Below are 72,089 nucleotides of genomic sequence, written 5' to 3' on the forward strand. Positions count from 1 at the left end.
CACAACCCAGAGAAACTAAAACAGCTGTTTTCCGCTTGCACTGAGGGTAGGCTCGCGAACTCAAGCCGGGAGAGATCGCATGGCCGTTTGTTCTCTTACACTCGACGGCGAAACTTATTGGTTTGCTCGAGGGCTTTCCCCCAAACAGTGTCATGCTGCTTTTTTCTTCTTTCTTTTTTTTCCAGTGGGCAGAAGCACAGTGCTTACGAACAACCCCTCGTTTGCTCACATCGGGTGTGGGCAATGCGCATGTTCAGGAACCAGATCCTGGAGAAGTGAAGCGAAGGAGCATGCGATGGATGAATAGATTAATGAGTCTACAACCTTTGAATCGGGCGGCGGCTTGCGCCACCTAGAGTTTTCTCTTCTTCCTAGCACTTATTTAGCATTGAGTTACATGCGCAGTGCCGACTGCAGCGCCACCACAGTGACGTGACATCAAAGTGTGGAGTTGGTCTATAAACTAGAAACGACCAGACTTTAAACTTGAAATTGCATTGTTTGTTATTTGCCGGTTGTTGATTGTAGTTTGCTGGTTGGTCGCAGATTGATGTTGATTGTTGGTTAATCTTGGTTGCAGTTTGCTGGTTGTTGACTGATGATTTTTGCCTATGTTGGGTTTTGATTGTTTTTTGCTAGTTGTTTGTTGATTTTTGCTCGTAGTTTATTGTTGTTGGTTGTTGTTTTATTGTTTGTTGTTGCTGGTTGTTGTTTGTTGCAGGTTTTTGTTTTCTGGTTAGTTGTTGCTGTTCTTTTTCCTCCTACTTGAAGAGTTGGCGCATAGCCAAGTAGGAGAATGTTCAGGAATTAGTGTGCCAATAAAAAAAAAGAAAAGAAAAGAGAAAGAGGGGGGTGGTAACAGTATTGAGATATTTTATTTGATGTCCCACTTTTCAGCCTGAAGTGACAAAATAGCGAGCGGTCAAACATGTGATCCTCGAAAGGTAGAAAAATTGCCCTTTTCGCCTTGGCCGCTTCAATAATCAATAAAAAAAAGAACAGGCTTGCCGTTTGAGCTTACTTTTATTTCAAGAATGCTCCTAAAACCTATATATTTCGTTTTGGTAAAAAATAAAAAATTCGACCTCAAAAACCGGGCTTAAATTGAGATAAAACACTCTTATGCTCAGATAATTCCCTTGATAGATTTGGAGCGGTTTTGGAGCACGCGAGCATGAAGCGCTTTTGAACCGCTCCAATCCGCAAAAGGAATTCCACATTAGGTAGTGTGTGAATGAGTATAGCGTGAGCTAGAAAGGGAGTTGAGTTGAGAAAATGTTTTATTTGTAGAACTGAGGGTGGGGGATGCCTGTCGCCCTTGAAACTAGACATTGGTCGCAGGTGAGATGCAAAATAATGATCGACATCCAACGTTGAGAAGCTCGTAGCGCTATCCGAACGCGTTCGAACGGTGAGTGGAGACAAAGGTAGCTGGCCCTTCCATCTACCCTCTAATCCTTCCAATCAGAGCTTGGCGCTGGTACGTGCTCACGCGCTCTCATTTCCTCCTCTCCCATCAGCTTCTCAACGTATATACATGTTGTTTAACAAGCTCGCTATTAATGTGAAACGTTCTTTGGTAAAGTTGCTCCGGATTTCGTGAAGGCGCATTTCGTGAAGCGGTGGCTTGTGACGCCCCATAATGCAACGCGCGCAGTGGTGCATCATGGGACGTCCCTGACTTACGCACCAATTCAGTTTCTCCGCTCAACTCAGCGGGGAAGTTGGATGGGTGTATAGGTCTGTGACGTCCCACAATGCAGCGCGCGGAGTGTTGCATCGTGGGACGTCACTGGCTTACGCACCAATTCAGTTTCTCCGCTAAAGTTAGCGGAGAGGTTGGATGGGTGTATAGGTCTGTGACGTCCCATAATGCAACGCGCGCAGTGTTGCATTATGGGACGCCACAAACCTACCCGCCAATTCAGTTTCTCCGCTAAGTTTAGCGGGAAAATTGAATTGGTCTATACGTCACGGGACATGAGGTCACGTGACGTCAATTTGCTTGCCAAATTTAGCGGGAAATTGCACGTCTCGTGACCTTAACAACAAGTTATTTTCCCCGCTGAATTTAGAGGGGAAGTTGACGTAACGAGACCTGATGTCACTTGATCTATGCAGCGATATAGTTTCTCTAAATTTATCTCGAAGATTCGGGTGACCTACACGCCAATTCAGTTTCTATGCTAAATTTAGCGGGGAAGTTGACGACACGTCACCTCATGTCCCGTGATGATAGAACGTTTCACGTATGCAACAGAATCGCCCAGCAATTTGCCATGTTTTTTTTAAAGATTAAAGGAGCGGTGCAACGATATGCAATTGGAATGTTTTTCACTTTACACGAGCTTACTGGCACTAGTGGGACTCAAGGATACTCGCACGCAACGCCACTGGACAAGAAACTCCTTGGTTGCTGTGTAATTTTAAGGACAAAAGCGTGCATTTTCATTCAATCTCTCCTTTGCAAAATTTTATGACGTAACGTGGGGATCGCAGTACACCCAAGTGACGATATTTGAATGCGGTTCATGGATTGGACCCGAGCATTGCGTGAGCACTTGATTTTGGCTCGTGATAATTACTAGCTCGAGAAGCATTCGGGTAGTGGCCCGTGTCTAATCGCTGCAACGACGGCAATAGCCGAGCGATAACGATGTCTGGAACTCAGCGCGTGTCCTGTGCCTTGCCAACCCCAGCGCGTGGCTGTGCATGATCAACATTGGCGGCATATAATCGGCTCCAGATCACGTGGCCGCCTGTTCTGGGTGCGAGTTGAGGGAATGAACGCTGCTCGTTTTTCTTTATTTCTTTTTTCTTCTGGGACTTCTATTGCGTGATGTGAAAAACGAACTCGTGTTTCACAGGTCTTTAACGTCAGGGATCCGTTCTAAGCGGTATTTGCGCAAAGTACAAATTTTGTTGCATCGCCCCTTTAGGAAAACTTAATGTGTGCGAAACATTCGGTATACTCAATCCATTAATTATAATTAAAAAAAAAACACAGGCACGCGGCATAAAATGAAACAGTAGGAAGAGTTATTGGTTCGCGTTCGGCAATCCATTTGAGTTCCCGCTAACAGAAGGTACAAAAGTCACAAGAAAAAAACCCTAGCCATTCAAACCGATGTTTGCTCTCGCCGACATTCGTATACGTCACCAGCTGGATCTCCGCCAAGCATACACGTGGAGGAAACGCGATAAGCGTGTTTTTTTTTTTTTTTTTTCCCAATCCGCTGAAACACACACAAGAATTTGCGACATCGCATGTGATACCCATTGCAACAACCAATCACGGGGAAAAAAAAAGCAGCAAAAAAACAACACGTTTATCTGTAAGCCTTCATATGCGAGTAGCTCGACGTTCCGTAGCCCTTGCGAAACCGAGTCTGTTTGTGCCTGCCTGCCCGAGTCGAAGCGCGACGGTGCGCGAGAGAAGTGAACATGCTGCAGCACCTCCTGTTGGTCCTTGGCGTGGCGTGCGGGTGTTACGCGTCGGAAAGCCCCCTGCCCCGCTGCTCCGACCAGGTGTGCGCGAAGGATCCGCACTGCGTGTACCACAGGGGCCGCTCGGTCTGCTGGAGTGTCGAGGACGCAGCTGACGAAGGTGGCACATGCAGGTGTTGCCAGAACTGCATTGCAGGTGCGTTGTTTGCGTTTAAAACTTCAAAACAAAAAGAGAGTGAAGAAATATTTGCTCGTTATTTATGTGTTTATTCACGATCAGCCAGTATGACTATCCTCATGAGTGTGTGTGTGTGTGTGTGTGGGGGGGGGGGGGGGGGGGGAGGGGGAGGGGGGCGATGTAAAACACTGTTTCAGCAATATTAGTGACAAGCAAAAACGATGGTTTTATTGGATATTGGGATATTGGGAGGACCAGAGTTCCGATTCTGACTCCGTAGTTTATTTCGAATTTCGGCGGTGCGTAAACCTGTGACTCATTTCATCAATACGCCTCATTCGTCTGCATATATATATATATATATATATATATATATGGAAACTTATGTCACAGCGTTTTGAAAGAAGAGCCTATCTATGTCGTGATAACCAATTAAAAATACATCATCCTCCCTCCCCTTCAATAATAGGTAAAGTGTGTCAAACTAAAAATATAAAATAGGTCAGCACCTACTGCTACGACGAATATCGCTAAATAAACGAAACGAAAACCTTGATTTCGTTCTGACGAAATTCTCAATTTGTGTTTCTTCTTTAAGTTCAGCTAGAAAGTGGCTGACATACGCCGTGTTCTCGATCTAAGCCCGGTCTTCTCTGCTCACTTCGGCAGGTACCAACGTATTCATCGACGAAGAATGCCACTCGGCGATTCAGGGCTGCCAGACCTCCGAGTGCCCGAAGGTCAAATGCACCTACGGTTCATACATTCCACTCTGTGACTGCTGCCAGAGTTGCATCTCCATAGGTATACCTCATTTGCTTCATTATCTGTTCCACCTTCGTTCGAGGACGAGACCGCTTCGAGGGTGAGAAAAGGGAGAATAAGTGCAAACACTAGGAGTGGGGGTGGGACGCACACCCAGATGGCGAATTCAGGTGGTCAATCGCCGGCGAGAACGAGCCGGCGGAACCGGCAACCAGAAACGCGCCGGCGGCACACCACGTGACCCTCACCACCCGAACACGAAACGCCAGGCGGTGGCAGTTTACTTCGCCTCTTGCCCGCGCGACACCGCTAGCGAGAGCCGCCGTCACCCATGTCCTAACGACTTGGATTGACTCTCGTAGCGGCTGCTAGGGTGACTTCAGATCAGTTTCGCTCTTTCGTTCATTTTTTTCTCACTGACCTTCTCTCCCATTTCGGAAGTGACGACACCGGATACAGTCTGGCGCCTACTCGCCCGGCCGTTCGGAGCTCGGGCAGAAAAAGCGCCGGAAAGTTGCCCGTGCTTGCCGGAGAACCACCACCCGAACGGTGCGCGCCGGCCGGAAACTGACCACGCGAACACTATTGCCGCTTTCCCGGCAAAATAAGTTGCCGACGATTGACCACCCGAATTCGCCAAGAGTCACAAATTGGGCGAAATCTGGCGGCGTCCGTACGCTCGCCGCCCAATCACCGCCGCGCGATCGCTCTCTCTTCCCATCGCCATCGCACCTCAGACACCGCCGCCGCTTCTGAAATGTTTTCCGGCGGCTCCACTCCGGGCAGCGATCGCTCAGTTCTCCCTTTCCCCACCCACGAGACATGGTGGCCAGACCACGCAAGATTTGCTCTCCACCCAAGTAGCGGGAATGGCAAGCGCGCCGCGCTGAGCAGAGTAGGCGAAGGGTCGCAACGGCACGAGAACAGCGAGGAGCATATAGGGAGTATTCACTGGCGGCCATAGCTGTGTGCGCGAATGCTGAGCGCGTGCTGAGGGCGAGCTTCCACAGTTCTTTTGCAACGTGCATTCCGCACCATCGAGAGTGCCGGTCTTAGCAGCCTATTGATGTGAGCTCGTTCAGAGCATGCGCTCTAAACATCACCCACAAATATGGCGCCCAGTAAATACTCCTCATAAGACGGCGACTATCACGCACGAGAGGCAGCGCGTGAGCGCCTTTCAAGCATCCCCTAAAGTGCATCTCCTAGTACTGTTCTACTATGGGTGACGTCGACGTCGACGTCACGCAGCGGCCAGATTAGAAAGCTGTGGCGCCAGGTTCGCGTGCCTGCCTTGTTTAGCACCTGGCGGTCTCAAGGCGAAACCGTGAGAATAGGGTCAGAAAAACGCGATGGAAATCAACAGTAAGCGAAGCTCCCTAAGAAACTTTCGTAAAGCACATCGACTAAAAGCAATTTTTTTAGGCAGTTCTTCCAAAAACACAACAGCTGCCGCTGTGAATCGCGACAAAATATCTGTGCGTTTACAATTTTGCTTTTAGGAAACTTTATATTAGAATTTTTTTTTGGATAAAACGAATGTAAAAAAAAAAAAAAAAAAAACTTTTTTTATTACAGCATTTTTTTTTTTGCAACGTTTCGCTTGCTTTTGGCGATGGGGGATTCAGGGAGGGTATTATCTTCGAGAAGACCTACTCATGTGAGCAGGGGCGGTTAATCTGTTGACCTAGTTTCAAGAGTGTGCTTTTGATTAGATAAAACTTACTTATACAAATAAAGGTTTGTATTTTACTTTCTCAAATGGGAGATTGGCTTTGACATGTTCATTCTCTGAAACAACATATTTTTTTTTAATGTTAGGAAGCACTGTCTAGAACACCACAAGTTTAAACTGAAGGTTTTATTCGCCGTAATGTCATTCGAATAGATATGCTCATCCTATAGTGCTAAATAGTTTAAAATCAGTTTCGGTTTTACCTAAAAAGAACATTTTCGCCCGCTTATTTAAAAAAAAAAAAAAACTAATTCCCATTTTTTTTTTTTTTTTGAAAGTAAAGATTGATTGTCTGACATTTCTCGAAAGCTTGTGGTTCGCTTAATTAAATAATAAAAAAAAACACTTATGTATTTCTCTTTATTTTGAAAGATTGCAAGCCCGAAGACCGCGACGAGTACTGGCCCAACTGCGCAGCCGTGAGCTGCGCAGCGTGCCCGGAGGGAACGACACCCATCAGCAGTCCGTGCCGATGCTGCAACGCCTGTGTGAAACCGCAGTCCTAAGACTTGCGTGCCAATAAATTTCTTAACTTAAAAAAAAAAAAAAAAATGTTAACGTGTATTTTTTTTGTCTCTCTCTCTTTTTTTGAAGGTTCAAACTGGCAGGACAAAGAGAGGTGTCATAACCGCGTCCCGGAGGAAATGTTTCTTCCGTATTAAGGCTCGTTCTCACATCCGCATTTGAGTGTGGCAGAATGCATTGCAATCGCGCTTGTGACATATCTGTCTGTTTGAGGGTGAAGCCATCTTTCGCTTCAAAAAGTGGGCCAGGATTTGACGCGCTCACTCACTCAGTGCGTGACTTGCGTGGTAAAATGTTTTTTTTTGTAGCATTAGCTAAGGCACATACGCGCTCGTGCTAAATCACACCGGATTGCGCACACTTGCAAACTATATAAACGTAAACAAGCGGGAGAGAAAAAAAAGGAGCCTGATATTTCCCCACTCGAGCACTACCGCATGAGTGTATGAAGGCACTCAATCAGTCGAGAGAACATATATATACTGGCGACATCTATCGATCAGTCTCGGAACACTCACGATCGTCGTATATTTTTCTATTTTTCTGTACCGTCGACAGAATCCCGACGGTGTTATATATCGACCCTTTCTCGTTGACCGCGCGTAGACAATTGATCTCGCAAATACTGCCGAACCTCCAGTCTGGTATATGCGCAGAGCTGAAGGGTTCCGAGGCTTGCCGACAGGCGCCGTCAGTGTGCATGCCAGCGCGCTCTCCTCTCGCGTCGCAAGCGGTTACGAGCGGTCACAGGGCATTCGGTCCCACCCAAACGCGACTGTGTCGACCAGCCTTTAATTAGGTCGCGGATCCCACTGCTAGCGCATGATACAAGGAGCCGCCTGAAGACACTCGGTGAGGCATGTTTCTTCGTCTTACGACGGCACGAAAACTGTTTGCAGAAGAAGCCTACAAATGTATGAAGCATGTTTCATTCATGTTCCAACATGTTTGACACATGTCTGTAGATTGTTCTGTCATCATGTCCGCAGAAAAGGATCTGCCTTTTGCGACTCTTTTTTTTTCTTTAAATAAAAAAAGAGGCAAAACAAAACAAAAAAAGACATAAGGGGGGAAAGAGAGAGAAGGAAAGAACTCAAGGAACTCGTCTCGGAGTCGAAGTGGCGAAATCGAACGGCGTGACAACGGGGGTTCTCGGAATGTTGTTAACAAACGAAAAGGAGAAATTGGCCATCTCAGAAGCGTCGGAGGATCCCTTTTTATTTGCTCTTTTGTATGCTTTGGGAGTTGAGTGACAATAAACACCGCGAAATGATCCCGCTAGGCTGCTCCCGACATAGAGTTATGATAATGTACGCTATAATAGATGGTTTAACCGGCGCAGTGTCTATGCGTTTTCCGGGATGCAAATTGAAGCAGGCGACAACCAGACTCGTTTTGCGGTGCTTCTGTGCGTTCCTGGGAAAAGTGCGCCTGCATTTCGTGTGTTCGCCGGAAGAGTAGCAGAGATCACCTTTGTAATTTGGATCGTACCGAATATAAAGTGTACCCTTATTATCATTGTAAAAGTGCAATTGCTCTAGTTACAGCGTTTTTCTTCATCAATGAACGACGTTAAACTTCGCTATATTTCAGGCCCAGACCTGTGTTCCACAGCAGGTGTGTAAAGACGACCGACAAATCTAAGCAAAATAACAATCAAAAGGAAGGCGTGTGTAAGGTGCACCAGAATTCCGTTGATGCTAATATATTGCTAATAAGCCAGCCCTGTGGCTGCATGCAGCGACCAGTCGCGCAGCTTTACGAGCGTTTAAAGATCACTCAAAGCGTGAAATATAGTGTACATGGGCATTCAAAAATACCTCTCTCTGTTATTTTATATGCCGGGTAGCTCTTGTCAGGCATCCGTTTTCTGGCTTCTCCCTATTTGAAAAAAGATTTCGAGCGTTCGATGCTTCCTATTTGAAAAAGAAAAAGATTTCGAGCGTGCGGATGACGTCTTGGACGCTGGAACAAACATCTTCGCATATAGGAATAAGCAGTGAGAGTAAAGCGAAAATTATTAATTGCGAATAGGGGTATAATTACTCTTGATCGATCGCCTACGTGAACAGGAAGCTACTGTTTTAGTGTTAAAAGTGGTCCTTACAGTCTTTCTTAATTTTACAGATACCCCTCGTTCCTTTGGCACGCAAATCTCCAATGCAGAAAAGCCCCAATGCCGTATTTTCGCTGTTTGAGAAATGCTTCAAGCTATTTATTACGTTACAATTCTTCGTAATATTTCCTCTTATAATTAAGCGTAGAAAAAAAGATACACCCACTTTTCCCAATAGGGACCCAATACCGGAAGTTAATTTTTGTCTGGTTGCTGTCTACCTCAATTTGCAGCGGCACGCTAGCGCCAGCTGAACCTCTAGTGTACATTATAATGACTCTATGGCTCCCGATGCCACGTTGATGACCCTGCGCGGATGGATGCATGGAGAGAGAAGGCTGCACCACATGATGCGCCCTCTGCCGGGAGAGGACTTTTTTGCGCCATAAACGCAGACAAAATATCGTAAGTTTAGTCTGGGAGCAATATATTTATCAGATAAGATCGAAGTTAGACCCCAGTATACCGAGTGTTTGAAAGGAAAGAGAACCGTGTTTTTGTTGGGCCTCGAAGATAAACTACGCATCGTCGAACGCTCAGTCACGGTCAAATATAGCTCTAGCGGTTGGGACGAGATGCTTTAGCTTTGAGAACTTGCCGTTATCCGATTCGGACCAGTCCCAGTTCATCATTGGTATTTTTTTTTTCTCAATATAGCTTATAGTTTTTCTAATCCGGCAACGAATAGTTTTGACACTTTTGCCTCTAATTCCAACGGCTAGCGCTTCCTTTTCGTAAATACTAGAGCCACTAAATGCGCTGCGCTTAGCGGATCGGCACTCCGTTCCCCGACATTGTTTTGGGCGCCGCTATTTTGGTGCTTGTGCAGAGCAGACGCAACCCCCGATCGTCATAATTTAAAAGTGCGACTTCATCAGCATTAGATTCGGTGTTAGGAAGCTGATGTAATATTGCTTTGCTTTGTCGTGAACTGTTTTAACATTTGTGGAGAACAGAAACGCGTTTCCTGTGATTTCAAGTAAAGCTTTAGATAACTGGCAACCATGATTTTAAGCCACGATTTGGCCAAGTGTCATTACTCTGAAGCATACCTTATTTAGTGGCACTAGTAAATACTAGACGTCCGGCGATGCGTTTTTATTAAAATGCTCGTTTAGACGAAAACTCGGCGGTGTCTGTCAGTTTGTCAGCGCCGGGGAGAAAGAGAGAAGGGGGAGAGAGGGTGACGCGTGCAACGCTCCCATTGGGCCAAAGCGCTGACGTCAGCCCTTGTCACCCTCCCCTCTCCTCCTCCCTCTCTTTCCGGTGCTGACAAACTGACAGACACCCCCGGGTTTTTCGTCAAAACGAGCGTCTTCGTTTTCGACAAAGGAAAGTCGCACAGCTGGCGCGGCGCCAGAGAGGAGGAGGCGCCGCGGCGCGGTGGTATGTTGGCGTGCTCAGTTGCCGCTCTGTCGTTGCCGGACCTTCTTCACTTTGGGTTTCCGTAGCAGCGGTACGTGGGCTGCGCTGTGTGTGTTTTGTTAAAACGATGGATATGGCGGTTTCCTCCATGAGTGATACGGATGCGGTTCACTCCACGAGTGATTTGGATCTGGTTCTCTCCACGAGTGATATGGATGACTGTATCAGGGCGTCGACATAGTCTGACAGGTAGAGTACAAAAAAAAAGGCGGAAAAAAAAAATTAAAGGAAGATCCATTGGTGGATTTTTAGGGAATTGCGTTAGCATGACTCTTTGAAAAGCCCCATACGTCCCCTTTGGGGAAGTGCTAACACTAACCCCGTAATGTGGCCAAAAAAAAAAGGCAGCAAGAAATAAAGAATGCAAAAAAGAAAGTCAAAAGAAAAAGCCAATACAAAAAAGTGAAGCGGCCAGCGTTAGCGTTTCCCAGAAGAGGACGTGCGTGGTGTTTCCTAAGGGCCGTGCTAACGCATTCCCTAAGAAAACCCACCATAAAATCTAGTTTTATTATTTTTTTTTGTAGTGAGAAGAACCTTTTTTTTCTCTCCCAAGCATCCCCTATCGGAAAAAACAAAAAAAAAAACAAAAAAACATATGTACCCATGGAGATTATGTTCCATATTACCACATGATAGCAATATGACATATTGTATGAATTTTTCTCAAAGTAAAACGCTAAGATCAAGTTGATGTTTGGCTATGGTTGTCTGCCATACTTTCCTAGTCTGATGGAACATAATGGCATTGTTTTATTGCACCTTTCTGTAAAAGTAATTTTTAAATTGACCATATTTTAAGTGAATAGATGGGGCGGACATCACCGGCAATATTTTCCGTGTTTTATGTGTATATTACGAGTAGACACAGTGAGATTTTCTTAAACCACTTAAAGTTCTTGAGTCTATGAATAAAACGTATAATTTCCAGATTTTTCTTTATATGTGTCATTCGTATAGTACATTAGGCTATGGCTTGTATGGCTGTAAATGCCTTTTTTTTAAAGTATGGCCGGTACTTCTCCAAATTGTGTGTTCACCGCCAACCAAAAACAAACTTGCGATGCCAACTACTGTCCTCCCCCAAAAGGCTTGAAAGTTTTGTTTTTTTCTATTTCTTTGCCGCAATAATGAACGACGCATCGCCGAAAGCTCAGCATCCACCCAAATGTAGCGATAGTGCACGATCCGAACCAATCGCCAAAGTTTCAGAACTATAACCATTATCTTATTCAAAAGTTTTAGGCGAATATTCTTAAAATTTCAGTGGGAAAACAGTGCCCGATTAACTGGCGCCACTCATCGCCATGTATTCCAGGACTTCGTCGGCCGCCATTTTTTCTTTGAAATTTGAGAGAATAACATAACTTTTTAACAAGATAACGCTTTGTATTGAAACCCTGGTATCTGCATGGTTCAGGCCGTAGCGCTAGATTTTGGGCGGAGAATGAGCGTTCGGCGATCCGTAGTTTATTTTTGTGTCAAAGAAACCATGTGATTCCTTTTTTGTGGGGTGCACGCCGTAGAATGTGCTTGGTTCAATTATATCAGACTAACAACGTCCAAACAAAGCGCGAAAAAAAAAGTTGATTCAAACGCGACACTTTCATTCCTCACTTCGACGAGCGGGTTCGTGATACGCGAGGCAGCAGTAAAAATTAAAAAAAAAAAAAAGCCGCAATGATTTACGCGGCATCATTTGGAAGGCGGATTCTCCGCTTACACGCCCTCGACACTCGAGGCACATTTGTCTAGACTACATTTCGAAACCGCCTCCACGTGCGCTAAGTGCTGGTTTATGAACTGGGGACAGCGCGATTATGCGGCCTCGGGACGTCGTTTTCCCAGCTGCTCCCTTTCACAGTCAACCGCGTGCGGCTCTTGGGTTGACTCGCTCCTAATGAAATCATCCGCGCGTCCGCCAGAAGCGCTTTCGCCGAAACGACGGCGAGGCTTGCGTGTACGAGCACGAGACCCTTTTCAAAAATCCACCAAGCAACACTGGCGGTCGCCATTTCTTGGCTAAGCTAGGTGGCGCAAGCTGCCGCCCGATATAAAGGGTACAGCCGTTAGCATCTATCCATCCATCTATACATTGGGCACGAAGCGGGGAATCGGATCCGAGTCCTCGCCGAACGCTGACGTCACACTCGTGTCATATACGCGCTCAGAGTACGTGATCAAGTATAATGGCAGACAGGCGATGGCGCGGACTTTTGAAAAGGGTCTATAACGACTATACAACGTCCCCACAAGGGCGCAGCCATCTCGAATGTCGTCACTTCTGGTATGAGTGGAAACATAGCATTGGTCTTTGCACGCCACTGGAAGGTGTTCACGAAACCGGCGTAATTGTCACACATTCTTATTTTGCCTCACCTATATATTTTATCGCATATTCGAGGTTGAAAAATTTCATTATTTTTTCGTTTCGGATACCAAATACAGAACCCGCGTTACCAAAAACAAAAGTAAAAAAAAAGAAACCGTTCATTTATAGTTGCTGACTGCTTAAACTTGTACTTTGGCATTTTTTTTTTCGCTGGCGCTAGAGTCCGAAGAGTAAACCCCTGCCTTCCGCTGACGCCACTTTTTCGTTGTCGCCAGTAGAGACTGGCAAACATTGTTGCCAGTCGAGAATCATCAAACTTTGAAAAAACACGATGGCGACCGAAATTGTAAATTTAATAATTTCGCAAAAAAAATTATTTTCACCCAATATTCGGGTTACTATTTCAGCAATGTTTGGTGGTGCGTTTAGGAAATATTTAGGGAAAATTTTATTTAGTATGTAATATATAATATTTAGTATCTTCTCGTCGCTCAGCATGCCACTAAAGTTGCAGCATTCGCCGATAAGGACTCCGAAGAACGAACCACGATGCGAGAAGCGTAATCACCTTAGACAACGCTTTGCGTTTCTCAATCTGTCAGTGATGATAGGCGTTGTTGCGCCGGCTATAGACCAACTCGACTCTCTCCCTCCACGCCACTGAGGTGGCGCTGCTGTCGGCACTGCGCATGCGCAGACGCCTCGGGCGAATCCAGTTGGACATCGAACGCGGGATCCTTTCTAAATCGTGATTTGGTTGATCGGTCTCAATGCGAAGCTCTAGTTCGTCTGCTCGCACAGGGGTTGCAATAATGTCACAACGTATAAAACAGCGCAACAGAAAGACAAGGACGAGAAGTATACAGGACAGGCGCTATTTTATATGTTTTACTAAGATGAACCAACTAGCCCAACAACGTACCCTACTAAACTATATGTCCAGAACGCCAAACTCCAATTAACTGACTAAAAAAAAAAAAAAGTGTGTAGATTTAGAGGCATCTAGCATTGAGGTCTACCCACTACCCTTCCAGTCAAAACCCATCAGGACTTGGCGTTGTCCTGACGTCACCGCAAACCCCGCGAAAGAAGCAGACGACTTGCTCTTCGCACAGAGGCCCAGAGGTCTCCCGGTCTTCCCCTTTCCCATTCATTTCAAGACACGCAAACAAACTTGCAACTAGGGCATCCGTCACTTATCTCGGTCATGTCCAGCACCCCAAAACCCACAGCTCGAGATAAAGGCGGAAACAAAAATATACGTATCCCTAGTGACTGAGACCGCGATCTAACGGACCGCGAAACGCGTGCCTCGTCCCATAGGAAAGGCCGCCCTACATCCTAGGTCCCATGGTCCGGCGAGCGCGTAACTTCCACCGCTCTGCCAGCCTATAGGGGTGAACGGAGTATGTGTTCTTCTATATCCAGAGCGCGAACGATCGGCCGTAGCCCTTGAGCACGGGCGGATTATATGTAGGCCGGCCTCCCGCCATCTCGGGGACGTGGTTTCCCCTAACGCAATTACCCCTCGAGCCCCGCGTTCGTTCGACTCTGAAACCGAGATACCGTCGAAGGTATACCTTGTTTCGACAGAGCGCCGTCGGCCCCCGTGCATGGCGTAGACCACTATCGATTTTGCTGGGGAAACACCGTTTCACCCTATACCAGGTACCGCAGCCTGACGCTAGGAGTCACCAAAGCCTATTCAATGTGCGGGTGAGCGTCACGTGACCTTCGGGACGGCTGCAGTGACGCGCGAGGGTTGTAGTCACGTGGTACGTGGTAGCGTCTGCTGCGCTTCATCGTTAAGTGAGGAAACCGAGTATGGATGAAGCGGTGTTTGTTGCGAACGGGCGCTGATATTATGTTGCCTGTGACGCGGCTAGAGAGCTCGAAGACAGACGATCCTCGTTTCCTTTTCTTCTAGCGATTTGGATTGGCTTGGATACGGTTTAAGACGGTGTGTGCGGGCGCGCGTGAGGGGGCGATCCGATACGGCGGCCGAGAAGTGCGTGTCTTAGTTTGCGTATCGGCCTCGTGGCTAGACACTCATCGAGCGGAACTTGACGCCGCCGTGCTCCATTTTACCTGCACAGCGACGAAACCTCGAAGCCTTAACTGATGACTCTGTATGTTGTGCTAGAAGAAGAGGTACGACGACCGTGTTGGCGAGAGCGGTCACGCGGTTTAGGCCCACAAAGCGCTGCTTTATCTGTATATCGGAAGCAACGCCACCCTAGGGATAGAAGGATATGCTAATATAAATTGGTTTACAGATCACCTTATTACAATATACTAAAGGTACTGTTCGGCCAAAAATGGGAAAACGACCCCCTTATATTTTTGTATATTTCTTACACGCTGTCCGTTTTATTTGGAGCTCAATCTCCAGATAATGACCTGAGCTTCCAGATGGTACCACGGTGATAGCGACACATGAGGCACGAATAATGGGTTTATATTTGCTTTCGTTTATATTTGACACTGCGATTAAATACGGGTTAGAGAAAACCCTACGCGTTCCAGAGTCAACACAGAATGTTCACATGTGCCGCTCGCTTGAATAAAGGTTGTCTTTCAAGAACAACTGTGATGGTGTAAAATCGCGTGGCAAAACTTCGCTGTCAGCGCGCGCTTTGTGGCCGAGAAGGGTTAGTCTTCAACACGTGGATTTTTATCCGCAACCCCGAGTTAGAATGCTTCCACTTGTTCTGTTGGAAGCAATCACGAGATACAGCTTACGCCACGCTTGAATGTAATAAAGTACCGTGAAAATGCAAATATTACGACCTGAACAGTTCTTGTACAAGCTTTAGCTTTCGATGCGCCTAACCGCTCATTCACACTGGAAGCGGATCCGCGTTCGCAAAGCGGTTGCCAACGCGGTTGTATAAAGATCCAGTACAATTGCACGCGCACTCGATGACATCAAGTGCTCGTGCAATTGCACTGGATCTTTATAAAACCGCGGTCGCAACCGCTTCGCGAACGCGGATCCGCTTCCAGTGTGAATGAGCGGTAAGAGTGTAAGATGTAGCTCTTTTCCAGTACACAATATTTCACATAACGTCACACTCAGCCCCTTGCAAACTGTTTTAAATATTTTTTGCACCCAACCAGTTGGTCCGCACAAATCACCAAATAAATATTTCTACATTACTTAAACGCTGTGATAGCTGTCCATAAAATAAAAATAATTGATATGCAGCAGTCATTTTAACTGTTCCTGCACTCAGTGCTAAAAGTAACATTGAAAATTTAAAGGAATGGATACTAAAGGATACAAAAGAATACTAATAAATGCCAAATCAAATAATCAAAACAGACGACAAGAACGAAGCATGGAGTTATGGAACGAAGAACACGTACTGGATTAGTAACAAACTGTGCATGAATAATCCAAATAAAGCAGTAACCAAGTGTTTCTTTTTTGTTCTTTTTGCTTGAATTGATAGCGTGTATTGACGTATATTGCTGTACAACCTATAGACCTGGGCCTCAATAAATCGTACGTGGTGGCGGAGCGCCACCACGTACGATTTAGTGCGTTTATGCCCATTGATTGATTGATTGAAACGTTTTTATTAGCAGAAAATGAAATAACCGCCGTGCCGCTTGAAGTGTATTCATCTGGAACGGTGGCCCATGTCTGGAAGGCGATCCCATCGCCATCTGTTGGTTCAGAATCACACTAACCAAGGGTGGGGTTGCAAGGTATCGCTGCAGTGCCGGCATAAGTGGTGTCCCGCCCAATCGGAGAAGCCGTAAGACACGAAGCGAGCGCGTGTATCCAGTCCGGCCGTTTCCAAGCAAGGCGCAACATAATTTTTCATTGACGATGTGGACGACGAGGAAGACGCAAGTTACGCTCGTGCAATGTTTCTCGTTTCGAAGCTGGGAATGTAGCGAAAACCCCCAACACCTCAACATGACAATACAGCGGTTCCTGCGAGATGCCAGAGGCGTCCAAAACGGTGAGAAGGGCGGTTCTTTCTTACGCTATCTCCTCTGACAGTGAAGTATATGATGTCGAAATGCACGGATGACTGCCTGACCCTGTTGTGGAGCGGTGGTCGCTTTAAAAAGAAATCACGGCTTTTGTTTGTCTGGATTTTTTTTTATTACCGTAATAGGAGGTTTAAGTAGACTTCCAGATACCCTCCTAAGCAATCGGTTAAAAGCCAGAATTGTAGCACGGAGCTGATAGACAGCAGGGAGTTAGTCTGCATTCAAATGACATATGCTGTGCCCGTTGATTAAGAGAAGTGCACCATTTTTGTGCTGCATCCTACCGGTTCATCTGCACAACTCGGTGCGCGACTGGGTTCGAGAGAGTATATTGAAAAGAAATAACGCTCTCTCAAGGCTTGTCCAGCCCGTTCGACCATGGTATCTGGTCACGTTCGTGATATTTCCAGGTTTTCTCATCGCAATTCTTCGGGAGACAATCCCGTTCGCGTGTGAAGCGGACCACTGAGTCGTCATTCCCCAGTCCCGTTGAATCCATTCCAGGACCGCAATTCAACATGCAAACAAACTTTACTAGACTCTATGTCTGTAGATTTGAGGCGCAATCTCTTTGTATCAAGTCTTGTAAAACACGCCAATAAATCAAGAAAAAATAATGAAAATGAAAAAAAGAAAAGAAGAAAGAAAGAAAGAAAGAAAGCCCATGTGACCTATGTTCACCATCCGTCAATTTCCCCATCGTCGCTGTCGCCGTCACCATCCGTCACCGTCACCTTTCGAATGCCGCGCCATCTATCGGTGCCGATTCCAAACTACGAGCGACCGCTGGGCGTTGTCACGTGCGCAGGCCAACGTTACTAGCTCGGCGGCTAAGTTGACAAGCTCCGCATTAGCCGCGTTTTGGAAAGGAGCCGCGTCCGTTCGTGCAAGCATGGTGGCGCTGTCGTCGCAGCCCGCCCGGTCCGCAAGGCCGGCCGAGCTCTGTTCAAGCTCGGGACGCCGGCTTTTTATTGCGAAATCCGGCAGTTGGTGGCACGTTGGCGGCCCTTGCGCACTTCTTCTTAAGAAATGGACTCTGCAAGTGCCTAGATTCTGCTGCAGTCAGATGATTGTGAATATGCATGCTTAAGATTTCTTTAATTTTTAGACGGTATAATGCAACGGATAGGAGTGTATGTGCCTAGCTTTGGGTCGGGCTTCCGAGTGCGATCTTCTGCTCATGTATTATTCTAATAAAACGGGCTTTATGTCGTAGTTGATATTTCTCATATTAGTCTATGACCAGCATCCACAATCAGGGACTCGAATGCTCTGTAGCTCTCGATAAACGCTCCCACGTATTTTATAGCGCAGCTCTTAGGGGCCCGTTTCCGGCTTGAGCGGCGTCGCCGTCGGCGTCGGCGTAACCGCGAGGTCACGTGACCCCCCCGAGGACACGTGACACCCCTAGGTCACGTGACCCCCCGAGGTTACGTGACTTCAGGCTGGGCGGGTCACGTGACCTAAGGGGTCACGTGACCCGCCCAGCTAGGTCACGTGACACCCCTAGGTCACGTGACCCCCTGAAGTCACGTGACCCCCTTGAGGTCACGTGACCCCCGTAAGGTCATGTGACCCCCAAAGGTCACGTGAGCCCCTGATGTCGCGTGAGCCCCTGAGGTCACGTGACCCCATGAGGTCACGTGACCCCTTAGGTCACGTGACCCCCTGAGGTCACGTGACCCCCTGAAGTCACGTGACCCCCTTGAGGTCACGTGACCTCAAGGAGTCACCTATCCCTCAGTACGCTTCCATCTTCCTCCTCAAGAGCTGCGCTCTAACCGGCGTTACAGGGAATTGTAAACGGCTTTCATTTTTTTCACTGGAGGATGAACAAAATGTGTGTTCTACCTTTTATTTGCTGCCACAACAAATCTTCCGCAAGGCTGAAAGTGTAGATGAATACTGTGCAAAGTTAATTTCTTTTGCCATAAAAAAAAAAAAAAATAGCGACCAGAATGCAATATACCAGGGCTTAAAATACATGTAGTTGGCGATCTCAGGAGTCGGGCTCTCTCGCTTGCTACTGCCACCACCTCCGTCATCTCCAACCCTTCGGTTCGTTTCTCTCCCGTAAAAAACGCATTCAAATTACACACACAAAAGACAACAACCAAAAACAACAAAACCGGTGTGTGGATGGGAGTAAGTTTTCAAAGTAATCAGTGCACCCAGGCCTTTCCATGTCGCATTCTCAGGGGCTCATTGAGGTTGTTAATTATGTCTTTATTTTGGCTTGAAATAGACTGAAAATGCACCAAGAGATTAATAAAAAAAAATATTTTAAGCACTACTACAATGGTAAGAAAAGAATAGAATTTCACGCATGATACCGTATCAGGCACTGTGAGCTCGTTTCACATAGACAACGCGAGTGTCTCACAATTCGTACACTGTTGCCGCGTAGCTCTTGCAGGTACTGTAAAAATGACGGCTCTAATATCAACCGTACGTTCACACGTAAATCTCAAAGTATACACTCACGAATCCGCGCTGACCAGTTGATTGGAAGTAATGTCTTGATATTCTTACCCCTTAGTCACACGCCTCTTAGATAGCACGCACACGCAAGGGACCGAGGTTGTCACACACGTAGAGAACACACGGGAGGAATGACTCAACCGTTTTCATCACCTCAGATGTTCTAGTAGTAGGCCTCCTCGATGTAGCCAAATAGAAATACAAAAACAACCCGTTTCTTTCAAAAGACGAAGACGTCTTCAAATCGGCATTATTTTCTAACGCGACTTTGGAATGTATGCAGCAGTTTATGCTTGAACTTCTGACACAAACAAACACCAGATGAGAGAAGTTCACGGTAAGCGACCAAAACACGACGGTTCATGTGCGGAAACCACGAAACGCTTCTATTTCTTCGAGCTTGCTTGCCTTGGTGCCGAATGTCGAAGACTTGCAAAAGTACGAAGGCTCGGCGGGCGTCAATTTACCTCAAAACTCTCAGGAAATGTAGTCTCCAACCGGACATTATCACAGTGGCAACGGTCGTTTGTAATAAACTTCGTAAACTAGCTCACACAAAAACGACGCGTTTCACAGATTATCGAAGGGTACCAGGCCAGGTCAGACAGAACGGATCGGGCGGGCTGCAACACGAGCGCCACTGTGCAGCAGTGAATGGCAGCGCGTCACTTTTTTCTCAGAGCTTGTCAACTTAGCCAACCCAGTGACGTCGGGCGGGGCCGCGGCCGCCATTAAGATGGATGCGGTAGCGTATAGCTAGTACGCTGTAGCGACCGCATCGCGCCTTTCCAGGCGCGATTTTATTGCTGTTCGACACGGTGCAAGCGGAAGAGAGTAAAAAAACAACCTCGGAAACAAGATGAGGTTTCCTGTTTTGCTGAAAAAATATAGCTGTCGATAAAAAAGTATACTATATACAAACCACAGTCCGTTACGGGCGCGCACCATGTTCAAGAAGAATGGAGTCGCCCGGAAGGATAAACGCGCATGCACGAAGATGCATCATGAAAGCTCGCACATTAGAAAGGGACAGAGCTGAAAAGCTTTTTCTAAAGACACTTATTCGGCCGTGACGTGGGCGAGTTTGGGATTTAGGTACTCTCTTCTTTCATAGGTCCCTTCTTTTCCTTCCCACGTGATCCCGTTGTTCGAAGTAGCTGGGTAATCCTTATGAAATAACAGGGGGGCAGCACACTCGTAAACAAAAATTATGTAAGGCTATAGGCTCAAGCAGCCCAGACAGACTGAACCTCCCGAACGTTGATGGTTGCCGTGGCTTCTGGATACAACGTGCGCTTTCTAGTATTTTTGCTTTCAACATTGATAAAATTCTTCCGAGAAGGGAACCGCGTATCAAAATCTGCCACTGCCGACAAAGCAAACGTTATCTGCTGTTGCTGCCGAGCACGCGGTAAGGGACCATCATTGTTGACGTCCGGACGGCGGCGGCGACGGCGCGGCAACCAACTCCATCGCCGATGTAAACTGCATCGCCATCGAAGGCGCGACAGGTGACGCCGTCGCCGAAGTGGTCAGCGTCGGCAACGAAAACGCGACAACCAATTCACTCACCAATGTGAGAACATTCCAACGGAAAAAAAGTCGCCGCTTCGTGCGAGTACGCCTTCATGGAACTTTCACCCAAGAGCTAGAACTGCGTTGTCACTTTTGGTCGCTTGTCTTTTGGGCGACGTAGTAGTCCGTAGTGTACAAACTTGGAATGCCAATCAAACTCCTGGTCCGCAATAGCGAATCTGAATTTGCAGCGCTGCACTATTTAATGACAAAATATAAAAATAACGCAGTTAATAGAAACAATGACTTCACGAAGTGGCGAAGCTCTGAATGTTGTTGCTGCTTCGTTTCTTTCGCCCAATTATATGTATATATATATGTTTTCGATATATTTAGGCATATTACTTCTTGTTGACATAACAAACAAACAAAAAAGCCGGATGGTTTGGTTAAAAAAAATTGTCGGCAGAAACCGAAAGAATTTTTTTCCGCGAAGAGGCTTAGTAGTGTGGCTAGATTGGAGATTGTTCCCAACTCCTCGATCGGGATGACGTGGTATATGGGACTATATATACTTCGCGACAACTTTTCTTGGCAATGCAGTGGAAGGTACAGGCCCGCGTCCCCTCTCCCATTTTGAGTGTGCGCGGGCTCTCCTCCTCTCCCCGAAAATGGGGGCGGAGGAGAGCCTGCGTACACTCAAAATGGGAGAGGAGACGCGGGCCTGTACCTTCCACTGCATTGCCAAGAAAAGTTGTGGCGGAGTATATACCATTTAGCGCTCTCTGGGCGGCACCATTTTGTTCGACCGCAGCGCCCTCTACACACATCCGGGAAGTTCAGCGGGTTCGGCGGGGTAAAACGAGAGAGAGGGCACGCGCCCGACTCTGCTAGCACACGACAAACCGGGAGGTTGCCGTTCTCCACCTTTGGGCTGTATCGGCGGGCTGTACGGAACATCGAACTCTCGCTCGTGGCTGCCGTCGGGAAGTGGTTCGCGTTCTTAGAATAGTTGTGGCTACTCCAAAATCAGCCTAGAGCTCTCTGTTGTTCTATTTTTCCAAATAATCAACTAGCATATCTTTTTTCCGTAACTTAAATAGCAGTTGAGTCAGCCGGCAGTACTACACTCAACTACTGCTTGTATTGCAGCAGGAGAGCACGTTTTATTTATTATTTGAGACTTCCACTCATGGTCGCTAAAGGTCTATACCAGTACGAACTTTTGTAAAGTAAAAAAGGTATAGCAACCGGATTACTTTTCGCCAAAGATATCGGCCAATCTGACACAGTTTTCCCTATTTTGTTTTATTTGCACGCAGGTAACAGCGCAATTGGACCCTGTGAGTCTTTTTATCTGGCATAATATTACACGACAACTGGCATACCAAAATCTGCGCATCTGCGCTTGAAATTTCCAAAATGACGCGATTTTAAACAGAGTTTGCACGCCAGCCGGACGCTAGCTACAGCCCTCTCGGCGGAGCGGACGAGATGCGGGGTGAGAGGGGGAGTGCATTTTTTTCTCTCTTGCCCTCTCTGCTATGACCCTAATGGAACGGTCTATAGTTTGCAACTCAAGCGCAAGAGCTGTCCTAAATTAAATTTCAAATTCTCTCAATGGTTCGAGTTGCTCCCTCTCTGAAATCTAGGCTCCTAATCACCTCGAAAAAACCGCGGTAAAACAAGTCCGGCTGCTCGCGGAACGTCACTAATGTGCCCCTACATGTTACGAATTAAGGTATATGTATCTATATGCATCTTAAGTTAGCCTTATGCCATTTTATCAAGACGTACAGGTTACAAACGCCAGAGGCATCGTTTGTTTTTTCGACAACCCAATCTTGTAAGAACTACTTCGATTTGCTGCACCGCATACAAGATTGCGGACCTCATTTTGTTGTAGCACGCAATCTCGAACCCAGGTAGCGTCGAGGGTTGTGCGCATGCGCATTAGGTATTTACGCAGAAATGCGAATTTATTTCTTTTGAGGAGTGTAACGTGTGGTTCTGGCATTGAGTGTACAGTGCGTCTAGGACTCAACGTCGTGATTTTGGTATCTTTCTATACTTTATTGTATGCAGTGAGGATAACCGTAAACAAAAATAGACAATCCTTTGGGTAGAAAAACACAAAAATAACAACCACAACAAACAAACCAATGAATGAACAAGCTAGCGAAATAACGCATTTCCGTGAGTAGAAGTTACAACGTATAGTCCGTTCACCGTCAAGCTGGCAGTACGGCTGAGGGTACGCCCACGCCGGACCAAGCACGTGATCCCGCCTTGGGCGCGTGGGTGGGGGGTGGGAACGCGATTACCTGGGGAAAGATAGACGTGCAATTGGTTCCAGGAGCTCGTAGCTTCCACCCCACTGTCAGCTCAGGGGTGAGCAAAGCGTAGACGAAGATACTATACGGAAGAACGATGTAGCGGGAAAACGCACACTTCCTTTAAGCTTCCGCATGTCGCTGAAGGATGAGAGGGATTTTTCATCCGGGGATGTCGAGAACATGGAAGGTCGCTTAAGGAAAGCGGGAACCAGATGTATATACGGATATCTGTCGATGGGAAAAAGCGGTTTCTCTCTCTCTCTCTCTCGCACTTCGATTTCTTCAGACCCCAATGCCGACACAATGGGGTTTTGGGGCAAGTGCTTGGAACCCGAGACATTACGATAAAAATAAGAAAAGAAGTGATGTAATATTAGAAAGCGTCGAATACGTATACTGACCGATATTTCATTTCATTTCACTTTATTAACCTAAAGACATCCTTTTAGAAGATGCGTTACATAAGGGGAAATTAAGAGCAAAAACACATAATACGCATCTTATCATTCAACAGTAAAAGAAAAAAGAACAAAACCAACGCAAAGAAGGGAAATCACGTTCAGTAAAGTCACACAGGTAATAGCTGTAATAGCGGGGTGTAATGTTACGCCTTCCTGGAACATCGCGCTCCTATAAACTACGTTTCACATTGGGGAGTATAAAGGGAGCGTTCAGATAACTCCGACAACAATACCCGATGCTCCGCCGACGCCATTTGGGCACGTATGGATTTTGTTATCAGGTATCGTTCTTGGATTCGTTGGAACGATCTAACTTAAATACATTATTAGGGAGTTTTAGGGAACCGTGTTTGCCCATCCGATACGGTTACGATGCGCCCTCCGGTACGAACTGCCTTATGCACGGTTCGTACCGGAAAGTCCATCGTATACCGTGGCGGATGCGCAAACACGGTTCCCTAAAACTCCCTATTAAGTGTGACGGGCGATGACGACGCTACGATTCGATGCATAACGGACAATGCAGCGCCAAAAAAGCATCTTCACGGCGCTCGTCGACATTAAGCGTTCGCTATTCCCGGCTAAAACTGTCACGCCTAAAAACAATTAAAAAAAATGGCAGCATCGCGGCGCGTTTACTGTGTCTGAATGGTTGAGCCGATGATAGCGAACGTACGAAGACGACGAGCGCCATGACAATGCACTTTTGGTCATGCTTCGTTGGATTCATCGGATTGCACCATTGCCCGTGGTCGGACTTAAATAAAACGTAGTTCGAAAAAAAAAATATATATATATATAAAAGAGAGCTGAAAAGAAGACATTATGATGTACAGTCCCGAACTTTAAAAAACGAGTTCTTCTAAAACATGAAGAAGAAAAAAGGGGGTTAAGAGAAAGTTGACCAGCCTAATTTAGCATTCAGATTCGGCCGGAGTCATTCGCAGATAAGGTGCACGCTTACACTCCGTTTCAAAGCCTCGCGATGGGCTGCAAAAAAAACGGTAAACAGCCGGTGAAGCCAATCCAATCCAACGCCGCGTGAGTGTCACGTGATTCCTTCACAGCGCTGGATTGGCCGAGGGAGATTCGTAGCCTCCGCTGCGGATCATCATAAGGTCATACAAAAGTATAGGGGAGACTCGCGCGTACGTAAAACGTGCCGCAAACAGGGCAATGCGTCAACAAAAACTTTTGCTAAGTAAAAAGAAAAAAAGAACAAAAGGGCCGGCAAACACGCTTGAACGAAATCGGAAATATGTGACAAGGACTTCGACCGACGGATTTCCTTGACAAACACCCACGAATAGACTGAATCGATCACTGAGCCGATGTTTCTGTTCGGAAGCACGGCCGTTCTCTTGAACGTGTACGCTGCACTCCCTGGTTATATTGGTGCCTCTTTCCCGCATCAGGATACCGTCTAGCCTTTTGGTTGTCGGAAAATATTTCTATGCTGCGCCGTAGCACGAGCAGACCGAAAGCTATAAGGAGTATTCACTGGGCGCCATATTTGTGGGTGCTGTCTAGAGCGCATGCTCAGAACGAGCCCACATTAGTAGGCTGCTAAGACCGGCAGTCTTGAGGGTGCGGAAAGCACGTTACAAAAGAACTGTGGAAGCTCGCCATCAGCACGCGCTCAGCAGTCGCGCACACAGCTATGGCCGCCAGTGAATACTTCCTATATTTTCGTTCACGCACCAAGCTGACAATGCAGTGGGGGCTATACACGTTCGCGGGAACAATCAATCGCCTCTCTCTCATCTCGCGGTCCCTTTCTACGCTTGTGGATGTATGGGCGGGAGCGTGATCATGTAGCGAATGATGGGCGTTATTCACCTTTATTAGGCCGTCAGCCTAATAAAGGTGAACGGAGTTTAGGGACTACTGCGCCTACCAATTCGCAGGCATAAATAACACTGCCCCGGCACACTGGAAAAACGCGTCATTTTTCTGACGTCACGAAGGAAAAAAAAAAAAGGCGCATGTAAAACGTCCTTATTTCAAGAGTTGCCCCCATTAAAACAAAAACCCTCCGCCTAAAAGCGTCGTTTTTTTTGTTTGTTTTTAGTTTAAGTTGGTTTCGCATCTCTTGCGTCACTAAAGAGTGCAGTTGGTTTGTCTTTCTTAATGCGGTAGCATTGCTCCAAGTCGCCCCCACGAAAAAGTACGCTCGTTACATCGAAACGAAGACGTATGCGCTCGAGAGTGGGGTACACGGGCCGTCCTCCTCTGTGTGTTGTCGCGCTCATGCGTGGATTGCGGTAGAGGCGTTCATTGGATGTTTCGCAGTCTTCTTCGCACTGTCTCGCGATAGGAAGGAGCAGACAAAACAGGGTGGCGATGTGCTGAGGCTGAGTATGTACAGTTCTCGCGACGTGCCAAAGAGACACCAGGGAAAAGAAAGAGGGACCTTTGGCTAGGTATAGAGAAGCAAGCCTTCAGAGCACAATGCTATCTCATTTTGAGGTAATCTGTAGTGAAGTGCCGCAGAGCCCCGTTATTGCTTTCTAATTTCCTTCTACAGCAGGGGTCAGGACAATATAGATAAAAGATCGTTAGTTATAATCGGTGACGGGTTAAAAGCCTATAGGGGAAGCATTTCTCACCTCTTTCTACTTTAGCGAAACAAACGCTAGAGAGGAGGTCGCCTCCTGTGCGGCGTTTGTTCTGCTAAAGAAAAAAGAGGTGAGAATTCTTTCCCCTGAAGTCTTGACATTCCCAGATTAAGATTTATTGGGCAAAAGGGTAATAAAACTGTGGATCGATCGAGCTCTTAAAAGACCATTTGGTTGAATGTGACCTCAAAGTAACCAGAAGAGTTACCAAATTGTGAAATAGGACAAATCCATTGGGTCAAGGGAACTCAAAGTAATCACAAGAGTATAATCATAATATACATTAGGCTCGTAATAAATAAGTTTCTATGACGATAAGATCAGGGTTAATCAAAGCAGTCATCCCAATGTCATTTCGGTCGAATTCAAGTCCACTGGGTTAAAAGTAACTCTAAATAATCAAGAGTTATTATAATGTCACCTTAGTTCAGTATAGATCAATTGGAGGTATAATAACACAAGTAATCAGAAAGAGTAGCCACAATGTCAGTTAGGCCAAATTAAAGCCCATTCGGTGAAGAGCAACTCAAAGTAAACAAACAAGTAATTGTAATACCAATTGAGCGAACAATAAATAATTTTGTTAAAGATTGCCCCGCGCGCAGCTGGTCAACCAGGCAGGGCGGCCGTGGCCTAACGGTTAGCGTGTTTGCCTCCCACGCGAAGTGTCAGGGAGCGACGTGTCTTTTATTTATTCTTGCAATTTCGTGTTCTGGTAAATTAGGGAATCCTGTTGCTTGTACGAGGTCCGAATTTCTCCGCGCCGAACCTTCTACGCCGATTGTTCTAGAATCCCACGCGCGTACATAAGGGGCTTCGCGTGCCGAGGCGAAGTCAGTCTCGCCCGAGCGTGCGTTCCTCATGCTGTTACGCCGTCACCGACGCCCGCAATTGATGGACGCTGTACTGTTAGCTTCTGCTTCCTTTTTGTTTTGGGCACAAATTCGCCCCATTAAACGTTTAGTTCGTTCAGTTACCATCGCCTCATCAATTATCATTCGTGACAATATCAGCCTAAAAAAATTAAAACAGCCATCGCAATATCATTTAGGGCGTCCCCTGGATTAAAAGTAGCTCGAAGTAATCAAAAGACCAATATTAATGTATGATTGAGCTCACAACCGACAAATTCGCAGTATAATTACACAAAGTAAACACGAGTCACGAAATTTCACTTAGACCAAAATAAAGTCAATTTATTGAGACTAACTCAAAGTAATAAAAATTAATCATCATGTCAATAATCATTACATACAAATTCAATTCGTTGAATGTTAGCTAAAAGTAATGAAGAGTAATCACAATGGCATTTAATTCGAATTTATGGTCAATGGGTCAAAATGTAGCTCGAAGTAATCAAAAGAGGAATAATGTCAACTGAGTTCATTATAGATCAATTGGAGCAATAATAACAGCAAGTAATCAAAAGAGTGATCATAAATTGCAGTTTTACATATATCATATGAATTGTATATCAATGACAAGTCGAGTAATAAGAGAGGTTAAACAAAATGTCCGTTCAGCTAAAATAAATTCGAGTGCGCCCCAATAACTCGAGGTTACAAAAAGAGTAATCAGCATAGAAATTAAGCCTCGTCAACAGTGGGACTAGTAACTGCAAGTAATAACAATAGTGATCAAATTTTCAGTTGACCCCTAAAAACTCTAGTTGTAAAACAATTATACAAAGTTACCGAATGTGTAAGCAAAACGCGAGCACTGAAGACAATAAGTGCATATATATATATATATATATATATATATATTGTGGATTAAGTTGACTGACCCCGGGATTAAATTGGGTAGCGCAAGGATTAAATTGTGTGGCGCTTGGAATGAATTATGTGACACTTGGATTAAACTCGGCCATCGGTTGGATTAAAATGAGCGGGAAAACCTGTAGAAGCTCCGCCTTCAGCGCGAGCTCGCCGGCTTCCGCAGTGTTTTGGTTGCTCGTGTTTGTGCGTTCAGACTTGTGTTAGTAAGGCCAGAAAGCTCGCGCTGAAGACGGAGCTTCTAGCCTCAGCTTAAGGATCAACGGAGCATGGTCTCATCTCTCTTTTTTTTTTTCTTCTCTTTTCTAAGTGAGATCTAAAATTGATAAAAATAAGATGTGTCTGTCTACCTTCACCACCAAACGGTATAACTGGTGTAAACCAATTAAAAATAAATACATAGGGCCTAATATGACCAGAAGAAAAAAAATTGATCTAAAAGCCAATCCGCAAAGAAAAACAGGTAATACCACGAAGCCACAGTTATTGAAATGGGCCTGAAAAGAAAATCATTGCGAACGTTTACTTATAAAAGGAAAATTATTTGTAGGTGTCTATAACTAGGTTTGCTTGAGAGCAAAGGAGGTTTCGTGTCTCTTAACTGGTCGCCATCAGTTAGGAGACTTGAAGCCTCCTTCGAGAGAGTGGCTTGAGTTCATGATGTTTATTCTGAAAAGAGGAATATTACGTAGAAATTATTATTAAGTGTGTAATGGTTTTCTCATGATATGTGGTGAAGAATTTACTTGCATTATATAAATATATTTTTACTTAGGAGGATCGGAGGAGGAAATAGTGTGATATTAATTGTAACGGAGATATGTATTTCTTAAGTGCTTTGATTACCTGTTAAGTATTTGTCATAATTTAAGGAAGTTGTTATGAAAAGCTTAAGGCCCGTTCACACTCTTGCGACTTCTTAAAAGTGGGTTCCATAAAACTTCTTGCAACGAGAGGACACGCTGGCGCCATCTATTGGGTAGCAGTGTGAACTGTGCGGTCCGGCATATTTTCTGTTTCTTTCGCGCATTATTCTTTTTTTTTTTCTTGGCTAGAAAAACTTTTTTCAGCGTTATAAACGAGCCTTTCGTACAGGTATTACGCACATTTCACCTCGGAAAACCCGCAAAACCTTCGCTCTTGTGAAATGCAGTTCCAGGGTAACCGCATAGATGGCGCCAGAGTGCCAGTCTGTTCTCTGGTTTTAAGAAGTTTTGAGGGGCTCGTCCCTCTCGGTCGTGCTCGGTTGCAAGAATGTGAACGGGCCTTTAGACTGTATCTTAAATTAGCTGTAGGTGTGACTAAAAAATCCCTCCTTTTTTATTCTTTTTTACTTTTGTTTTTACTTTAGGGTGATTCCACGTCAGTTCATGCAATGATGGTCCGGGTCATATTTTAGATATTTTTGTTAAAAATATATATGAAAGCCATGTTCTTGGGAGGAACATTCAGCTAGATATGAACGCCGTAACAATTTTTTTCGCTGAGATATCAAATAGGGAAGCTTGAGGCGTGGAAATTGAGAAGATTTCACAATGCTACTTTGCACAGTCGTCATTTCCTTATCGAACCTTTCACGGCACCATAACTTTTTTAATAGGTTTTACAAAGGCTATACAACACATACGTAAAAAATTAAAAATATCCTTAAAATATTTCAATGCAAACAAAAATATCAAACATGGCACAAAAACGCGTTTTAGAGACATATTCACAATTTTTTTGCAAATAAACCATCTTTCATAATACTTCACAAAACATATCAAAATGCGCGTATTTAAATATTCTTTACGAATATATAAAGATAATATGCCCACCCTTAAACATATTTTTGTTATCAACGCGGAAATTCGGCTGATTTCTCAAAATGTGGCAAGATTGGGCGTCGATATTTAAAAAACTCCATCTTTTATTTTCTTTAAACTCCCCTTGGCACTTTGCAGTGACTTGAACTAACCTGTGATGGCAAAAGATTGAGTAACATATGACCTCCAAGCGGGAAAAGCTACGACAAACCTTCACTCGGAGCGAGCCGACGTCTTCGTCATAGCGGCTTTGCCGCTCAGCACCAAACGTTTGGGCGTTAGTTATGGCATGTATTTTATATTATTAAAATTCTTTTTTTATACGCGGTGAGTATTAGTGACGTGAAAAGGAACTTTGAGCTGGAATACCATTAATTAGCTTACAATTCACAGGAATAAAACGGCCCCACTCTGCAAATTCGCTACCTATGCATCATACATAAGCTTAAAACTCTCAGTTGCGCGAATGGCCATGTATACATCTGGCCTCTCGACATATGATGACTTTCACAGATGAGTTTCCTGGATTCCTTTGACAGGTCTTACGGTGGTCCACTTTGCTTGCTTCACCGCACGAAACTCTCGAACTCGAAGACAGTTCTGAGCACTGCGCAGAGTGGTTTGACGCGTTTTGCGAAGTGCTGAAGGCATGTAGTTCCCACCAGGAACGCAAGCGATTGTACGTGCTTCTGCCACCAATCATCCTGAAGAGAACAATATTGCGTTTGGTGTCGGGTGTGACTGCCTACATGATTGATCAAACATGAAAACTGAAGCGCAAAGGTGGTGTTTGGGCAACCCCTGATCCCTACATGGGGAAAAAGGCGAATGCCGAAGACGTGGGGGTTGCAATTGAGTACTACACACGCGACGACCTCGCATGCTCTGTTCAAAGCCCCGACAAAAAGGACGTCGTCAAAGCCATGATCAACGACATGTTCAAAGTCGTAAAACGGTTTATGACCCGCTCTATTAAGGAAGCTTACCAGCTGTTTAGGAAGGACCATCCCCATCCCGAACTAGGCATCTCCAAATTTTATTCCCTACGACCAAAATGGGTAAAAAAAAAAGTCCCGAGAACGAGGTGTGCGCATGCATATATTGCGTCAATTTTCAGTTGCTTTTAACGGCAATAACAAATGCCCCAAAGAAGACATTTACTGAAGACGACCTCAAGCGCATCTACCTCTTCTGCGCTCCACAGAACGATTGCTTTCTGCGCCGTTGCGAAAAGTGCCCAAAAATGCAGAGCATCTCGCTGCAGTCGCTTCATCTCGACGAAGATGAAGAGATCTGTTTCGCGTTATGGGACGCTCGCGAACTCGTCAAAAAGGCTATGGACACCTCTGCCTTCCTGCGGCAATAGGAGAGCGAAAAGTATATGAGGCATTCTTACATCCTTGACCTTGAACGAAGCCTGATACATGACACAAAAACCGCCTTACCACCCAAGCAGGGTTGGGCAGTATCGCGATACAAATGTATCGCGATAGTATTTTAGGAATACATTTCGTATCTGTATTTCTGTATCGCGATACATTTTTTTCACCAGTATCTGTATTCCTGTATCGAAATACATTTTGAATGCTCCTTTGTATCGCGATACAATGAGGCTGAAATGTATTTCGTTACATTTCTTGAGAAATACCCCCCCCCCCCCCCCCCCCCCAAAAAAAAAAAAAATAATCCGAACGCTTTTTTTTTTTTTTTACTTCTGAGGGCACCAAGGTCAAGGAGATGCTGGGGCATTGTTACCATGCTGACCAAGGTTCCTTCCGATTCTCCAAACTATTTTTCTATGCGTCCTCTTTTCTCTTCTGAGAACTGTTGCGCAGTCGGGGACTCGAACCAGGTGGCGTGCCAGGAGTGGAGTCAGAGCATCTTGTGCCGTAAGCCCTTAGGTAGGGGTTTCTTGAGTCATTGTTTGCGGGCATCCAAAGCCCGCTGCTAACCGTCTCTCTTGCCTTAGCGTACACAGTACACCCATCCGGCAAAGCTCAGTCACAGTCCGTTGCAACACGAGCCTGGCGGTGGTTGACTTGAAATAGTAGGATAACTCGCGCAGTGACGTTCAACAGATATTCGAATGCGTCTGCGGCTACGCCCATAATATTGCACGGCTCTAGGGTACGTCATCAGCCGACGTGAAAGTGACCCGCTGCTCTGGTGATCCGAAACCCAGGAAGGAGCTCAGACGTGGCCTCTCTGTGCTGACCCAGACTTCGTACAACTGCGACTCGTCTCGAGCGCGCTGTTTCTCGGAGAGCTCGCACCTCTGCTGGCAATATCAGATCGCAATCCACGAGGTCTCTATTTGGAGTATGCAAGGCGAAACTTGATGACTGCAATTCATGCGTCGGTGGCGGAGGGTCGGCAAGAAGGACCTTCACAACAAAGATGCCACCGTATCGTTTTTTCAACCGTAACAGAAGATAAGACGTGTGTTCCAGGATGCTTCAGGTGGTCCACCATTCTCGAAAATCGTGCACGATCTTCAACGAGGTAACCTACAACGAAAATATGTATTGTCCTTTCATACAGCAGCGTGTAAAAGTTTCATGTTCAAGGCCACACCTACAGATAAAGAATACCAGTTCATTCCACCGTGACGTCATGTGATAAATGTTGACAGGGGCGTTTTTATTTGACAGGGGCGTGGTGACGTTTTGATGGTATTTAGGATGACAGAGAATTTATTTAGAGGTCGAAGTCTTTTCGCATCCCTCGTCAGACAGACAGGATGTCAGGGAAGGGACCACGGTCAGTCCCTGATGGAACGTTTTTCTGAGCCCATTGAAGACTCCTCGTCGTCCGAAAGGTAAAGTGCCAAGCCAACGGGAAAGTAATTTCAGGATCAAAAACTTCCACCTCCAACTGCAAGCTTCATCTAATTTGGTCTCAAATAAATTTGAAAAATGTATTGCAGTATCAGTATTTCTGTATTTGTATTTCTGCCCTCCCTAAAATGTATTCCTGTATTTGTATTTCCAAATACTTTTTGCCTCTATTTAAAATGTATTTTCGATACGTATCGCGATACACTTTTACAGATATATTTCAGTATCAGTATTTTAGCTACTAGGTATCCCAGTATTTGTATTTCCAAATACATTTTTGAGTATTTCTGCCCAACCCTGCACCCAAGGCAGTGATGTTCCACTTCGATTTTGCGGAAAAATGGACAGTACTCTTTCCAACCGAAGTGCAGAGTTTTCATTGAAAAAAAACTCAAGTGTCTCTCTCCACCAGTGTGGTTACGTCCACGCAAGGCACGCAAAGCTTTGCCGTTGTCACCGATGGTACACGACACATGACACAGCTCACGCTCTTCTAGCCACATAGGCCATAAAAGAGTATGTTAATGTTCATTTCCCAGTCTTTTCTGAACTAATTTTTGTATCAGACGGAGCGGCGGCGCATTTCAAGAATCGCTTCCAATTCCACGAATTGTCTCGGAAGCCGCACTCTTCGGCAATATGGATCTTTTCAGCCACTGGACACGGAGAAAGCGCTTGTGATGAAGTAGGTGGAAGAACCAACGCTCACCAAGTTGAGATCTTCGCTCAACTCAACGATTGCCACCGCTAAAGACTTTGTGGAAGTGCTACGTAAAAAAGTAACAAATGTCTGCATGTTCCACCTGTCTGTGGAACGGGTTCGAGAGTTTCGTGCGGTAAAGCAAGCAGAGTGGACCACCATAAAACCTGTGAGAGGAATCCAGGCTTCTCATCTGTGGAAGTCATCATATGCCGAGAGGCCGGATGTATACATGGCCACTCGCATAACTGAGAGTTTTAAGCTTATCTATGCATAGTTAGCGAATTCGCACAGTGGGGCCGTTTTGTTCCTGTGAATTGTAAGCTAATTAATGGTATTCCAGCTCAAAGTCCATTTTCGCGTCACTAATACTCAGCCCTTATGAAAAAAAGAAGTTTAATAATATAAAATACATGCCATAACTAACGCTCAAAACGTTTGGTGCTGTGCGGCAAAGCCGCTATGACGAAGACGTCGGCTCGCTCCGAGTGAAGGTTTGTCGTAGCTTTTCCCGCTTGGAGGTCATATGTTACTCAATCTTTTGCCATCACTGGTTAGTTCAAGTCACTGCAAAGTGCCAAGGGGAGTTTAAAGAAAATAAAAGATGGAGTTTTTTAAATATCGACGCCCAATCTTGCCACATTTTGAGAAATCAGCCGAATTTCCGCGTTGATAACAAAAATATGTTTAAGGGTGGGTATATTATCTTTATATATTCGTAAAGAATATTTAAATACGCGCATTTTGATATGTTTTGTGAAGTATTATGAAAGATGGTTTATTTGCAAAAAAATTGTGAATATGTCTCTAAAACGCGTTTTTGTGCCATGTTTGATATTTTTGTTTGCATTGAAATATTTTATGGATATTTTTAATTTTTTATGGATGTGTTGTATAACCTTTGTAAAACCTATTAAAAAAGTTATGGTGCCGTGAAAGGTTCGATAAGGAAATGACGACTGTGCAAAGTAGCATTGTGAAATCTTCTCAATTTCCACGCCTCAAGCTTCTTTATTTTATATCTCAGCGAAAAAAATTGTTGCGGCGTTCATATCTAGCTGAATGTTCCTCCCAAAAACATGGCCTTCATATATATTTTTAACAAAAATATCTAAAATATGACCCGGACCATCATTGCATGAATTGACGTGGAATCACCCTTAATGATGGTGCCTGGGCGCTGTGTCCCCTTTCAGATATATATATATATATATATATATATACATATATATATATATATATATATATATATATATATATATATATATATATATATATATATATATATATATATATATATATATATATATATATATATATATATATATATATATATATATATATGTATATATATATAGGTATGAGCGGCGTGGAAATCTAACTTTGGAGATTAATATTTCAAACTGTGTCTTGTATTTGACTTGTTCTTTTATTTTGTAAAGGTAGTCTGACTTCAAATTCTAGGAGAAAGATTGAAGTAGTTTATCCCATTAAGATATCATAAAGCCGTGAGGTTGATTGGAGTGACTCAATTTGAATATCAATTATTTTATTTTATGTTTTCATTTTACTTATTTAACTTCAGGTATTTCATAAATTAATTCCTTCAATATTTTAGGAGTAGTCTTTATATTTAATGTTTTCTTTTACATATTAAGATATTTGTGGTATTATTTCATTCAATCTTTTTAAAATGGTCTTGATATTTTATGTTTTCAGATTGATAAAGTTATCATATTCGTTTTACTTAAAGAAAGAGTGATTTAAACATGTAGTAACCAGTTAATGCATAGATGCCCCCCCCCCCCTTTTCACAAAAACAATAGCATTAAATGTTTTTTTTTGTTTTGTTTTTGTTTTGTTTCTTTTAACGCTAAAGGAAGCCCGAGGTTACAGATCTAGTCCGCACCTCCCTACCTAAGACTAAATAAATCCTCCGTGCATGCATTTTTTTGTTTCCTATTACTAGTAGAAAGTCAGGGGCAGGAGCTAGTCCATCCACTCCTGATGTTAAAATGGGTCTTCCTTAAGCATGCATATTCATGTAAAGCTTACTGGGATGTTTCGGGTTACGGAACTAGTCCGTCTTCCGTATGGTTGTTGGAAATTGTTTCGTAGAACATGCTGTTGGTCACACCTGTTCTCTTTTCATATCTGTGGTTTTATCCATAGAGTTAGTATAATGTACGCTAGAGGTTCAAGTGGCGCTAGTGTGCTGACACAAATTGAAGCAGACAGCAACCAGTCCAAAATTAACTTCCGGTAATGCATTTCTATGGGAAAGAGTGAATGCACTTTCTCCCTGCGCTCGATCATAAGAGCAAATATCCCGAATAATTCATACGTACTAGGTAGCTTGGAACATTTCTCAGTCAGGCCGAGGAAATATTTGGTCAGTTACGGCGTTTCTCTTTCAAATTCATCGCATTAAAAACGGCGCTTTAACGGCTCCGTACGTGAATATATGTGCCCTGTCGGTCACTGTTAACGCGAACACGACGTCGGCGCTTTTCAGCATGAGGGATATACGTGTCAAACGAACGAAGTACATTTGGACAACTAAGACGGCAATAACTACGCAGTAACACTGGATCAGTAACTACCTGTGCACGTACGATCAAAATAAATTGAAGACCGCGTAATATATTTCGATTTTAAATATGTAAGTACTACCGCTTTGTTCTTTTCGCTCGTGAAGATGTGCGAAGATGTTTGTTCTGCGTTGAAAACATCACCCACACGCTCGAAATCTTTGAGAACAAGTGCCTGATAAAAGCTGCCCGGCAGAGAAAACAGTACGAAGAGACACCTTTCATAGTCCACGTACTTTATTCTTTATCTGAATGTTTTTATCCGCTCATGAACGACGGGGTCGTTTTCATATAGTGACAGGACTGACATATAATAAATGTATAAGCGTCAACGGGATGCTGGTGAAACTTGAACACACTTTATATTGCTTTCAATTGTTATTTTGCTTTGAATCCTTTCTTGTTTTTACACACCTGCTGCGGAGCAAATGTTTGGGATTGAAATGTAGCGAAGTTAAGCATCGTTCACTGATGAAGAAAAATGCGCTAACTAAAGCAATTACACTTTTACAATATTAATCAAGGTACGCACTATTCGGTACGACTCAAATAGCCAGAGCGTTCCGTGGTATTATCTGGCGAAGAGACAAAATGCACGCGCGTTTTTCCATAGGAATGTACAGGAGTACCGCAAAAGTAGACTGGTTGCTGTCTGCTTCAATTTTCGCCACGGAAGTCGCATAGACACTAGCGCCAGTTGAACCTCTAGCGTACATTATATTAACTCTATAGTTTTATCCGCCTTTTCATGTCCGTTTTATAGGTGTGGTTTTATCTAACTCACACTATGCATGGAATCTTTCTCGAGTTCCCCTTCTCGTTTTCCGTCGGTTGAGTTTGTTGCAACCCAAAGTAAGCCTTTTTTTGTTTATCAAACCTTGTAGTTTTTTTCCCCCCTATTATTTCTGAAAATATGTTAACTGACAAAATGATGGGTTTATATTGTGGTAGATTTGCCACGTTTTATTAAATGTGTAGGGTTGGAATCACTCTCTTAAAGGGTTTTCGCTAATTATTTAGTTATATTTGACTATTATTTATTGCTTTTACTATGCCCACCATTATTTCCACCTTAGAGATTGAATAAAAGAGTAATTTTTGTTTTCACAAAAATTACTTCATTATTGTAGGTTGTCAGAGATGGTCCCATCTCTGACGACCTACTTCACTCACCGATACATTCAACGGCATTACAAGCCGTTGAATGTATCGATTGAATTTTTTTTTTAATGTTGTCCGGCAATGAACAATTTCTTTAATGTCGGTTTGCATTATCTTGACTCGGGCCTGGATTCAGACAGTGTTGGGTGAAGTACATCTAAAAAATGCTTGATGTAAAGCGCAAACTAAATTAGACGTCATGTATACTTCAAGTAAAGTAGTAATTAAACCGCAGGTGCAATGTACTTGAAGTTCTATAAATACGACGCGCTTTCAAAGTACGAGTGCTTTTAAACACAATATTTAATTATGCCCTTTCAATCCCCAGTGTTTTTTTTTTTTTTTTTTTTTTGTTTAACTAGTATGCATTGCGCCACGTGTGATCGGGGGTACATTTCGGAAATGGCGGCGATTATAGTATAAAGCCAAGTGACCACAGAGCCGTTATTTTACTCTCGCTCTAGAACTATTTGAAACAATCAAATTATAAGGCAGTTACTTGTATCGGTCTTATATGCGCCATAGCTTCACTCAGAGAAATGACTAGATTACGTCTCGAAAGACGATAGCGCGCTTTCCCATGGCGATAGGTCATTTTTTTTTCTTTCTATTTTGAGGAATGTATTTAACGGGAGTTGTACTTTCTTCGGAAAGCTTAAAATAATAATTTAGAGTAAAGTACAGGTACATACCTAGAGCATGCATCTCAAGTGAAGTCAAAGTTTTCTAATCCTATTTGAATTAGTTCTTCAAGTACAATGTACTTAAAGGTAAAAAGAGGTTCTAACTGTTTTTTTTTACTTCTTTATAAGCATATCTTATTCTTAATATAGTATACGGATGTATTTCTCAGTGATGATTTTGAATATGCGATTAGTGTTCATATAGCTTTATTATATTCTTACGTATCGATACATCTATAACTTTAATTAGGTGCTTCGCAAGGCTCTTAACAATATATCAAAATATTTTATAGATTGGATTCAGCTAGACATGCTTTGTGTGGTGTGCCTAATACTGTCGATTTTTATGTATCTAATAATTTTCATCAATCGGTATTTGAAAGATAAGGGATCTTGTTTTGTGCAGCTTGGTCATAAATGATTTTACCAATGTAATATACATAAATTAGACGTAAAATAGCATTACCGCAACAAGCTTGTTTTGCTGAATGCAAATCTATAAAAATTGCTAATATATAGTGAATATTATTTATGCTAAGGGAAATTAAAACCCAAAATATATTTATACATCAGACTTTAGTACAGCTATGTGAAAACTATTTGCATATTTAAAGGTTGTACCGAACAAATACATCAGTAAACCAAAATTCAGCACAATAGATGATTAAAAAAATAGTAAATGTCCCTTATTCCCTCTTAAAGTACCTCCCAACATTGGATATGCGGGACATGCAAATATTCGCTCCATGTTGTTTTCGAAAAAAAAAAAAAAAAAAAAAAAAACGGTCTGTGCTTGATGCAAATCGAAAATATGGTTTCATTAAAAGTATGTTTGTGATATTTGTTCGATAATCACTCAAGTGTGATTACGTTTTTTCTTTATTTTTTTTTTTTGTTAACAAAATGATAGGAAACTTTTTTTAATGCTCCGTATTGCGTGTTGTATTCGGTTGGTTTTTGGCGCATGTGTTTCATATTTTGTTGGCTGCTTTACTGTAATCAATGCGTTCGTGTCGTTCATAGCTCCTCTCTTTGTAGTTTCCTAAAAATATGTTCATGCCATTACTTCTTTCCTGTGCAGTTCATACCAGCAGCACACTGCAGTAATGGATAATGATTATACATAATAGGAAAGTTTCTTCAAGCGTGAAGTGAGCCTCATGACACAATTTCACAAATGGAACGGGTAATCTTTTTGTATGAACTATTCCTCGCACGATTGGTTTCTCTGAGCCTAACAATAACGAACCCTCGATTTTATCTCCTAATAATTTCCCTCTTTCTGTCTATACCGGTTTTTTTTTTTTATTTTTTTTTTTTTATTCTTGCGAATAAAAAAAAAGATGACATGAAAGCTACACTTATGCTGCTTGTACGAGTGAGTTTTACGCCCAGGGGGACATTACGCGGATGGCTAATCTTGGCGATAAGTCGGCTAATTAATTAATTAAAATTCACTTTAACTTTTTAATTAGTCAAAATAGACGCATGATTCCAATTAGAAACTTGCTGAGCGTTATCAGAAACTACTAAATCAGTCATTGTCAGAAAGAGTTTGAGCGCGTGAGAAGAGTAGAAGCGCACTAAAATCACCACTCGTGGAGCAGGTACAAGGCTAGCGGTTGCGGTAAGGCGCCCGCGCAATTTTTCCGTCTCTTATTTAGCCCCAGCCTTGTACCTGCTCCCCGAGTGGTAACTTTAGTGCGCTACTACGCTTCTCACGTGCTCAAAGTCTTTCTAAAAATAACTGATTTAGTTGTTTTTGATAACGCTTAGCAACTTTCTAATTGGAACCATATGTCTATTTCCACTAATTAAGAAGTTGATTAACAAATTTTGATTAATTAGGTGGCTAATTAGCATGTTTTTGGCAATTCCTGACGTCCGCCGTGGCTGGTAATTTGTTTCCAAAGACAGTTTCTTTTTTTCTTTTTTTTCAAACGCCCTAATGTTTAGGATTTTTGGAAGTCTTCGCAAAAACACCCGGTATATATTTATATATATATATATATATCGATGAGATTTGTAGACCATCCTAATTGAAAACTGTATGGGCGGAGCTTTGATATGTAATAATTGCCGTTTTTATCATCAAAGGTCTTCGTTAGTTGATACATAGAAAGGGAAAGAAATAAAAAGCGTGTGTTGACAGTCGAATTAAAAATCTCTGGACGTTCCCTCTTCGTCAAACGCGTCATTCCATGACAATTATAAAGAAGCGCTTCCGATTTACGCCTAGTGAGACAGACGCACAATGTAGGCTACCATTTAATTTATAATTATTTGCGTGAACGCAGCCTTTAAATTTCTAAATACGACAAAGTCTGTGAAATTGAAAATTGCTAATTTATTGAACTATTGTTCTCTCTCGTGTGTTTACGCCGCATTTGACCAGTGATCAAGTTTTTTGTCGAGATTTCCTTCATAAACCCCTTTCAAAAGCTACTTTCCGATTGTTCGCCTACAAGACAAGGTCCCCAAAAGGCCGATATTGGTAAACCGATTTGTCTAAAACTAGCTAACACAAAGGTTCGGGCGAGTTGGTTGCTCATGAGGTACCGGGGGAACAACGCGCCCGCAAAACAGTCACTCGAGTCAGCACACACACAAATGAAAGAGACACTTACGCAGCGCTGACTGACAACTCTCGGGTATATTTACACCTTTTTCCTCTTCTTCTATTTCTGTTATATTATAAACTACATATAATAACTATATAGAAAGGAGTCCGCGGAATAGGGTTGTGACTTTGAGGAACCTCTTTCTCGTCTTTGCCATTGTCTGAGGCCCCCAGAAGTGCCGATGCGGTGAATACTTCGTATGATGACGTAATACAGGTTGCGAGAGTATCTTTCATAAAACCAGACAAAATGCCGCTGTGATAACGTATTGCCAACTTTGTCCCCTCCCGCAGCATGGTACATCGCCAACGCCGCCTGAAGCTCCAAACCAACAACGAAGTTGTACCACCGAGACCCTTGGGAGAACCCAATCTCCACCATGCCCTCTGAAATCACCCCATCCCCGAGGTACCGCCTTAACCTGAAGGTCGTCATCATGTCCATCCTCATCTGGGCGGGTACTTTCGTCGTATTCGCCGCCATCTCGGTTACCTTGGCCATCACCACCAACGCCATGTACTTCCTCTTCATCATCATGGGCTTGGTGGTGTCCACCTTTGCCATGGCCTTTTACAAGCCAGAGGGTCCTTGGGAGCCTCTGGTGCCGTACAGCAAACTCTGCGACCCCAAGCTGGAGACCCACGCTCCTATATACGTGGAAGAGAAGTCCTCCATCTATCCGCCGTCTCCTTCTATCAGGAGCGTCACGCGCTCCGATCCTTGGCTCTGCACGAGCGCCAAGACGACGCTGAAGGGTTCGTTCTCTTCGCCGAGGCTGTCCCACCACAGCACCTTGAATGAAACCTGGCCTAGCGCTCCGCCGAGAGACCGAGCATCGCATCTTCCAGCGGGGTTTTTGCCCCTGGTTCCGACGGGAGTCTCAAGGAGTCTGTCCTCAGTGAGAGTGTCCAGCCCGGCCAACTGCGAGGAGCTGAAGGCAAGCACTTGCCACCAGTCTTATGGATGCTACGAGAGCCGTGTGATACGGACAAATTACAAAGAATGGCCCATCGACGGCTGCGCCTCGGACGTCGCCGACTGCTTGGAGGCTGACGCTACGTCGGCAGCGGACGCCGACCTTCTCGCCAATCCCTTGAGCACCACGATCACCATGACTGATGTCTCCAAGGAAGCTCCCGCAGAAAAGAAAAGGCGACGACTCCTCTGGAATATTTTTGGCAGGAGTAACGACAAGCCTTTAGAAAGGGAGCTTTCGGTGGACGCGAGCGAATGCGACGACACAAAGCCAAAAGATACTTTCCTCACAAACGACGGCGGAACTAAACCAAAAGCTCAGAACAAAGCGACCGGTATCGCTAACTTGCCAGAGTACCAGAAAGTTGTGGAAAACATCGAAAAGACTATACGAGAGGCGAAATCCGTTTTGAATAGCCCGGAGGAAAGGCAGTCTGGTGATGGCGCGACAAAGCAAATGATGGACGTTCAGCCGCTGAAACAGAGCCGTCACAAGGGCAAACAAAGTCCTAGAATTAACGAAGGTACTCCGGAAACTCACAGTCTCCGAGGCATCCTCAACTCGACGGACTCCAGCGTTTCGGATGTTACTGGCATCCCGCCCTTCTGGAAGGACGGACAGTCTCCAGAGGGCGCTTTCTCACACACCAGGAGCTCGAGACACAGCACGAGTCCCTCCGCGGCGTCATCGGCAAGCCGGCTCACGAGCGGCGCATCGACGCCGAGGGGTCCCGACCACCAATACCTGAACGAGGCCTTCTTCAAGACCCATTCCAGCTGGGACGACGCGAACCCCGAATCCACCACGCCTTTCCAGAAGAGGAGCGGGAGTAAGGGGAGCAGCAGCCACGACATCCTTTGCAAGTCGGACCTCCAGTTGTCTCCGGATGAGACGCGCATCTGGGGTGCCCCTAGTCAAAACAGGACCAAGGTCGGGGACAAGGCGAGCCAGACGTCGCTACGCCAGTTTTACACGCAATTTTGTGGCGATGACTTAGATCCGTTCAGGATGCCACCGCTGGTCAAGGCGGACCTGGTGGAAGTGACTGTCATCAATAACGCGCCGCCGGACAGCGGCGGCATCCAGCAGAAGGGGGCCAGTCCGGAGACGGGAGACAAGAAGCCACCGGCTTCCAAGTACGTGCAGGCCACGAGTAAGACTGTCGAGGCGAGCGTTCAGATGGGGCGAGAGGTCGTCACGTGCGACGGGGATAACAACAGTCCTAGCAAGAAGTCGAAGAGACGCAAGCTCAAGCTCCTGCCGCGATTTCTGAGGGGTAAAAAGAAAAAATGAAGCTGTTTCACGTATTTGTTTTTTCGGACCGTTATTTCTTTTTTTGTGTATTTGTGTTTTTTGCGAAGGCGTTACAGTGTCTGAGACCCGTACTTTTATTCATCTTCATTTTCCAATAAAATATGGGCATCGTGTCAGCCGTTTAAGGTATCAGTCATGTGACGGATCAATTTGCGGCTAAAACTAGAGGTCAAATTTCATTATGGTGACACATGGTAGTCTTGCATGGTCGTCGTGAAAAGACAGTGTCGATTGGTGATCGCAACGATTCAGAAATGCAACTTTCTGAGCTTTAGACACTGCCTCAGAAAGCTCAGTCGATTTCATTTGGCTCTGTTGTGGGTTGTGTTACCATTTCTGAAGGACAAAAAAAGCACATTTTGTGATTTCAGATAAATCTTGAGATGGCAACATGTCCTCAAGCAGTAAGATGACTGAAGAGTCGTCCTTCGCGCAGGTTTTTTTATACCCTATCCTTACTTAAAAGGTACACTTAAAAGAATGGCACTCCGGCGACTTTTACCTACCCCAACCAACTTAATTTTCTTAATCCCGAGTTTTTACCCTTATCGGAGTTACCGGAACAATCTACGCAAACTAACTTAGTCTGCGCCTCAAAAAGTACAGTTGTCTGCTGGCATAGCTTTTATCTAGGTACTTTAATTTAACCAATATGATGCAGTTTTAAACAACACCTCACAACCCTAAAAAAAAAAAACAAAAAAAAAAACAAACAAAGAGGATACAACAGCCAAAGACCTTTGTTTTTTTCCCCTAGTCTCGGACTTCTATTTTAAAATATATTTAACCATCACCAGATAGTCTGAGCCCTAACTTTTTGTTCATTGAAGCAGTAGTTTGTAACATCCAGCCGCTTTTCAATTGTAATCGTATTGATCAGATAAGTTAATCGCCAAGCGTCTCTACGTTTCTAGCAGACGTCCTTGTCAACCTGTGTCTTGAAAGCGAAGGATATGCCAAAAGTTTATGCCGAGCAATATACCATATAATTTTTTTATTCGCGAGAAATTAACATTATAATCCGAAAGATCTTTTCCTCACATCGTGATGTCTTGAAAAAAATCGTTCAGCTTTTCCACTCTCGTGAAGAAGGAAGACCAACGGAGCTGTACTCGATACACTATGTGCTTCTTCTTCGTCGTCGTCTGTTTTTCGCTCTGTTTGCTACGATGAATTCCCACCAACGCGCCCAACTATCCATTGCTCTATTATAGCTGGAAGGGTTGTCGCCATCTACTAGCGACGGCGGAAACCATACTGGTTGTGTGCTTGCCGCCGTCGCTTATAGATGGCGGTAGCTGTCCAGGTAGGTTTGTGTCGACATACACGGACACAATCCTGGGGAACCTAGCTCTTAACAGCTCCGCTGTAAAAGTATGTAGAAATTAGTGCACCTTGGATCAGAAGCCCATATCAGAGAATAAAAGCCATTTAGCTTGGTCTCCTTCGATAGATGAGCTGGCTGGGCTAGCTAGTTTTGCTTAGCAGACGAGCGCAGCGCTGGCACCGCGTGTCGCGGGCGAGATCACGCGGTGAACGTGCAACAGGGACAGGGGACTAGCCGGAACATCGTAGCCACGAGCCATGCCACAGTTTCTCGGCCACACTAAAGCCCCTCGATGTGTTTGCTTTAGGCCACACGGATCGCGTCGCCATCTAGGGGTCAAATTTTAGGCCTTTTCAAGCTGACCGCCGTGGGACCTCAGCCTTAAAAAAAAAAGGGGGGGGGGGGTGCAACGATATTAAGATTAAAAGAATTTACATGTCGTCAATTTTACGTGGTTTATCGTGTCCCGGAGGAAAGAGAAAACAGCTCCTTCATTAAAAAATGTCGGGATTCCACTGCATAATCGCAAAGCAAAGGTCGAGCTTTTTTCCCCACCTGCAGCCGCGAGTGGCAGCCGAAGGAACTATGGCGAGAGCTTACGTGACCTCGGTCGGCCCTAAGCTGCAGCATAACGCCATCTTATGTCACTAGAAAGAGAGAGAGGAAGCGTCCTCCGAGAGAGCACTAGGGAAGCTACACGGCAGCCCGGATTACGTCACTAAAAGGGAAGCCAGGTGTGACCCTGAAGACTGAAAGTGAGTTGAGGGGTGCCAGAAATGTCAATGTTTATATTTTTCTCTTTTTTTTGTCCCACAACAAGTAGTATACGCACGCAAAATTGGTTTTCTGTTCTTTACTTTAGAAGTGTCAGATGATAACTTCCACAAATGTTTGACCGAAGTCCGGAAATCGTTGCACCCCGCCCTTTAACTGCTTGTAATCAGTTGGGGACAAATCCTACAGTCCAAAGATTGAACCCCTGCCTGCCGCTGAGGTCAACTTCTCGTGGTCGCCAGTAGAGACACTTCAAAAGCACGATCAGGACCAATATTCTAACTTGCATAACTTCAAGAAAAGGAAATATTTTGGCTTAAAGGGTTGGGGGGTGGGGGGGGGGGGGGGTGCAATGATTTCCGGACTTCGGTCAAGCATTTGTGGAAGTTGCCCTCTGACCCTTTTAAAGTAAAGAACAGAAAACAGATTTCATCTGCGTGTCCTGGTTGTGTAAAAAAATATAAATATATGCATTTCTGGCACCCCTCAAGTCACTCTCAGTCTTCGAGGCCACAACCGGTTCCCCTCCTAGTGACGTAATTCGGGCTGCCGTGTAGCTTCCCGTGTGCTCCCTCGGAGGGCACTTCCTCTCCCTCTCTCTGCTGACATTAGCGGGCGTTATGCTGCAGCTTAGAGCCGACAGAGGTCACGTTATCTGGTCGCCGTAGTTCCTTCGGCTTCTACCTGGGGCTGCAGGTGGGGGAGAAAGCTCGACTTTGGCTTTGCGATTACGCAGCGGAATCGCGACATTTTTTTATAAAGGAGATGTTTTTTCTATCCTCCGGGACACGATAAACAACGTAAAAATGACGAGATGCAAATTTTTTTAAATCTTAAAGTTGTTGCGCTCCCCCTTTAATATTTTGGGATACTATTTCAGCGATGTGTGTCGGTGTGTTTAGTACATTCTCAGATAAATCGGGACGATTGAAATTATTTCCGTGTCTAAATGGCGCCACCGCTCTGCCTTGGCAAAAGGTGCTTTGAAAGCCAAGCGAATCTGACGGGTCTTTTTGTTCTTTTGCAGATCTGCATATGCATGAAAAAGAGAGAAAAGAAAAAGAGTATTAAACTTCGCTTGGTGTTTTTTTTTTTTTTTTTATGGTCTGTCAGCGCATTACGCTCGGGGACACCTTTGAGTGAGAATTCAGAAGTGAAGACGGTGTGCGCATAACCTTGATCGGCATGGTGATAGCTGCAGGGATGTAAAGGGAAAGAAATTGGGTATTTAAGCGGGGGAGGAAAGCAAATTTCTCAGTCTAGGTGGCGCAAGCTACCGCCTGTTACAAAGGGGATAACCAACAACATTCATCCATCCCTCCGGATGTGCATTCCGCTACAGTAAACTAAAAACATCTGCGCCGTGTTGCTTGTGCCTCGTCTTGGCGAAGGGCCTCGTCCTCTTGCCCCTGAGACGCTTTGAATCGCGGACCTTTTGCACCTCACGCTTACGAAAGGCTTTGTTCTGTCTCCTAGCGCGTTGCCCCGCTGCTCGTTCCGCCCGCCGTGTATTTGGAGACTTTACGACGGTAGTGGATTTCCCTGCCTGCCTCCTCGCTCGTTGTGCTACGTGATTCCGCTTTCTTAGTTTGTCTCCGGCGTACTTGCGTGGACGGGCAGGTTTCGCTACTGTCGAGGTTGCGGCTGCTTACGATGAAGATGCTCGAGGCGCCGCCATGTTCGTCGGTGTCGAGAGGAGCAGAACCGGCCGAGCGCGCGCCACCTTGTTCCTTTTACCGGGGCGGGGCCCGCGCGACGCCATGGGGTGGCGTTCCTTGAAACTATGACGCGCGCCAGCCAATAGGAGCCTCGTTCCTTGAAACTACGATGCGCGCCAGCCAATGGGAGCCTATCCATCAAATTGCTGCTACAGACGACAGGCCTCGCTCCATTGGGACAGGGGAGTTTAGGTGCCGTTTGGCACAGCTTCGAAAGCTTATAACGCCGGTTCGCTCCATGGGACATTAATGCTTTCGCACTAAAAGAAAAAAAAAAAAAGCGACGGTCTTCCAGTGAGCCGCATCCTCTAGAAACTAGCAGCTGGCGCTAACGCCCCCCTCCCTTCCATTCTTTTTTTTATTTTATAGATTTGTAGCTCTCAAGTTTCGAGCAGCGCCCCCTAGCGAGCAAATTCAGATACCTTCAGGTTGCGTTTCCGTTGTACGTCGCCTCACATCCTTTCAAAGGCTCTGGTTGTGCATATGGACAGTGGCTGGGGGACGCTGACAGACGCTAGTTTACGCCCGTGGACCGTACAGGATGGGACGCTAGGACGGCGCTTCCAGTGAGCATTAAACGGTCGCGTCTCGCGGATGCTGCCGGAGGCACCTACTTTGTGGTCGCGTCTCGTGGACCCTACACCGTCCCCTGGCCGAGGGAGACAGGCCTATGGCCACCTTTCTTTCTACAAGTTTCCTACCCAGGAATTCTCAAAATAAGACTGCGATAGAACGCATGGTTTACCGAAATTGGTGGATTAAGAAGATGAGCGGTGTATAATTCGGTGATTCTGATTCAATACCGGACAGCACAAAAAATATCCGCTTTCAAACCGGCGGAAAATACTGTCTTTTTTTTTTGTTGTTGAAAATTTACAGTAACCAAAAAAAGTAACGGTTACTTTTTTTTTTATCAAGTAACGGCCGATTACCTTCCCTCACAAGTAATGAAGAAATCTGATTAAATATTTTTGGGTTAAGAATAATCATAACTGTTATGAACTACTTTTTCAAGGAACGTGTGCAAGACTGACGAAGACGTGTGAAACACACCAGTTCGAGACGCGTTCCCGACACCACAGCAACTCGGAGGACAAGTCGTCTGCTTTCTGCGCGGGGGTTGAGGTGACGTCAAAACGACGCCGAGCTCTCATTGGCTTTGATTGAAAGGGGGATGGGTAGATCCCTATGCTAGATACGTTACGGTCTACCCCCTATTTTTATTTTGAATCAGCCAATAAGAGGTCGGCGTTCTGATATCGTCCCAACCCCTGTGCAAGAAGCAGACGAACCCGGGCTGTGCATAGGGAGCGTCGGATTTTATTAGCATTGCGATGTCTATACAACCGCCTTTGCATTGTACGAATTCCGCCGTAGCTGCCTGGAATAAACAAACGGTTTTGCTTTGTCACTCTTCTATCGAAGTAATAGGGCTCGTTATTACGGATTTCGCGCGCCGCTAGTTTTAGAAAGAATCGGTACGAAACCTTTTAAAATGTCGTAAAAAACATTAAAAAATAAGGAGAGATTGAGAACAAAACAAACACTTCAAGCCTTTTAATTCTGGTGAAGAAGGAAGAGCAGCGGAGCTGTAATATGTGCCGCCATCTATGAGCGACTGCGGCAACCACACAACCAACAGGCCGGTTGTCTGGTTGTCGCCGTCGCTCATAGATGGCGGTATCTGTCCAGAGGGTTGTGTAGAGATTTATGTGTCCACGGACACGAAACTGGGAAAACCAGCCCTCTGCTATAAAGAATTAGGCTAACGTCCTTTTTTTTATTCATCGAGGTAATCTTGGGCGATATTAGATTATTCCGGAAACACCGAGTTTGATGCCCAGGAGGAAAAAATAAAGACACACCGCACAAAAACATACTTTGCAAATACGGAACCCGCGGGGATTCCACGCTATTGAATTATTGATGCGACTTCGGCGTCCCGACGGAAAGTCAAGTGGCGTTGAAACGCACGTGAAAGAAAGAAAGAAAGGCTTAGAGGCAACTCGTACACGGTGAGAAGGGCATTTTGTGAACCACCGACATTCAAGCAGCATTTCGTTGTTGTTGTTGTTTTCGTTCTTTGTTATTGTGTTTTCAGCCGCTTTCCCTGCGCCCGAGTTGTTTGTTGTGGGTCGCCAAGGTGACATAGGTCGATGCGTGAAAAACTAGGCTGGGTTACCGCGAGCCGTCGGCGATGGATCGACAGGATAAAGCCTCGGGGTAGAGAAGCTAAAGCGCTTCACAAAGTCCCGAAAGCGGGGATCTTTGACCACGAAATGGAGCTCGAACAAACGCCGCAGACGTTTGGCCGGCAAACACCATGCTTCCCTGCCAACGAGAAGCAGGAAACTTTTTTTGTGTGATTAAGATACATGTTGGCGAGTTTTACGTTAATTTCTGAAGATGTACACGTTTCAAACGCCAAAGGCATCTTCCGCCGACAACCGAATCTTGCAAGAACTACTTCGCGCAGCGCACGAGTAATGCTCAATACGTTCTCTTTTTTTCTTTTTTGACATAACAGTGATTATAATTGGTGACAACTCATCGGTGGGGAAAAAAGATCATCAGTGAGTGCGTCAAAACATCCAAAAAGAAGAAAAAAGAAACACCCTGTGTGTGTTTGTTGCCCTTTCTGCGTGTTCCTCAGTTTTAGGTTCTTGTTGTTATGAATTTTCTAGCCCACCACGCTCCTTACAAAAAAGTCCGCGTTTGCCGCAAGAGCTGGGTGTGCGCGCTGTGCGCGCGCAGAAAACTGATTTACGGGGAGCGTAGCAGCTACATGTGCGTCGTGCTGAGAACATCGCCACCCCAGCGGTTTCATGTCAGAGCCTTTGGTGTTAGATATGTATTTTTGTTTTTCTTGACGCGTCTAATTAGTGATTGTCAAGCGTTGAAAACAAAAGTTTCTTGTAAGGTGTATTTTAGATGCCTGCAATGTGTATGCTTCTGCCTGCTCTTGTTGCATAAAGTCTTAAAGGGGCGATTCAACGATTTTTGCACTTTGCGTAAATCACGCTAAAAACGAATCCCTGAAGTTAGTGACGGTTAAAAAAAAACACGTTTCTTTTCCACCACAGGCAATTGAAGTCGCAGAAAAAAAAAAGAGAAAACGAGCAGCGTTCACTTTCTCAACTCCTAACAAAAACAAGCGACCACGTGATCTGGAGCAGATTGTATGCTGCCAAGGCATAGCCTCCTTTGTACTCACAAAGCCTGGCAGTTCGACGACGGAGCCATAGAGTGCCCGGTCGCAGATTTGGAGCACGAGACTCTGGTAGCACAGAGCATCAAAAAGCCATTTCTCGGGAAACCTGGAGGTCAGCGCGCAAGTTTTGCAGCAACGAGACCCGAAACACAATTGTTCGCTCGGTAGAAGTGTGCGTTTCGTCGTCTCGCCGCAGCGGGGCGCCATCCACGTGGCTCTCCTCTCATCCGCTGCCTGCCGTTCCACCTTTCCATTTCGGCGGCCGCTCCTCGTGGCTGTCTGCCAGGCTTTGTCAGTATAGAGAAGGCTATGACCAAGGTTCATCATAGCCACGCGCTAGGGTTGGCAAAGCAGGCGCCGAGTTTCAGGCATTGTTATGGATCGGCTATTGTGGTCATTTCAGTGTTTGGAGATGGGCCACTACCCAAATGCTTGTCGGGCTATTGATCATCACGAGCCAAAATCGGGTGCGCACACAACGCTCGGGTCCAATCTATGAGCAGCATTCAAATACCGTCACTGGGGGTACTATGCCGACACTGCGACCCCCACGGTACGTCATCAAGTTTAGCGACGGAGAGATTGAAAGAAAACGCACTCTTTTTTTGTTTTTGAAAGTACATTCCCACAAGGTAGTTTTTTGGTCTGTGGTGCTGCGTGATAGTATACTTGGGTCCCACTTTACACACAAACTGTGTAAAGAAAAAAAAAAAAACATTTCAATTGAATATTGTTGCACGGCCCCTGTAAGCCGGGGTCACGCCGCTTATACATCATACAAAAGACAAAAGAACTTTGCTCTGTCGCGAACTGTTGAAACATTTCTGGAGGACGGAAAAGCGTTTCCTGCGATTTCAGATGAAGCTTCGGATAACTGGCAACCATGATTTTAAGCCACAAAATCGGCCAGTGTCGTTACTCTAAAGCGTAGCGTATTTTTTGGCACTAGGGCACTCCTTCTCAAGAGCTGTGCTCTAATTCCTCGTTGCAGGGAGTTGTAAACGGCTTTTTTTCCAGACCCTAGCACATACAACGCTGTAAATACACGAGGACACCAAACAGACCGGTCAGAACAGCTATCACATGAAACACGAAAGAGCAGCAGATTCAAATCGCGGAAACAAAAAGGCTCGTTTACCCTTGTGCGACGAACTACGACCGACTCCGACACAATCGGTTTTTAAGTCCCTTGCGGCTGCTCACGACCAGGCCGCGCAGCAGGAAGATGGTGGTTGTAAGTGGCTTGAAAACCGGTTGTGTCGGAATCGGTCGCAAAAGTTTGAACCAGCGCCGCTCGGGGGCTCCCAATACCGGTTCGCTGGTCGCGCCGCCGTCACCGCCGCTGAAAAAAAAAAAAAAAAAAAAGCGTCTCGGATTAGTGTGTTTTTTTCTTTTTCACATTTGTAGAATCTTTTGTTTTTTAACTTCCCTGACTAAATAAAAACGTCTTTTTTGACAGAATAACGATACTTCGCGGCGTGATATGCTTTATTTAGCCTGGAAAAAAGAAATCGTGATGGCCCTTGCCAACCCTGCCAATCACGATCTCGACCATAAAACGGCACCAGCTGCGTGTTTTGAACCCCCTGGAACGCCACCAGACATTGCGCTGTTTTTGCCTGATCGAATTGAAATATCATGCGCTAATATTTCGTGGCTACTATTTGTTCCTTGAGTATCTCTGGAGTAGCCCGACCCACTGATCAGGTAATTACGTAAAAAGCGCAGAAGCTCGGCCTCTTCGAAGCCGATGAAGGAAGAAGGCGAGGACACTACCAAGCGGAGGATTTATGGGGCACGTACTTTCAAGACACCCGCACAACACGACACACGAATTAGAAACAACGGCTGCGTAAGCTTTTATTTCGCAATGTGCTCCAATCAATGTCTTGGCACACATTTGGCTCTAAAGGCGGCTTCACACAACCCCGTTTTCTTACGTTACGTTACATTACGTTACGTTACAGGAGCTTACGTCTGCTTACGACAAGAGTCACCCGAACAAGAGTCACCGAAACGTAACGTAAGAAAACGTAAGCAAACGTGCCTGCGTGAGCTAATAAAGTAAATAGATCATGGAAAAGTATCGCCAAGCTTCCCGTATGGTCGCGGTTTCGGGTCATGGAATGGGCAGTTCCTCCTTGAGCTTTCCGTTCTTGGTGAACCTTATGGAGGCGTTTCTTGTATGCCGAGATTTTGCTACCCACACACCGGCAAAACAAGCTTGCATCTTCGTACCGGAATCGCATATGCGGCGTCGGTGCTTGGAGGCATTAAGAAATACTTGTCCTGTCTTAATTTACGCAAGATGAGCACTAATACTGTAAGATATGAGTGGAGATAAGCATGATTGTTAAAATGTTTACATGCGCAGTGCCAAAGACGCTTACATTGGCTGGGAACACTTTCAGTATATACAGTGATGCTCCATAGCGACCTTGGCACGACTGGTTTAGAACGACTTTTTCAAAGCTTCTAAGATTTGAAGTGAGCAAAATGGCGATTGCCGTGGCAACAGAGACGAATCAGACAATATCCTTGCGAGGATGTTGGGCGACTATATATTAACGTCCGTTTGAGTCCTCAGGCAGTGAAGGTAATAGCGCTACTTTGTCAAAATCCAGTGACTTTAGTGTGAATAACCTTTAAGATGACTTAAATTTAGTCAAAGCGCTAATGGGTCGCCGCTTTGTACGGCCCAGTTCTTATGTTCACACCATCGAGACTGAAACAAATCAAGAAAATATTTTGAGGTTACCGAAGAACCGACTCCCGGCTGCTATTGACGTGCGAAAATGACGGTGCTCGACGAAATAGAGTTTCAAGACCCACATTAGTTTGTCGAAAGTGAAACTGCTTTTTGAGCAACAAGATGGGCACTGAATATAGATAGTTCTAATGAGATCTTGCAAAGAATACGTGGCCTTTACGTCACGATAACCTGGTCGAAACCAGGTAATATTGGCGTGACGTTATGTGCAGGCTATATAGGTCACACTGTCGCCACAATAAAGTTATTGTAGGTTCACTCAAACTAACAGCGACGTCAAAATGGCGTTATCACAAGATCACCGAACCTCCTCAGTGACGTAGCATATTTCATCACAATAAGTTCACAGAGTCGTCGCAATGACGTCACAATGACGTACCGCCACGAAAAAAGAAAAACTCACATCACGATTTTTCAGACACCGTCTCACGTTTCGTGGTCCATTTTAATTTCACCGTAAGCCGACCCACTATTCGCAGCATCTCACACGAGGTTACACTCGCTGTATCCAACGTAAGATAACGTTCTTGTAGCAATCGCTCGCAGCACGTCGCCCGGCGCGCAGCAAAGCCCTCATCCCGTAATCCACGGCGCTTAATCAGGATCTAACCGTCGCGCGTCTTAGAGACAACATAGATAAATTTTCGGAGGTGTGTGTTCCACCGACGGGGGCGGCCACCATTAAACCTCAGCGCGCGCGGTCGAGTTGATCCCCATACGCCCTCGAGCTATACATCTTCCATTTCACCTAATCATGGATCGCAACGGACGCCAACAACTATCTCAGCCAATCCAGCACTAGAAACGTTTATCACGTGACGAGGCGCCCAGCGCGTTTCTGCGCGTCTCCCGGATGTCACGTGGCACTCAGACGGCATCGGATTGGCTAGGATGGCTGGTAGCGTCCACCGCGCTTCATCTTCAATTGAAACGGAGTTGTACGAAGAGGGTGCAGCTCGCCGCGCATTACCAACTCATAAAAGAAGGAAGACCGCGCCGTTTGTCAACGTCCTCCGAAAGAAGAAACGGGGCATGCCGTAAAACACGACTCCAACAACGACGGGACCGGGGGGATTCCGACGGACAGACCGGACAGGTTTACGCGGTCGCCGTGCATGCGAGCGTTTCTGGCCACGCCCGATCCCCCATCCGAGCGCACGCACGGCGTTAGCCGGTGTTTCAAACGCGAGTCGTTAACCCACACAACCGGGGAACCCACGCCGTAAAAGCGTACGTGAGAGCGAAGTATCCGTTGAAGGAGCATAATGGCTCGTTTGTGAGCCTAAACCTGTCTCGTTGTGGCTATGATAAACGCGACACAAAAATGAGGCAAGAAACCGTACGTCGGGCTAGGAAAGTGCCGGGAGACGCTGTTAAAGTCGCCGTTCCCGTACGAGCGACACGCGGCGTACAGTGTAGGCAGACACGTTAAACGCGGCGTCATGTACGGAGAGAAACCGAGAGAGAGGAGGGGGTGAGAGGGTGCGGCGGGGTCAGAGCGCCGAGTTCTGATTAGAAGTATGGTGGGTAGAGGTAAAGGCTAGGGCTGGCTCGGTCCTTTCACATTCTGACCAGGGGGAACAAGAACTTGTCGTCTGCGAAGAAAAAAAGAAACAAACGTTTAGTAGTAAGCCAGTGTTCTAGCTTTACAAAGCGACGATCGCAGTGTATATATTTCTCGATTTACGATGATTAAGCAGTTGAAGTCAGCGCTCTGTGCTTTAAAGTCCTCCATGCTTTCTCCTCGGCTCAAGCGCTACCATTATTTTGCAATACCCAGTACCAACTCGCCCAACAATCTGCACTGATCAGTTTTCAAATACGTCCCCGATCACAGTTGCTGGGCTCTGTCGTCGACGGCGCCATCTATCTGCTTGCTTCGGCGGTGTACCGATACCAAAGACCGAGTTAGTGTAAAATCACTTACCTGCAAACGAATGGGGAAACTGGGGCGGAAAGTGTCACCGGCGTGGACCGAACACGGGTTATTACGGAGTTTTAGCATATTGTTCCGATAACTCTGATAATCATACACGGTGACTCTGCCAACGCATTTGCGCAGGCATCGTATCGTTATCGGGTCTCGTCCTCGGTATCGGAGCAATCTGCTAAAACTCCCTATTCATGTTAGGTTCCATAAATTACGCCACATAATCCCCCGCGCCGCGCGGTGCACTCTGGGACACCCGCGTTGCCTCCTTGGATTTTCTGGAAATGTCTATCGCAATGAGGCACTTCGGTAATTCGCCGCTTTTGAGGCAGTCGGATATTTTCCTGCGATTCAAACGTTCTCGCAACGTCAACCTCGAAGATAAATTGAGCTCTCTTGTGCTCGTTCCCTTAATTAAGCGAAGCCTGATCAAACCCCGTCCATTGTAATCCTCCAGGTCCTCGAGCAAAAACAACGTCCGATCTCAGGTAGGAGCTGGCCAGGCGAATAAAGCCCCTCATTTATCTCCATGAAGCTTGGTAGATAGGGCCCTAAAAATAAAACAAAGCGTAATATATACGTGGACCCGTCGTCGGGGTTCATGTTCTGTCGTGCTGCCAGACGTGGAATAGCTTGCGTTTGCGGTCACAAACTTCCCAAAGCTTGTGAGTGGGTTTCGACTCCAAATCTAACATATATCTCGGAAAATTTCGAGCAACGGTGTTTTAAATAAGACGTATAAGACATCGCTAGACAAATTTGAATGAAGTGCCGATACAACAACCACAACAGAGGCATGAAACTTATTTCATGTACATAGTTACAAAAACAGAGTCAACGACAACCAATAGAACGTAGGTGGTGGTCGAGTCTCCGACGTCCTAATATTGCTCAGAACCGCCCACATTTCGGCACTAGCCGACAAGAACGACGGAGGACTAAAAACGAGACGTAAACGTACAAAACGGCGTATTTTTTTTTTTTTTTTTTAAGTGTTCGGCGATTACGGACGTGGGATAGTCCACTTTACTCATCTTTAACGCAGCGACTGGGAGCGGCTGAGATTAATGACGATGTCTAGTATGTCACGTCGCGATTGGATGAACGGCACAACAGCATGGAGTCCGCTAATTGTTCATTCGCTTTTTATACACTTTGTTACGTAGCAAAAAAAAAAAGAAAGAAAAGAAAGACAGCGGAATTTTTTTTAATTAGTCGACGGCGTGGTTGTGTAATTGGATCTTTAATAGCTCGGGGTGTACATAAAGTAGGGCCTCATCGGATAAGCTCCCTTTGAGCACGTATATGGAAAGTGCAGAAGCTTTAAAAAGATATTGCTTTTTGTTTGCTTCTTTTTAACCGCTACCATCGGATGTTAAAGTCCGTAAAGAAACAACATAAAAAAACGTATTTGAATTGTTGTTTGTTGCTGGTTCTTCAGTAGGTCCGTTGACCTTGATCCTGTTGTTCGCCTAAAGCAAGTTAAGGTAATGAACGTTTACTATGCGTTAAAAAAAAAAAAAAAAAAAAAAAAACTATTTTTTTTGGGGGGGGGGGGGGGGGCGGGAGGGGGGAGGGGGAAGGGGGGAGGTCAATGGATGGATATGTATTGTACGCTTAGACGCTCACGGTCAGAAAGTGCATTACGAAAAGTAAAGACGTCGACACACACAAACTTGTATACATAAACGCAGAGAGTTTGACGCACTGAGGCGCAAGTGGAAGCAGGCAAATAAGCGCACCCTTCACGTAATTTCAAGCCGAGGCGCCTACGGTCATGGACATATGTCATGGCGTGAGCTCGAGCACCGAAGCCGGCGGACCACAAGGATCCCGTTAATGTCTTTCGATAAGAACCCTGCTTGAAGTGGATGTTCGTAACCGCGAGGCAGCTAGAGTTCCAGCAGTTGAATCGCCATGAATGTGGCGTGCTTAGCCGCGGACACGATACATCATTCATAAGACAGACACTCTTTGAAACGTGTTTTTTTTCCTTGTATACAGGGTGTGCGCGTCACTGCCGGCCTTTGTGACAGGGGGAGAAAGACACTTTCGGTTTTCCTATGTTTACCTTGTGTTTCAGAGAGTGCGCGACGACTCTGGTTCACTAGCGAGCAATTCCGTGAGAGCTGTGCTCAAGAAATGCGCCAGTGTCGTGCTTCGAAGTTGCCGATGCGTACCGGTACGAAAAAAAGGGTAGAAGTGAAGTTGTTTCGATTATCTCGAGACGATGGTCACCATCGACGCCACCGAGCCATTGGTGATCGCATGACGACGGCAATGGCAGACGGTGTTAGCTACTTCTATGTGCTGCCGACAGATGGTGCAATGATCAAACGCAAGAATCAGAAGTAACAAAGATGTGGAAAGTGAGTGCGAAAGACGTAGGTGATCGCACTTCTATTCCTAATCGGAGAGCAAATAAGAGCAAGCGAAAACAAGAAAGTGTACTAGTAGGTATTTTGAATATGAATGGTGCGAGACGTGAACGGAAGTGGCATGAGTTGTACAGTTCTCTCCACACAAGGTCTGTGTCTCTATTTGGCCTAGCGGAAACACACTTGCGTGACATGGAAGAACCGCCGAATGATCCAGAATGGTGTTGGGCTGGATGCAATAGATTTGAAGGGGAGAGGCGAGGTGGAGGTGTTGGACTTCTGTGGACAAGTAATGGACCAACATGGCTTCAAAGATCTGAGGACTGCAGGGAACATATATGGGTTCACGGGAAAATAGGTAATGTTCCGACAGCGGTCTGCATTATTGATGTTTCGGTGGGAAACGCCCGCAAAGAAGAGAACATTGCCATCTTCGAATGTGTTCGTCGAGATATCCACAACATGGGCCGCGGTCTTTTTGTGCTTATAAATGGAGATTTTAACGGCCACCAGGTTGAATTGGACGGACGAGAAGATAACAACGGCAGAATGATGAGACAGCTGGCGGAGGACCTTGACTTGGAGATCTTGAATTTAAGAGAAGACTGTAAGGGACAACATACGTGGACTGTGCGAGACCGACGGACCTGCATAGACTATGCGCTCGCGTCGAATAGACCTGGGATTCTTCTTCAAAAGTTAGTTGTTGGTGAAGAGGGCACGTGGAGCATCAGCAGTGACCACAACAGCATTTTTCTACACTTTGGCACTGTTAAAAGAACTCGAGATAGCAACCAGCGCAAAACTATAACCCGGCTACACGAGGAAGACATAGATGCTGTCGTTCAGAACTTTGACGAAGGTACTCGGCGTGTGCAAGCACTCAGCTATGATGATTGTGCAAAAGAGCTTGGAATAATCATTGCTGAATACTCCACAGTGAAGAGTGCCAAAGGAAAACGAAAACTCGTGTCGTGGTGGGATTTAGAAATCAAGAAATCTATTTGTATACGACAAGACGCTAACCGGCGGCACAGACATGCGTTAAAGACTCTTGGAAAGGATCCTGTGACTCTACAGCTATGCGAAGAGTATCGCAAGTGCAAAGCAGAGACGCAAGATATGGTTGAAGCGAAAAAACAAGCACATGATTGTAAGGTGATGGCGGACATAAGAAACGGTGGAAAGAAAGCAGTAGAAAAGTTCTGGAGTTATATAGCTTCGCTAGACGGCAAGGACAAAGCTCCAGAACTGCTGGATTACGACATTGGATGTCCAGTTCAGCATATTGGGGAATTGCTTGAGAAACAACTTGTAATCCTTTTTGGTGCTACGGATGTCGCAAGCTCGCCTGAAGAAAGAAGCAGTCCGAGTCTGCTCGCCGAAAGCCTCACGCTATCGACATCTACTGATGATGGTACAACCCTAGTGGGACGGGTGCAAGTCGACCGCGCACTCACGTGGTTAAGCGGGAATACTTCTCAGGGATTAGACGGGATATCAGCAAAGGTGTTGAAGAACTTGAGACCAGACTCACGAGAACATTTAGCACACCGGTTTACTCGAATAATTCGCGGCGAAGAGCCGATACCAAGTGACTGGAGGCGCGGTCGAGTCACGTTCATTTTCAAGAAAGGTGGCAACAAACAACATCTGTGTGACTACCGCCCACTTACTGTCACGGCTGTGGCATACAGGGTGTTTGCGACAATTATCAATTGGCGAATCTCATCTTGGACCGAAGATGCTGGGGTTCTTACGGAACTACAAAACGGTTTTCGTAGGGATCGTCGACTAGAGGACAACGTGTTCACTCTAACTCAATGCATAGAGATCGCTCGGGCGGAAAAGCGAAATCTTATATGTTGCTTTTTGGACATAGCCAAAGCCTACGACTGCGTACCACATACGTTGCTAATCAGGAGGCTACAACAACTCGATATGCCGGAACCCTGGGTGAGACTTATCCAGCGTATCTATGATGGAAACCACGTAATGGCAACATTCAACGGGACCACATCTAGAGATGTTCCGGTGCACAGGGGACTACGTCAGGGCTGCCCGTTATCCCCCGTTCTGTATATACTATATACGTCCGGCATAGAGAAGGCACTGGAAAAAAACCGGTATCGGTTTCACTCTACAACACAGGCAGAACGGGGACATGGTCAAATGGCGGCTCCCTGGTCTTGCTTTTGCCGACGATCTTGTGCTGATGGCCGACAATGTGGCAGACATGAAGGTACTGTTGACCACCTGCGAAGCAGAAGCGGCTCAGTTTCGACTGAATTTCAATGCCAGTAAGTCAGCCGTGGTGCTGTTTTTCGGGCAGGGCGAGGTCCTTGAACTCCTTACCATCCAGGATAAAGCACTTCATCTTAGTACCCGATACAGATACCTTGGTGTTACACTGACTTGTTCCGAAGATTATCTAACAGAACACAATGAAAATCTCAAGGCATCGGCACTAAGAAAGCGAAACATGCTGCGTCGAAAAAGTCTTTGGAGCTGTTACCGGTATCTAGTAACTCGAGAACTTGGAAAGCGGTCGCGGTACCAAGATTAACTTTCGCCAATAGTGTTACGTGTACACCCAGCGAGATCCGGGAATACATTGAAAGACGACAACGAGAGATTGGACGCCAGGCACTAGGATGCCACAGCAGGGTGACCAATGAACTTGTTCAAGGAGATTACGGATGGTCCTCTTTCGAGGCACGTGAAGCCAGCAGCAAACTCGAATATTATGCCCGACTTCGACATATGAATGGAGACTGCTGGGCGAGGAGAATTTTCGTATACCTGCATCTAAAAAACGTACACACAACGTGGAGGCGTCGAGTCATTCGACTTGGAACAAAGTATGGTGCCTTCTCAATGACCGACGAGCCATCTACAAACAAAGACTGGGTAGTCAAGGTTAGAGGGCAGATAAAGACTGTCGAGGCAGACCGCTGGAGGGCAGACATGCAAGAACATTCAAGTATGCACCTCTACGCGTCTTACAAGACCGACATAGCTCCTATCCACCGGTGTGGAAATACGTTGGGAAGTCGGCTCCTCGCCGAGACCCGCGGTGGTGCCTTGCGTACCCGTCTGTACAGAAGAAGATATGACACCAACGTAGCGGACGTGCTGTGCAGTGCATGTGGTGATGCGGACGAAACTTTACAACATTTGCTTCTCGAGTGTCCAACACTGGAACCTGCAGCAGGCGTCGGTACTCGCATTGAGCAAGCTCTTGGATTTACAGAAGAAACCAATTTTGTGGCGTGCGCGAAGCGGAGGCTCGAGGCTTGGTGGGCGATTCACCTGTAACGCTCGCCGAGAAGGCATTGCTGGAGACGCTGCTGCGAGACTCGTGCCAACAGATCGACTACTCCGACAAGGAGCGGGAGGCTCTGCTTAGGGTGAACGAGCAAATGGCAGGCAAGACAACTTCAAAGCACACCACCATTCATGGTTTAGAAGATGCTTCCCGACGTAGCGCCATCGCTGCTTCCGAGGCAAACAAGGTGGCGGAGAAGGGGAGGGCGTTGGTAGAGGAGATGGGGGCATACCTGCTGGAGGAAGAGGAGAAACACAGGCAGGCCCCAGAGAAAATGTGGCAGGAGTTTGAGGAGAAGCTACACTTGTCAAACGAAGCACTTCTTGTTGAGCAGGAGCGTGCGACGAAGGCGATAGAGAACGAAGCGGCGCTGACACTATACAAGCGTCTGCTGCCCTCTATGAAGGAGGAGGTGCTTCAGCGCAAGGCTGAGGCGCAGGAACGCGTGGACATGCTACAGAAAGCCATTGAGGAGTCCAAAGATGACCTGGAGCAGTGCAAAGCAAGGCAACGTTCGGACGGCTGCACCAAGCTCAAGGCGCAGCTGGACGATGCCGTAAAGGATCTCACCATTCATCTGGAGATGTCAAACAACCAGAAGTGCGATTTCGAGAAAAAACAAAGAAGCTGAAGCACGAGCACAGGACAACATCGAGGAGTGCAAGAAGCAGGACGAGAGAGGATTTTCCACGGTGAAGGAGTTGAAGAGGCAGTTCCAGACGGAAAGAAGACGGGCAGACAAGCTTCAGGAGAGACTTCAGGAAGTTCTCAAGGGCACGAGTCTCGGGAGATCTGACGAGCTCCAGCAGCAACAATACTCCAATTTCTTCTCCTTTTTTTTCTCGGGGGGGGGGGGGGGGGGGGGGGGCGTGTTTGTTTTGCAGACGCTCGTTGCAAAGAGCAAGCGTCGCATAAATACATACATACATACAGAATGCGGCGCCTCGACGAATCATAGCCGTGCAACGATGGGTCATTACGGCACGTACAAACGCAATGTGCACAGTGATCGGAAAAAAACCTCGAATGCCAAAGCAAGCGAACCAAAACACTAGAAAGTTGTGCATTACAGCTAGACTCGCGTCGCGCTAAAGGAAGCTTTCGGAAGATAGTCTGCTAAAACCAAGACCCGGCTCGGCGACCCCCGCGGCGAAGCTCGGCGCCTATCTTCGGCGCCTGGGGAGGTAGGTGCCCACCTCCGATGCCTCGCCGTCCACGAAGTAGCTGAACGCGTTTAAGGATTTTAGGTTTTAAGTCGTTCTCAGGCATATGGACCAGGCTAAAGTCGAAAACGTATTCGTAAGGGTGCGCCCAATATACCTTCGGCAGATTTGTCATTTCCTCGAGGAACAAGTGCATTTTCTCTTTCACCCAGGGTACAGGAAGGGACGTTGATCCCGTATACGCGAACTCAACTCTGTTACATCACGGCGCGGTGGTGGCGCGTCGAGCGTACTTCCGGTCTGGGGCTGTCGGCGGAAGTCACCATGCGAGACGTGGATTCCGGCGTTGTTTTGAAAGAAACCAGACAAAAATTGCTTTCTTGACAAAACGCCGCAACTGGCATTTTGTCGAGAAGGATTTACCAGAAGAATCGAGAAAGATTTGAATGTCAGTTTTTATGTGCTCGGTTCGTCCGAGGACGTGGATATGTGCCATGGAAAGGGAAAACCAGACGCCGTCAGACCACGATTGCTTGGTTGGGAAGCACTTTGGGTTGAATTCACGGATACTTGTGGTCATCCGATTTATTTGTTTTGTTGGAACATGAACGCGGGAAAGCCGTCAAGTTGTACGGACCACCTGCGGTCTACGTTCAGTGCGTCTTGAAGTTCAAACGGCCACCTGATTGTTGGAACTGCCGTCTGCTCTTTCAAACGTTTTCTCCTTGTTGTCTACTCTTTCAGACGACACAGGCCCGTAGACCAAAGGTTGGCCCGGTAATTGCAATAAGAAGTAAGTGCAGGCCTCAAAAAACTTTTAAGATTTAAAATTGGTTGGGGTAAGCAAGCTCGGTGTAAACTGTAGATACAAGGAGACGTTGATTATTGTTACCAGTGTCCATCATCGACTTGTGTTTCCTGATTCACTTGGTCCGATTCTGCTTGCGATTTTCAGTATCGACGTCGACCATCTCAGCTATGGTTCACGCTTTTGCAGACTTAGCGACGTCGCGATTGAAAATTGTGAGCGGAATGTCATCATGCGAATCAGGCTTTAGCGTCCATTCTGCGGCGTTCACGCGGAATGAATCACCGCATGTCACTTTATTCACGCAGAGGTTTGCGGTGTAACGAGTCTCGGTAATGTCGCTGAAACTGCTCACATAGTCAGACATTGTCAGGAAGGCGTAGAATCAACAATTCCAACGCGAAAAAGAGCACGGGGACTCACACCCTCGCAGACAACATCGCATTTCTGTGGTTTGTTTCTGGGCGACGGCGAGCTTCTTGCCCACACTCCATCGCGCATGCGCGGCGCCGGTGGCGTCCGCTAGGGGCGCTCCGGTTTGTTTGTAAACATGAGTTGGTCTATAAGTAAATTTCAGGAGGTACCACAGTTAGTTTTCGGCGGTGAGTATTTTCAAGTATGCGCTACTCACTGGGGATTCTCAGAAACAAGCAAACACAATAGCCAACCGGGAGGAACATATATACTACCCTGGGAAGTTCGGCCATTGTTTGCTTTGTTTACCTCCGCACACCATGTATGGTGGTTCCTTCCCATTGATCATACAAACACTGTCGTGAGACATGTTTCGAAAGATACAGATGTATCAAACAAACATGCTGCGAACATGCGCGACGAGTGTTGGTACACAATTGTGTCATCATGACATCAGAGAACACCGTGTCTTTTTATACGATGTATATGTCGCAGTGGGATGGCGGCTTTATCGCGAAACAGGCTTTGTGACTCGTGTTTCACCATTCGGCCGCCAGGACGCACCAGTTTTTGTTGCAGACTATTGCATAGGGATGGGTGTATACTTGGTTTCACCTTACGATGGACCATAGCGGTCGCCATGATCCATCAGAGCCAATCCATTGCCGTGTAACACGTGAATTTTGGGAAGAGCGTAGCGGCGCGCGAGTAGCGTAGTCACGTGACAAGTTTACAGTGCTCCTATTGGCTGGGATGGCTGATGGCGTCCGCTGGGGTTCATCGTAAGGCGAAACACCTTTCTCTCCCCACTTCTCTACTCCGCGTTTACTTCTCTGGAGACCTGTATTGCATCCAGATATTAGAGTGTTTGAAACTGCTTGATGGCGGTCACGTGGTGTATGGGATGCATTTTCAATGCAAGGTGTGAGTGGGAGACGAAAGCATCGATCACCTGGGAGTGCACACGAGGTTTGCTGAGCCTCTGCGCTTTGTCGAATCCGAGTTTTGACGTCAAGCCTCGATGTTCGACTGATTCGGCGAACGGTCAAACGTTTTGCAAACCTCGATCAAGTTTGACTAATGAAGAGTGTTGCCCAGTTTCTACAAAAAAAATTTCAAATTTCGTGAAAAAAAAAAAAAAGCTTTGGAAAGGAGTTTATTTTATGTTTCATAAAATGATGACCAATGTTTACACGATATAAAAGCCATAATACCTCCTTGTAATGTTTTCGGTAGTTGGGGGGGTGTGCGAAAATTTAAATTTCCGAATACGAATCGAATACGAATAAGACAAAAAATAGGCTTCGAATATCGAATCGAATATCGAATATGAGTCTTGTAATAAAAAATTGCAAAACAAGAAACAACAGCAGGTCTTATTGCCTTTTTAAAATAAATCAGTGCAACTGCATTTTACTGGGCTGCAGCAGGCTAAAGATGCTTCTAGTAATGCACTCGTTACAAATTATCATGTAGAAAAATTAACTGTTCAACGTGTTCAGAAAATCAGCGCTCCCTATGCTCCGTGACAACATTTCCGCCAGTTTAAAGACCTTTTCAATCGCGAAACCTGCAATATTTCACTGAACTTCGAAGAAGTTTGACTTATGGACAGTGTTGCCCGGCTGCTACACTAACATTTTGAATTTTGAGAAGCAAACAATTTTGAAAGTAGTTTGTTTGATATCTTACAAAATATATTACCAATGTTTACGCCGTATAAAGCGAAAATATGCTCTTTTAACTCTTTCATTAGTTATTAATGTGAACCAGTGATGCCAATAAACGAAACAAATATTGCACTTTCTCCGCCAGGCGAGTGAACTAGTCTTTTTTAAAATTTTTAAACATTCGCAGAACAGTCGAACTTCAGTCGAACCTTTGTCGAACATCACGTTGAAAGTTCGGAAAAGTCGAACTTAGTCTAACTCGAACCTGGGCAGGTTCGCGACATCCCTAGTTTTGATTGCGTGGGAGTGGCAGGAGTTGTTGTCGATGGCAATGCTATGTTCTCCTTGCATATAGCTTTTCTTATTTTTTTTTAATTTTCAAACATTTAGATTAGATAACGCTCTCGAGATTCATCTTATATTAATATTACACTCTCGAGGTTAATTTTATTCTATCAATTTATAGAACGCGCAATCACATCACATATAGCTATAAAAGCGACACACAACAAAGGGCTTAGTGAAAAAGAAACCGAAACTGATCTTGTCTTACTGCCATCGGACAGATAGAAACGGAGCAGACCGATAACGCACGCACCATAAGCCTTTCTCAGTGAATTAACATATTTATAGGGGAACGCGTGGCAAGCAGATTATTTGTTACTTGTTCGAATATTCGTAGTTTGTGAGAATATTCACCGTTTTCCCGAATATTCGGCTTTGGCCGAATCTTCGGGAACTTCCGAATATGAAAGTTTTGAATCGAATACGTTTCGAATAAGGAAAACATTCAATTTGTATTCGAAATTTTGAATATTCACACACCCCTATAGTTTTGCGAACCAATGAAGCAATTCATTCAACAATAATTGCGATTTGTTTTCCGCCAGTTGGTGTCCGCGCGTTTTCAGGTATTCACACGTGCGCACGAAAGTCTAAATTCAGTCTGACTTCTGTAAAACTTTGCGATGAAGTTCGAGAATGTCGAATATGGTCGAACCTCGGCAGGTTTTGCGATATCCCTAATTGCATCCGAGGGAAGTAGGATATGTTCTCCCAGAGATATCGGGAAGGAGATCCAACCGTCGCGCCCCTAGTGGCTAAATTGAGTACTACACCTATGGGGACAACAGCAGCACGGATTATTTGTTTGTCTGTTGACACAGCGCTCGACCCACGGTTCGGATAGGGCTTGTGTTTAGACGGTGAAGCCGAACGCGGTCGCAGCAAGAAATTGGGCACGAGCAGTGCCCAATTTGCGCCCCGCGCTTAATTGAAAAAGATAGAGTAAAGAATCCCGGGCACGTGACTTGTGTTGGTAGACACAGAACCCAGGGGAGAACAAGATGGACGTGGCACCCCCTATAGTTCGATCTCCTCGCGAAAGATGACCCACGGACCACCGGACACCGATCCAATTTTCCTGTCATCGGCCTGTCAACGGCAACCCAGTTAATTGAATTTTATCTTGAATTATCCACTTAGGTTTATAACCGCATGCAGGTTGGTGCAGTGTTCGTTGAGCTGTCGAGTGCGTTCGACCGAGTACCTCACGGTAGACTAATTAAGACATTAATAGACCTCGGAGTTCCCTCATGTCCGACTAGATGGGTTAATGCATACCTTTCAAACTGCCAACAGTTCGTGGGTGTAAATGGTACCTTTTCAGGATTATTCGATGTTTATTCCGGGGTACCCCAAGGTTCCGTCCTGGGGCCTCTGCTTTTTTTTTGGTCTATGTTAACAGTTTGTTCCAATCCACCACTGATGGTCCTATTAAGTTAAGAATGTTTGCCGATGACTGCGTTTTCTAGACTCCAGTTTCTATGATACAGAACCAAATAAAAGTGAGGGATGTGTTTGCTAGCATTGCGTCTTGGTGTCATGAGAATTACATGAAGATTAATATTAGTAGAACTCAGTATATGCATATTCCAAAGAAAAAAAAAGTCTTCAACTTTGGTTATAAGGTACAGACCTTTTTCGCTTACTCTCGCCCCCGACCGCCAAGAAGGCATATCCGGTATGGGCGACGAAAAAATATAAGAACGTTTCAACCTGCAAATGGTAAAAAAATAAAGCGGAGGCAAAACGAGAATCTGTGACGGTTACCTTTATGTCCTAAATGCCTTCTATTGGCGTGGCAAAGGCAAAACAATGTTTTCGCCCATACTGGAAGTGACGACAATTCAAGATGGCGGCGCCCTTGCGGAAAAGGACGAAAGCTGACAGTTATACATGTTTGGGAGCGGTTTTAGTGAGTGACCTAAAATGGAAAGAAAAAAAACAAAAACATGTGGAGTACGCTAAAAAGCGTGTTACATACAAATTGTGGCACCTGTAAAGAACGCTTGGCAAATATCCGCCTTCTGTGAAAATTCTTGCATATAAATCAATCATTAGACCTTTCTTAGAATACACGTCTGCAGTGTCGAGCCAATGGCCAACCTCTCTGGTCAAAGAACTTCAAGATGTCCAAACACTGCTGGTGCGTGTAATTTTTCCTGATTTCAGACTGACCACATCTGTCACGGGACTTAAATGGAGAGCCAATCTTAATCCTCTTGCAAACAGAAGAGCGTGCCAATGGGTCAAGTTGTTCTTTCAGATTTTCAAAAACAATATAAAAATTGATAGCTCGAAATATTTAAAACCAAGAGGCTTCCTTTCCGAACGTTTGCATCACTCAAAGACCGTAGCTCCCATCAGTGTTGCGGAATGGGCACCCCCATTCCATTCCAATTCCATTCCGGGAATTAGAGTTTTCGATAATTCAATTCCTTTCAACTCCTAGGAATGGAAACACTGGGCCCATTCCCACTCCTGGAATGGCTGAATCGTTCCATTCCATTCCTCTAATTTCTAAACGTAAAAATTGGTACTTGACAGCTACATTTCACAATGTTTCCGGCATAATCAGCATAAAGCTGACATTGTCAAACGCATAGAGAATTGCAAAAGAAAAAAGAAAAAAAACGCTAAATGCCTCAAAAAGTCACTAATTTTACTAAGCTCACGGTGCTGGATTGCCTGGAGCAAAGCGTCCGCAGCGGTCCATCGCAGGTGAATATGCAGAGACTAAAATCAAAGGAAATGAGCAGGCATCCGCTAGCCTGTTTGTAACGCCAACCCACTCGAATGTAAAATATATAGCACAAAAAACAAGCATTGGAACAAACACCAAGTAAAAGGTAGACTTACACGTAAAAATGCAGCATAAAAAAACAAGCGTCGGAGCAAACCTCAAGAGAAGTGAGAAGTGAATCTCGCTTTTTTCGCACTTCAAAGGAGTGCGCGCGAATGAGCGCGGAAGGCCGCAAGGTTGACCACCTGCTAAACAACGCTCCTCGAACTACAAGAAAACAATAGCTGATCATCTTTCTGCGGCGGCGTGCGAGTCAACGAGTTATCAGAGCTCTGCGAGTTATGAGTCGCCCCCCGCTCCCAGATCTCAGTCTGTGCGCGCGCGTGCATTCTAAATGTCGCCGAAAAAAAAAAAGTAAGCACAACGAGGAGCCGCGCATGGCGGCTTCTTTTTTTGCCGCTTCCTTCGCTTGGTGCTTGGTTTCTTGTTTCGCTCCCGTGTAACACCAGTAAAGCCCGCCGTCTGCGCGTCCGTGAAAGGCGCCACCGCCACCGCCTCCCCCCTCCCCCCTTTGGTCTTTGCTCTGACGCTTGTTTTTTGTATTCCTAGCAGTTTCCCCGCACATATTTTTTTTTCAGAGCAACTGACTCGCTGACTGGCTCCGTTTAGCTGAACCTAACCCCCCCCCTCCCCCCCCGCTCAAAAAAAAAAAATTAAAGAAATAATAATAAAGAACCGGGCCCCCACATTCCATTCCCATTCCATTCCGGGCAAAAAGGCATCTAATTCCATTCCCATTCCATTCCCCACAACGTTGCCGCCATTCCATTCCCATTCCATTCCGGGGTCGCGAAAATGCGGAATGATTCCGGAATCATTCCAACTCCGGAGTGGCAACTCCGCAACACTGGCTCCCATTAATGCCCGAATGAATAGTTATAAAAAAATATTTTTTTTGTTTGTTTGTGTGCATACAATTGATTTATAAAACAGCCTTCCCGGTGACACTGTTGGCATTGATTCATTCTCTTCTTTTCAAAAAACTGTAGAGATCGTTTTTCAATGCTAAGAATGTTTATTTATTACTGTTTAATTATGAAGTTCAATGAAAAAAGATGTGTGAGGCTTAATATTTTATATGTATGTTACAATATCAAATGTAAAAAAGGGGGTGGGGTTAAGGGGTCGTGCATTGATCGTATAGGAAAATATTTTTTTTGTTTCGTATATTTTGTTCGTATGTCATTCACACGTCAGTGTGCCCATTGGCAATGTATCACCCACTCCTGCCTTAACGCTAAACTGGGCTGGCAGTATTGATAAATAAATAAATAAACAAAAACAAGGTACGCATAGTGTTGCGAAAAGGCGACGGCACTATCTGAGTCGGGTGCAACGACGGTCTTACGGGCGCACCATTCGATCAGCCTGATTACTGGCCTCAGCGGCAATGGGACTGTCGGAACTTCCTAGCAGCTGCCCGTTCTCACGCGAACGAGCGTGAATGTCTTTGCGCCCTGGTCTTGGAATCGATCCTCCTCGAAAACACAGCCCTCGGTGATGCCGCGTGCATGCAAACGAGGTACCTTTGCACACGCGTGCGTGGTTGGGCGTCGACTGGGTGGTAAAGATGTTTGTTGGGACTTCTGTCGTGGACCTACGTAGCCCCGTTTCGCGTTGCAAGTTCGTGTTATGTAATGGGGTTCATTTAGCCACTACGGGACTAACTTGACCCGTTTCGTAATTAACGAAGACTTCGGATGTAAATGTACTCACAACGTCGCCGCCAACGCTGGAGGACGCGTTAGCGGCAGCGTTGACGCAAGCTAGGTGGCACTGGGTAAATTCACTACTGATGACGTCAGTGCAAGAAAGGCCTTGTCTTCTAGGTGGTCTGCGAAGCTCAAGTTCGTCTGCGTCTTTGGCAGGGGTCAACGTTATTAGATTAGCTCAGTTACGGAACTGCTCATAGACGCTGCATGCACGAGCAGTACCCCCCCCCCCCCCCCCCACACACACACACACACACGCACCACGACTTGCCTCCCGTCATTCGACGCGCCGGACGATTGCTATAGGTTGTTTTCAGATGACGTCAATCTGCCATGTTGTTGTTATACTCCGCGACAACTTTTCTTGGCAATGCAGTGGAAGGTACAGGCCCGCGTCCCCTCTCCCATTTTGAGTGTGCGCGGGCTGGGGCGGGGGGGGGGGGGGGGGGGGGGGCTGCATTGAAGGATTACATCGCAACCGGTTGAGATGATGTCAGCGTGGTAAGACGTACGCTTCTGTGCTCTATGCATTGGAGGGGGCATGTATATCCTTGGAATGCTCGAGTTTGGCAGATACCAGACAGCTTAGAACAACAAAATGGTGGACGAAATTACATCAGGGAAAACACCCTATAAGGTACCTGCAGTGTATTCTGTAAAATACGCACGTTTCGAAGCGCAGCGTCTACAGGTTTTCCCGCTCATTTTAATCCAAGCGACGACCAATTTAATCCCGGGGTCACTCAATTTAATCCAAGCGCCATACAATTTAATCCAAGGGCCACACAATTTAATCCCGGGGTCAGTCAATTTAATCCACAATATATATACGCACTTATTCTGTTCAGTGGTCGTGTTTCGCTTAAACATTTGGTAACTTAAAACAATTGTTTATACAATTAGAATTTTTGGGAGGCAATTGATAATTTGATCACTAATGTGATTACTTTGAGTGACTAGTCCCACTGTTGACGAGGCTTGATTGATGTGTTGGTTACTCTTCTTAGAGTTAGGCCCCCGTTTCCGACTTGAGTGGCGTCGGCGTGGCCGTCGCCGTCGGCGTTAACACGCGGTGCATGATGGGCAAATTCCCCCGCAAATTTTAGGAAAAAAATTTCCCCGCTCAATCTAGCGGAAAAGTTTCCCCGATATATTTAGCGAAAAATTTTCCCCGCTAAATCTAGCGGAAAAATTTCCCAGCTAGATTTAGCGGAAAATTAGCCCCGCTAAGTCTAGCGGAAAATTTTCCCGGCTAAATTTAGCGAAAACTTTTCCCGCTAAATTTAGCGGAACATTTTCCCCCCTAAGTCTAGCAGAAAATTTTGCCCGCTAAATCTAGAAAAACTTTTCCCCGCTAAATTTAGCGGGAAATGTTCCCCGCTATATCTAGCGGAAACGTTTTCCCGCTAAATCTAGCGGAAAATGTTCCGAGCTAGATTTAGCGGGAAATTAGCCCCGCTAAGTCTAGCGGAAAATTTTCCCAGCTAATTTAGCGGGAAAATTTCCCCGCTAACTCTAGCGGAAAATTTCTCCCGCTAAATCTAGCGGAAAATCTTCCCAGCTAGATTTAGCGGGAAATTTGCCCCGCTAAGTCTAGCGGAAAATCTCCCCCACTAAATCTAGCAGAAAATCTTCCCAGTTCGATTTAGCGGGAAATTTGCCCCGCTAAGTGCAGCGGAAAATTTCCCCCGCTAAATCTACCGGAAAATCTTCCGAGCTAGATTTAGCGGTAAATTTGCCCCGTTAAGTCTAGCGGAAGATTTCCCCCGCTAAATCTAGCGAAAAATCTTCCCAGCTAAATTTAGCAGAAACTTTCCCCCGCTAAATCTAGCGGGAAATCTTCCCAGCTAGATTTAGCGGGAAATTTGCCCCGCTAAGTCTAGCGAAAAATCTCCCCCGCTAAATCTAACAGAAAATCTTCCCAGCTATGTTTAGCGGGAAATTTGCCCCGCTAAGTCTAGCGAAAAATTTCCCCGCTAAATCTAGCGGAAAATCTTTCCAGCTAGATTTAGCGGTCAATTTGTCCTGTTAAGTCTAGCGAAAAATTTCCCCCGCTAAATCTAGCGGAAAATCTTCCCAGTTAGATTTACTGTGAAATTTTCCCTGCTAAGTCTAGTAGAAAATCTCCCCGCTAAATCTAGCAGAAAATTTTCCCAGCTATATTTAGCGGGAAATTTGCCGCGCTAAGTGTAGCGAAAAATTTCCGCCACTAAATCAAGCGGAACATCTTCCCAGCTAGATTTAGGAGTAAATTTGTCCCGCTAAGTCTAGCGGAAAAATTCCCGCGCTAAATCTAGCGGAAAATCTTCCCAGCTAGCAGAAAACTTCCCCCGCTAAATCTAGCGGAAAATCTTCCCAGCTAGATTTAGGGGGAAATTTTCTGCTAAATCAATCTGGCTGGAAAACTTTTCCGCTAAATTTAACGGGAAAAATATTCCGCTAGATTTAGCGGTGAAAACTCTCGACTTGACTAAGCTGGGAAAATTTTCCGCTAGATTTAGCGGGCCAAACTTTCCGCTAAATCTAGCTTTGAAAATTTTCCGCTAGATTTAACGGGGAAAATTTTGCGCTAAATTTAGCGGGGAAATTTTGCTGCTAAATTTAGCGGGGAAAATTTTCTGCCAGATTTAGCGAGGAAAATTATCCGCTAGATTTAGCGGGTAAAATATTCCGCTAGAATTAGAAGGGACCCCAGGATTCAATTGGTCGTCACTTGGATTAAAATGAGCGAAAAAACCTGTAGATGGCGTTCCACTGTACTCTATGGAACACACTGTTCGTAAACGAAAATCTAGATGGCGCTTCGAACGACGGGAGGCGCAATGAAGTGAGTGAGGGGGGTACCCCGGTCCGCGGGAGTTCCACAACTGAGGTAATCTAGTAACATTGGCAGGAATTGTGGTGACGTCAGAGGGGGGCCGAGCTCTGAGTGGCTCTGATTGAAGGATAGCGGATGGACCTCAAGACAGCATGTTTTGAGGTCTACCCACTATTCTTCAATCAAAGCCAATTAGAGCTCAGCGTTCAGACGTCACCTCACCCCCTGTTAAAGAAGCAGACGAACTTTCGCTCCGCATTGCTTCTGCTCGCGTTTTTTTTTTCTTGCTTCTCCCGTGTTCAGCGATCGAAACCACTGCATAAGTGCGAATACGTTCACAAAACCATAACCACACTGGCTACTAACCATACACAGTATTACAATAAACGTAATAACCTGCCATTTTGTTGCAATCCGTTTTAACGTTACAATTCCTGCAGCTTACTGTAGCCTTTTCTCTGGCTGTCGATAAAGGACGTCTAATGCGATATGTTATAAGGTCATCCTGTCCACCCTTGTAT

At 45.5% G+C, this 72,089-nt stretch overlaps 2 protein-coding genes across 2 annotated transcripts; both read left to right on the forward strand.

The window, feature by feature from the left end:
- The first annotated feature begins 3,335 nt into the window (after nt 1–3,335).
- Nucleotides 3,336–6,658, forward strand: LOC115327329 (keratin-associated protein 5-4). The gene is made up of 3 exons (XM_029988320.4): nt 3,336–3,643; nt 4,295–4,429; nt 6,498–6,658. The coding sequence occupies exons 1-3, from the start codon at nt 3,445–3,447 to the stop codon at nt 6,629–6,631; spliced, it is 468 nt and encodes a 155-aa protein (XP_029844180.2). The 5' UTR covers nt 3,336–3,444; the 3' UTR covers nt 6,632–6,658.
- Nucleotides 6,659–40,491: 33,833 nt separating this feature from the next.
- LOC8043283 lies at nt 40,492–42,381 on the forward strand. Its single transcript, XM_002416174.3, has one exon. The coding sequence runs from the start codon at nt 40,492–40,494 to the stop codon at nt 42,379–42,381; it is 1,890 nt and encodes a 629-aa protein (XP_002416219.3).
- The last annotated feature ends 29,708 nt before the right edge of the window (nt 42,382–72,089 follow it).

This window comes from Ixodes scapularis, unplaced genomic scaffold (genome assembly GCF_016920785.2).
Source record: "Ixodes scapularis isolate PalLabHiFi unplaced genomic scaffold, ASM1692078v2 PGA_scaffold13__105_contigs__length_92229423, whole genome shotgun sequence".
NCBI classification, from domain to species: Eukaryota; Metazoa; Arthropoda; class Arachnida; order Ixodida; family Ixodidae; genus Ixodes; species Ixodes scapularis.

Excerpts from the sequence above, each read along its gene's own strand:
- LOC115327329 (XM_029988320.4), top strand. The coding sequence starts at position 3,445 with ATGCTGCAGCACCTCCTGTTGGTCCTTGGCGTGGCGTGCGGGTGTTAC. Across the intron at positions 3,644-4,294 it reads TTGCCAGAACTGCATTGCAG|GTACCAACGTATTCATCGAC; the intron begins GTGCGTTGTTTG and ends TCACTTCGGCAG. Across the intron at positions 4,430-6,497 it reads CCAGAGTTGCATCTCCATAG|ATTGCAAGCCCGAAGACCGC; the intron begins GTATACCTCATT and ends TTATTTTGAAAG.
- LOC8043283 (XM_002416174.3), top strand. The coding sequence starts at position 40,492 with ATGCCCTCTGAAATCACCCCATCCCCGAGGTACCGCCTTAACCTGAAG.